The 63,555-nt window shown below is 42.5% G+C and overlaps 1 protein-coding gene across 2 annotated transcripts; it reads left to right on the top strand.

The window, feature by feature from the left end:
- The first annotated feature begins 4,167 nt into the window (after positions 1–4,167).
- Positions 4,168–46,662, top strand: TENT4B (terminal nucleotidyltransferase 4B). Of its 2 annotated transcripts, none has more exons than XM_074157876.1 (12): positions 4,168–4,727; positions 26,696–26,819; positions 32,773–32,819; positions 35,626–35,746; positions 36,781–36,888; positions 39,834–39,962; positions 41,151–41,364; positions 42,225–42,351; positions 42,472–42,575; positions 43,797–43,984; positions 44,559–44,723; positions 46,087–46,662. In XM_074157876.1, exons 1-12 carry the CDS (start codon positions 4,168–4,170, stop codon positions 46,264–46,266), a joined length of 2,067 nt encoding a protein of 688 aa, XP_074013977.1. In that variant the 3' UTR covers positions 46,267–46,662. The 2 variants fall into 2 exon arrangements, with proteins under 2 accessions (XP_074013977.1, XP_074013978.1); XM_074157877.1 differs by having other exon boundaries at positions 4,510–4,727; positions 43,938–43,984; positions 46,087–46,436.
- The last annotated feature ends 16,893 nt before the right edge of the window (positions 46,663–63,555 follow it).

Raw genomic sequence — 63,555 nt, 5'->3', positions numbered from 1 at the left:
AGGAGCTGGATTGAAGTCGGTCTGCTCTGTTAGCCAGAGAGTGTGAAGAGGGCTGTGCGCTCCCTGCCCCGTTCCCAAGCGGTAGCACCGGTGGCGTTTGCTGCCGCTTCGCCCTCTCGGCAGCCTGCAAAATATTGAATCCCCAGCTGTGTGGATAAGGAGTTCTCATCGCTACGTGGTTTTATTTTTGCTCTCTTATGAAAAGAAACAAGTTTTAAATAAGCATTTGTTGTGAAATACTTTATACACGTCCTGCCTTGGCATTCAGAAGATGGCTGTATACCACACTATAGCCCATCCTTTAACTATTTGGGGTTTGTGGTGTGTGTTGAAGGTATTTTTTTTTTCACCATATGTTTGTTTTTTTAAAGGTTGTCGTTGTAGAAGAAGTAGAATAACTTCAACCAGTACCACTTGGCTTGTTTTTGCGTTTGTATTTTGAGAGAAAATATAAAAAGAATCAAAGCACAGTAAAATTACAAAATGAGAACAGTGTCGGAGAACAAATTAATTTAAAATCCGTCTGTAGTTTAAGTATTATAAATGAAGTGCATATCTTGTGGAATATTAACATAAAACAACCAACCAAAAATGTGCATAAACTCAAGTTCTGTTTCCTTCATAAGTAATTTTCAGTGAAGGCATTCCCAGAGGATTGGATAGAAGCGTCTCGCCTGACACTTACTGCTGCAAATTCAAATACAGGCAATGGTAGTGGTGTAATTGAAAATAATGTATTGTTCCTTTCTGGCACAGATGAATTGAGCAAACCATCTAAATATAGTTTGCGCTGGACATTCTGTTAGGATATACAACATTAAGATAATTGGCCAAACTTGAAAACTCTGACGGTCAGAGCAGATTAGGGAACTTGAAGTTTTTCCGCAAGGGCTGAGACATGGCGAGCCTTTCCCTTTGAAGAAGTTTTTACTTGAGAGGTGGGTTTGTTTTGTCTAATTTCCAAATAAATCCAAACTGTTAACTTTTTACCTTCCAGGAAAAAAATAGCATGTATTTAAATCGATTCACTCTAGTGTAATTTTGGTTCGGTATTACTTTCATAAGGTCGTTGTTTCTGTGAGAGGCATTTTATCAGACATAATTCAGTGGCCGCATAAAAACATAGTTTGAGGCTTGCACACGAAGGATACGGTAAGACGCTTGTTTTTCTTTCAAATCTGGGTGTCGGGAACTACTTGCTTTACCGTTATGTTTAAGGGCTTAAATCAAAATGCTCGTGAACCGGAATAAGATACCATCGTTAAGCATCCGTACGCTGTTGGAACGGTGGTGGTGGCGGAGAGTCCCAACGCAGCACTCGCATAAATACCTACACCACTTTTAAAGATGCTTTGGGATTTCAGTACAACTTCTCCCGGTTTTGTCTTCCTTTTTTTGACAAGAATCTCGGTGAGGATTCTTCGTTTTCTTTCTCTTCTGACATTAATTTTTTTTTTTTTTTCTGAACTTTTAAGGAAAATTCCATTGGCCTCTTCCCTGCCCCTCGATGGGGAGTGAAAGGCACTTGCAGAATTTAACTGAAGAATGGCTGATTCAGCCAGCGTGATGTTTCTAAGTAACCTTTTCTGAGAAGTTCTCTTTTTTAGTAAGGAAAAGAGTTAAAGTTCAGAGTCATGATTATAAAAATCACTTCGACCATGTCCAAGTGGCGGGGGTTTTTTTGTTTGTTTTGGGTTTGGGTTTTGTTGTTTGTTTTTTTTTTAAACCCCATAGGTGAACTCCCTAGTCTGAAGCCTTTGTGGTATCACACCACCTGTGTTGTGTCCTGGCTTTATTTGCACTAGGGTTGCTGCTGAGGAATCCTGTAAATTAATAAACCTCAGACCTACAACAAAACTTGTTTACATTTATGTGCTATGAGTGTAGAACAGATCATCGGGTTTTACAGAATTAACTCTTTTTTTTTTTTTTTTTTTAAAAAAAGTATTTTGTTACTGTTATCTCCTTAAGGATAACGTGAAATCCTTTATCGGACTTATGCTCAGTTTTCTGTATTTTGATGGGTTTTTTTGTTTTTTTTTTTTTTTTTAAAAGTTTATGAATTGAAACCTTTTTATTTGCATCTTTGATGTAAGAGGAACATCAGGTTAGTAATTTTCTAGTTGCCTTTTTCTGGTATGTTTATAATTCTCAGAATAACTGAAGAGTGTGGGTTTTGGAAAATAGGGTTAATTCAGGGCGGGTTTTCTCCCTTTCCAAGCTGCGCTTAAGTCCCCTTGGCTTTGGTGGGGGGTTTTAGCTACAGACCCTAATTCTCAAAGCAATTACTCGAGTCTGTCAACTCAAAAGACCAAATTTCACCCCCCCAGCTTCTTGCTGTGTGCGAGTTTCTCTCGGACAGGGCGGATCGGACACCCTGTGATGAAACCCAAGAGGGTTGAGGACAAAACGTCCCGCTCTTGGGCAGCTGGTGGGGGGTGGTGGGGAGAAGCCAGACCTTCACTCTTTGGGCTGTCATCAATTAGACCATTGGGGTTCTAATTGACAAGCGGCTGAATATGAGCCGGCAGTGTGCCCAGGTGGCCAAGAAAGCCAACGGCATCCTGGCTTGTATTAGAAATAGCGTGACCAGCAGAAGTAGGGAGGTGATTGTGCCCCTGTACTCAGCACTGGTGAGGCCACACCTGGAGTATCGTGTCCAGTTTTGGGCACCTCAATCCAAGAGAGATATGGAGGTGCTGGAGCGAGTGCAGAGGAGGGCAACGAAGCTGGTGAAGGGCCTGGAAAACAAATCCTATGAAGAGCGGTTGAAGGAGCTGGGACTGTTTAGTATGAGGAAGAGAAGGCTGAGGGGAGACCTCATCACTCTCTACAACTACTTGAAAGGACACTGTAGAGAGGTTGGTGCTGGTCTCTTCGCACAGGTAATTAATGACAGAACGAGAGGGAATGGCTTCAAGCTCCAGCAGGGTGGGTTTAGACTGAACATTAGGAAAGAATTTCTCACAGAAAGAGTGGTCGGGCATTGGAATAGGCTGCCCAGGGAGGGGGTTGAGTCACCATCCCTGGATGTGTTTAAGAGCCGTTTAGATGTGGTGTTGGGGGATATGGTGTAGGGGAGAACTTTGTAGAGTAGGGTAGATGGTTGGACTCGATGATCCCAAGGGTCTCTTCCAACCTAGACAATTCTATGATTCTATGATCGGGAAGCGTCGCTGAGGCTTCTTCTTTGCAAACTGCCCACTTCAGGGGCTGGCTTGGCATCAGAATGCAGGTGTTTGGGTTTTGTTTTTTTTTTAAATTCCAAAATTAAAGAGAAATCCTGAAGAGAAATCCTTTCCCGTGGAGTTCAGAAACCGTGGGGAACAGCGGTCCCCCATCCCAACCCCCCCCGCCCTGGGTTGCGCTGGAAACTTTGGAGCTGGTGTTATATACGGGAGATGTTTTAAGGCTGTAGGATGAAAACGCTAAAAATAAAGCGGGATCTGAGCAGAACTTGCGCTACTCCCTGTTGCCGTGCGGTGCCTGCGCTCTTTCCCCCCCCCCCCGACATCCCTGCGGAGGCGCCGGCTGTGCACCCCCGCCACCTGGGCTCTCCCCTTCCCCGGCAGCCGAGCGAAAAGGCAAGAAGACCCAGAAACGGCCGAAACCACCCCAAAAACGCTTTGTAGGTGCCGATGGTAACGCCACCCTGGAAGCCGTTGGTCTGGTACGACTGGTGCCTCTACGCGGGTGGGGGGGTGAGGTGGGGGGGTGTAGAGCCGCCTTCACACACACGCTCCGCGGCCGGGGAGAAGCGGCGCCCCCACAGCGCTGCCCTACCCTCGGGGGACCCCCGGCAGCACCTGCCGCCGGCGGAGCGGGGCTGGGGGCGGGGGGGGGGCTCAGGGGCTCCTCTCTCCCTGCGGGGCCGGTGGTGGGCCGGTTGTGCGGCGGCTGACAGGCCGGTGGCGAGGCCGGCGCCCCCCCCCCCCCCCGCCAGCTTCCCTGCGCGCGGCCCGTGTGCCGGCGGGCCCAGCCGGGCCCCGCCTCGCCGCGCTCGCCAGGAGGGGCGGGGGCTGTGGAGCGACGGCAGCGAGCAGGCAGGCGCGGAGCTGCCCTTCCATAGGAGCCGCCATTAGCGCTGGGACCCGGTGACAGGGTCTCGGCGTCGGCGGCCGGCGCGGCGCGGGGGAGCGGAGGCAGCCGGGGTGGGGTCCCCGTTTGATGGATCCCCGGATCGCCTGGTTCCAGCCAGAGCAGCTCGGCCCCTCGAACCGCCTGTGGATGCAGATCTGGGAGACCACGCAGGGGGTCCGCAACCTCTACTTCCAGCAGCAGCAGCAGCAGCAGGAGCAGCAGCAGCAGCAACAGCAGAGCGCCCCCGCCGGGGCCGGCCCGGCCTCCCCGCCCGGCATGTACCGCGCCCCCCGCCCCGACCCCCAGCCCGACTTCCTGCCGCTCGAGAGCGCCAACAACCAGCACAACCGCAGCCACCACCAGGCCTCGCCGCCCCCGGGGGCCGCCGCCTGGGCCCGGCCCGCACGGGGCGGTGGGGGGCCGCCCGCCGCCGCCGCCGCCGCCGCCGCCGCCAGCAACAAGAGGAAACGCGACAACAAGGCCAGCACCTTCGGGCTCAACTACAGCCTCCTGCTGGGGCCCCCCGGGCAGGGCCGGGCCCCCGCCCTGGGGGACGAGCCGGCCGCCCGGGCCCAGGCCGGCCTGGCCGAGCCGCTCTACACCGGCACCCCCTGGAAGAAGAGGAACTACAGCCAGGGAGTCGTGGGGTGAGCGGCCGCCGCGCCGGGCCGGAGGACGGGGCGGGCGAGGGGGGCGCCGGGCAGCGGCCACCGCCGGGCCTGGCCCCGGCCCGGCCTCCGGAGGAGGCGGGGGCCTCGGCCCTTCCCCGCCCCGGGCGGGCGCACGCCGGGGCCGGGCGGCGGTGTCGGGGCGGCCGCCCCGAGGTGGTGCGGAGCGGTGTGTGTGTGTGTGTGTGTGTGTGTGTGTGCGCGTGTGTGTGTGCAGCTGGGCCGCGGCACCTGAGGCGGGGCGGCGGCCCAGGCCCCGGCCCCGACGGGTGGCGCAGGGCGGGCGGACGGGCGGGCCGGGCCCGGCGGGGGGAGGCGGTGGGCGCTGGGTCGCCGCCCCGGCTGTCAGCGCTAAGGGGGGCGAGCGGCGGCGGGCCGGGCCGGGCCGGGCTGGGCGGCCGGCCGAGGGGATGGGGGGGCGAGGGAAAGGCGTGCGGCGGCGGGGGGCAGCGGCGGGCGCGGGTGCCCGTGTGCATGCTAATGGTGCGGGCACGCCTATCCGCAGGGGACGGGAGCTCCCCGCAGCTCCTCCGCTGTCACCGCGGCCGCACGTGGGGTGGGTGACAAGCTCCCGGCCCGGTAAGGCGCTCCGCTTCTCACATCGCGGCTGTTCGGGTGTCACACACACACACACACACACACACACACACAGTGCCCGGTCCGGCGGGTGTCGGGGTGTCCGGCACCGCTGCTGCTCCCGCACCGGCTGCGGGGCTGGATGGGGCTGAGGGTGGATGGAGGGCAGGGGGAGCCAGGCTGTCAGCTCTGCAGGCGCTGCCCAGCCCGCTTCTCGAGCTTTGTGCTGCTGCCTGTGGGACACACGCATAGTAGCGTCTATAACTTAAACCAAAAACCTGCTGCTGTTAAAAGAAAGCACGCAGTTTAGGTGATTACACGAGGAGTGTGTGTTTTCTGAGACCTGACAGAGACGGTGTGCGCGCGTGCTGGCACCCGCTGCCAGAAACAAACTTGTATGCACGTATAGAGTGTTACGGATTTCAGTCTGGGATTATTATTAATGGTTTTCACGAAGCTCCGACTGTGGAATGCGTGTGCTGATCTGAGTGGTTTTTTCCTCAGTGTTTTTGCGTTAGCTTAGGTTTCGTCAGTTGCCATTGCATGAACCCAATGAGAGATGGAGGGCAGGCAAACACGTATCTTCTCTCTTGTTTACCTGAAAACTGTTTTGAGCACTCCCTCCTCCCTTTTTTTAAACACGGGGATGGCTTTTGATATGGGTGATGCCCTGGGTAAAAGCCCTTTGGTAACTTCTGTGTTTCGTTTTGTTTTTTTAAAGTTCACGCTTCTCAAAATATAACCTTTGCCTTGACCCGTAGCATACCTCTCCTCCCTGCGGTAAGAGCACATTGGCGTGTATTTGACTTGTTAAGTATGGATTTCTGGTGTGGTGTGTGCAGGTGTAGTACCCTTTCCAATCCTGCTCCTTTACACACAAGTCTGGCTTCCTTCCAGGGTTCAGATGGCGGAGGTGTACGGTGACAGTCGAAGGCCAGGAAGAGCTCATTTTAGAAATCCGTAATGATTTGGGTGCGTCGAGTTTTCGTGTGCCCAACTTGTACCTAAGGGTCCTTCAGCCCCCTCCCCACCAGAAGGCGTTGACACCTTCGTCTTCTGAAAGTGCCGTTGTGTAAGGTTCGTCAAAATGACTATTCAAATCTGCTGGTCGCTTTGGAAGACAAACTCTTACCACCTCTGGCTCCCTATTTTCTTGCCAGCTACTGAGTTGCCTTTACTGCTAGGGTTATAACGATTCATAAAATGACACTACAGAAGTGTGCTATTTTAAGTTCTCTGGTTACTATATATCAGAACCTTCCATAACTTTCTTTACAAGACTTAGAAGTAATGTGTGCAGAACATACTTAGTACTGAGTTTTTGTAAGTTAGTTTTTGGACTCTGTTTATCTTCTAGCTTGTCACTTACTTGAAAGTTGAGGAACGTTTTTAGAAGTTTCTTTCTCTATCTCTGTCTCATAAATCCATAAACGTTCTCTGTGTATTGAAGATACGGGGGGGGGGGGGAGGAAGGAAGGAAGGTTGAGCTTCAGCAAGAGATTAATAATAATAACAACAGCAGCAACCGTACCAAAGGATTCAAGGTGATATCTGTTGCTAGAATAGAATTTTGGTTGAATCAGTTTCAAACTCCCAAGTGGAAGCACGTTGTGGACTCTTTTTTTTAATTTTTTTTTTTTAATATAATCAAAAGGTACTCAAATATGTTGATCTACGTTTGGCTCGACTGTCTAGTTTGTGGCATATATTTACGCGATGCTGAGATTTTGTTTTAGCTCTTTCCTTTGTTCAAAGCAAGGTAAGGTAGAGTGTCTCTAAGATACACCCCTACACTGCATTTAATAAATTACAGAAATGAGTGGTGTTTGCTTCTTAAAAAGCTATTTATTCCAAAGGTATTTAGAGGCAGCTGGCTAACAAATCTTCAGTGAAAAATTGTGAAAACAATTTCTGAAAGGAGCTGAAGCCTCTTAGGAAGGCACAAAAAATGCTTAGGCCTTGTGAAGGCTGCAGTGTGACCGACCGGCTGCTGGCAGGGCCGCGTCCAGCCTCCGGTGTCGCTGCCCTGAGGTGCTGCCATCGCTCCTAGTAACCGTCTTGTACGGCATCTGTCTCGGGTCTTGAGACACCCGACAGTAATGACAGATAGAAAGGTTTGTAACCTAGCAAGTGAGGGTGTCGCTGAAGTAAATATTGGAAATCGGTTATTTCCAATGTGAATTCCCAAACTTGTTTTGACTAGTTCTGACAGTTGTTGGGGAAAAAAGATACCTGGTGTTCTATGACAGCATCACTTATGCGTTAACAGGTACCTTTTTCTTCCCTAATTGTTTCAATGCAAATGGTGAAAAAATAGTAAAGGCTTGACACTTCTCCCTGTGTACCCTCCTATCATTTTGTTCGGTTAAATCGCTTTAAATTTTGAGTCTTTTGAATACGGCAGTGTTGTGGAACAGTCCCATTTTCAGAAAGATTAGGCCTGACTTGCCGGCAAACACAGTTGAAAGCTGACATGTGGCATTCGTGTTTCCAGTGCAAGGATGTCACTTGTGTGTGCGGCTGTGCAAAACCAGCTCTGAATGCGCAATTACATTGATCAGATGTCTGGAAAAATAGTCCAATAATTTTTAGCTAGGTGGACAGTTTATGTAAACGCATAACAGCGTGTAACTAGCTGTCTAAATCAGAATCACAGAATCATTCTGTGATCTGTAGATTTAGATAAGTTAAACTTTACGTTGAAATAGTAGAGATTTTGGTTAAATGCTATGTATCCGGTCAGTCAGATCTTTGAGTTTTTCCTTTTCAGGTTCTTTATTGAGAAACATACTTTCTTATTTAATGCTACTTATACATACAGAGAAATAACCAAATAATTAAAAAATAACCCACAGCAGTATTGGTTTTGATTTCAAGATCGATTTCTTGCAAAGTGTGCACGATATTTGCTAACATTCACCAATGCTGAAATACTGACAATTCAACGTGTGCCCAGTTTTTACTCCCGCAGAGTCAGTGGTGCTATCCTATACGTCACGTTCTCACGCAATATTTTCCCTTATTCACAGTTTTCAGACTTGCAGTTCTATTAATAATGTAGATGTTTGCATTACAGGTACTCTGCTTTATTCTGGCACTCTGAACTTCGTGACTTGTGAAATATTGCTGTAGATCAATGGTCTGGTGCTGCCTGCAAGTTGCTGTGTGCCAGTCAGATCCAGCGTGCGCATCTTGCATCCTCTGGGGACTTCGTCAACAGACAGTAGTGCTAAAAACAACAGGATAGCGCAGAAAATGAACGAAAAGTTTCACAGCACGTGTATGATGTTACTGCTCACTTAACACATAACATACCTTTAAAGAGCTTAGTTGGATTTGTCTCCGCGGGCTACTCGGTAGCAAAATGTAAGGATGCGGAAGGATGCCTGGGTTGGGGTTTTGGAGGGGATTCTCTGTGTGTGTGTCCGTCCCAAGGGCAACAGTGAATCATGTTAATAGTGTAACAATTCAAAAGGAAGAAAAAGTATTTCGGATACTGAAATGGATGTTTTACAGCTTTCTCTGAGTTTAGGCCGAGGCTAGCTAAAAGGTGACACGGGAAGAACTGCTTCGGTCAGAAGCCTGGAGCATAATGAAGCCCCAAAATAAAAACTTGCACCTAAGTTCGGCCTGTCTTCTCGTAGGTTTCTGTGATTCTTGTGCCGCAGGAAGGAGTCCGGTTTGTACGCAGTTTCCAGGTAGGAGATGTGGATTTTGGGACTCTGCAGGGAGTTGGTTAGCTTTCACAGGAATCTACAGCCAAAGGCAAGAACCCAATTAACGTGTGAGTTTAAGGAGGGCAATTGGTAACATGTACTCCTGAGGAGGAACCTGGGTTAAATAGAAAACTGTGTATTTTGAAATACCGAATGCAGGGTGTTTTGAAGTATTAATGGAGACTGCAATGTGAAAGGGAAAGAGTCGTGTGACCCCCAGAGGAGGGGTCTGTATGTGGACGTGCACACACTTGCAGGCGGCTGAATTGGTTGGTACAGAACCGAGCGGGCTTCAGCTTATTTGATACGAAGGTTACGAGCGTGTCGCCCAGGATTACAGAGGATACCGTGAAATAAAATCATAACCACTTTAGGGAGAAAATAGCTTAAAGCCATACATCTTTGCTACAGAAGTTCTATTACAATTTTTTTTTTTTTTCATGTGAAATTTGTCAGCTTCTCAGGTCTTTTAATCTCTTTTTTGAAAGAAGCTAAGTACGTTAAGACAGGAGGTGCAAGCTCATCTCCGCAGGCTTTGAGCTGACCAGAGGACTTGTTAGGGGCAGTAACGCAGCCGCCTGCCTGGGATAACTTACCCTGTGTCTCTTTAGCTCTTACCTGCTCGGGCCTTTGCGTGGTGTCAGCCACAGCAGGAGGGAACTACTGGAGAGAGTCCAGCGTAGGGCAACAAAGATGATTGAGAGATTGGAGCATCATCCTTATGAGGAGAGGCTCAAAGAGCTAGGACTCTTTAGCCTGGAGAAGAGAAGGCCGAGGGGAGATCTTATTAATGCTTACAGGTGTCTAAAGGGTGGGTTGAAGGAGGATGGAGCCGGACTCTTTTCAGTGGTTCCCAGCGACAGGACGAGAGGCAACGGGCACAAGCAGGAACATGGGAAGTTCCATTCAAATATGAGGAGAAACTTCTTTCCGGTGAGGGTGCCAGAGCCCTGGAACAGGCTGCCCAGGGAGGTCGTGGAGTCCCCTTCTCTGGAGATCTTCAAGACCCGCCTGGATGCAGTCCTGAGTGATGTGCTCTGGGCAATCCTGCTTTAGCAGGGGAGTTGGACCAGATGATCTCTAGAGGTCCCTTCCAACTCTGAGAATTCCGTGATCTCCTCGTGGGCTGGAGCACGAACAGAAAGAGCTGGGTGTAGGGTGAGCAGAGCAAGTATAGAATCATTGAATCATTTAGGTTGGAAAAGACCTTTAAGATCATCGAGTGTGTGTACCGGCAGCACAAGGTCTTGCCAGGCTGAACGCCTGATTTAGGGAAATCTGATAAAATCCTAGTCAGTGGTGGTGTTTTTCATCATGTACTCTCAAGTGCTTAAATCAAATGCATGGGTGGTGCTTGATTTGCTGTTGGGTTACTCAACACATACAAATGCTTCCCATAAGTAAAACAAGCACTTTCATGCACAGGCTTCGGACTTCTGGTGAAACAAGGAGGTGCGTGCCCGGCTTCTCAGCGTATCTTCGGTCAGAGTAGCTGCATGCGGTTTGGATTAGGGAGGACACGTACGTTAAAGCGCAGGTTGCAATTGGATTCACCGTGTGCATCATGCATAAAAATGAATTATTCAGGAAAAAATCGTAGGCACAAATCTGCTTGCTCCCTGAAAAAGCCTCTTGGAGCAGTCCTCTCTGCTCTCTGTAGCTGCGTACGTAGGCTGCCAGGTAGAAGTGCAAGGATGTGACTGGAGTGCAGATGCTTCTCTTGTGTCTGTCTGATAAGATCCAGCGTCCCTCTCCGTCTCGTCCTGAGTCATGGCATGGCACAGTCCTGGCAGTTCCCTTGTGACAGCTTGTGCAGCTCCCGAAGGCCGTCATCTGGGTTTTATGGAGTGAAACCGGATCTTTCCCCACAGCCTCCCCTAGTCAGAAATCGCTTCTTTTGGAGGGATTGGGAGAGAGAAACAAGTTTACCGAGGGATGAAGAGGTTGGACTGAAGGCGGTTTGAGAGAACTTTTAGGAAATATACTGTAAATGTTATCTAACAGTATTGTTTGTGCTTGCAGAGTTCTGGAATGGTGCCAACCTTCCCGCATGTTTTGTTTAAGCAATTTAAGGATGACTTCGGAGGCCCGCTGGTTCCTACACGTGCAAGGAAAGAGCATGTGAACGTGTTCTTGTGAACCGTTTTGTTTTCTCCAGTTCTTACCTTCTGTTTGGGACTTGGGCACCTATTTACCTTGGCGTGGCTATATAAGGAACAGAAGTTTGGCGGACTGTTTTGGGTAGATGGGGATGTCTATATTAAGTAATAGGAAGAGTATGTCATTCCCTCTTGTATGCTTGCTGATTCCTGAGAGCTGATACATGTTTTCTGTAGCGGTATGCAGTTGAAAAAAGAGAAGATCTCATCCTGAATCTTTATTAGCATTATATTAAACTGTGGGGTTTTTTTATTATTATTTTTTTAATTGGCAAACTGTTAGTATAAGGTCAGTTTTAGGAAGCCTGAGGTTGTGATGTGGGTCCTAGCAAATAGATGGGGACCCATATCATGAGAGCATATTGTTGCATTTTTCTCTCCTTCAATTTTGGGAATTTGCAAAACAACTTTAAATTGTGGTTTTGAGGAGCTGTATATGTAACCTTGCCATCAAAATAGGCAATAATATTACACTTCAAAATTCTTTTTATTGACCTTGTGATTTGATTGTTCAGAATATGTCTCCGAATATGGGGTATGTGCTCCAAAATAATGCGTGTGCCAAAACTGAAGAGGTGACTTCTGCTTCAAAGTTCTTTGTTTATGTTGCATGTGATGTAAAACAATGGCTCCTACGCTCTTTGCTGGATGTTGGAACTGGCAGCAGTAGCAGAAGGTGGCCCAGAGCCAGGTTAGGTATTGTGTTGGGAGGTGTGTGTGCTGGTAGTGATATAGCGACGTAACCAGTGAAAATCTTGCATAATACATATTATGAGTAAATAAATACTACTGCTGTTCTTTGTGAGCAGTTTGCATGCTAATTCATTATCTGAACATGCTAGGATTTCTTAAATTATGAGCGTTTATCTTTTTGAATTATCTTTATGGATGAACTGCCAAAGACTGCTCAAGATGTCGGTCATGTTTGAATATTGATTTCTATCCCTTTGCCTAGAAACTGGGGCTAAAGAAAATATTCCTATAAGCCAGAATAAGAGAGTGAACTGGATGCAAGCTTCAGATATTTTCCCTAGGCTGCAAACGGCTTTACAGAGGGAGCAATTTGAACTTTAATCATTTTGTAACTTTAACCTACAATAGATAACGCAGCAGGAATTTTTTCCAGGAATACTATGAACTTCTGATGTCAAAGCAAGAGATAGACGTGGATCGAGGCAGCAGAACTCATTTGTAAGTTTGTACAGGAACCTCTCCTACAGATCTCTAGAGCCTGGTTTAAATCTTTTCAATAACTTTGTATTGGTGATGCACGTATGTTGTATCACAATCGTGCAATTAATGTGTTAGTATTGCTGCATTCAGTACAGGTCTTTTGATACCCGTTGTCCCCGATGGTTGTCTTTCTGACCCTTAAAGCTGTGTCACAGAATTTGGGTGAGACTGAGCAGTGCAGCCTGTGAACTGATGGTGTACCCTGGCCACCTTCAGGGCAGGGGGGGGTCTCTGAGGGTAGGGGGAAGCTCTGAGGGTAGGTCGCAGGTAGGAGCTACTCCAGGGCAGTTCCAGCCCGTCAGCTCAGCGTGAGGAGGATCCGGCTGCGTGACTGGGTCTGAGGATGTCTTATGCTGGTACATCAGCAACATCTGTTAATTTACTTCCTCCCGTGGTGACAATTAAGATTATTTGGCAGCCCTCATTCCAGATCAGCCTCCCTGACGGTCTCATAATGTCCTCCATGGCATGAGAACTGCATCTGAATTATTCAAAAGCGATGTGCAGCTAAAGAGGCACAGTCTTGCGACAATTGCTTGAGAAGGCTTCTCGGTGTGGAATTCTCCATCACCGTACCGTATTGCATACATCTTGCAATTTTTTTTTTTGCATTGCATTTTAAAGGATTTTTACTGGAGAAAACAATGATAGCAGAGGCTCAAATAAGCAGAGGCTTAGGATCGAAGTGTCTGTGCGTCTCCACTCTTCTGTCTTGTCGGCATGATTTATTAGGGGGGAAATAGCCAACACTATATCAAAAATATTGTTAGAGAGCATGGAGGAAATAGTGTTGTGATTCTACAAGTAATGGGATATAACAGTGGGCAAATGCAAGCATTAAAGTCCTATAGAAACTTCTAAATTGGGGAAAGGAGAGTGGTAGAGGAGGAGGTGTGAAGATGAGTAGGAACATTGGCTCGTCATCTTCACCCAGTGTAGATTTACTTCCAGGTAGATTTAAGTGCACACATTTAAAGTGTCACGTGCTTTCTTAAAATCACTTTGCTTATGGGCCCAGTAAAATCTGAAAGAACTTGCATTAACCTGTCACAAATACCAAGTACAGATAAGCCCTTCATATAATGTCGTACTGTAATTAGAGTAAGAATACCGCTAAAATACAGCGTGCCGGAGTTTCTTGCTGTAGTCTGATGACTAAGGTGTTGGTCTTACTGTTCCGTGTCAATGTGTAGCCTGAAGATAGCGAGTCCTTAATCAAAGCTTGTTGACCTTGCCTGACCTCGTGATGTTGTGATTGATCTAGACTGAGGAAGTGAGATAACATAACTTTCTTCTTAAGGTTTTGTCTCACTGCATTAATTTTAAAGCTGTTCACTTCCTCGGTTACTTGAGGAACAGCTGATACTTTCTTATGTATTACAAAAAGCAAAAGTTTTTGTTTCGGGTTTTTTTTTGTTTGTTTTGTTTCAAGGGGATTGTTACAAAAAGCATACTCCCTTATATACATTTACATTCCTTCCCTTTCTTCCTCAGTGAGGTTTTGGCTTTAATCTAAAATAAGTATGTGTATCGTTTCTGAAAATTGTGTGAAGTTTTACTCTGGACTTGTGCCTTGCACGAGGTCTTTATCTCTCAGGTATTCAGAGGCACTCCTGGTCGGAAAGCTTTCCACAGCTGTCTTCAGTTAAACGTAGTGCAGTGAGGGGACTGTCTTGATCTGAATATAATGTTCTTGATTGCAAATCACACAGTCTTGGGTCCATATTGAGCCAGGCTGAAAAAATGAGATCCCGACAGTTTATTTAATTTGATTTTTGTGTTCTTACGTCACACTCGTGTTCAGTTGGGTGATTCACCTCTTGTGCTTGAGGATCTTCTATTTACTTAGCCTTCTGGTTGTGTTTGGGACTCAGCGTCTGACCCTCATTCATCCCTGGGGACTTTTCCTTGTAGTGATCATACTTGGCAGGTACAGACAGAAGAAAATTTTCATGTTGGTTTTTGCCTTGAAGAGCTAATTCATTATTTGAGATAAGCAGCTTCTTTACATGTACCTCTGCTTCCAGCATCAGGTGGAAGAGAAATTAGCCTCATCGAGCTGTTGGATTTCCTCTTACAGGATGGTTTTTGCGATTAGGTAGAAAGGACAATACTGTCTTGCTTTTGTTGCTGTCTTTTAATTACGTTGTACGTCAGCTGCAACTGTTTTCTTAGCTAAAATCTATCTAAATTTGAATTAACTAGGGATCTGCTGAAGCTACCCTTGTTACAACTTGGCCAGATAGGTGGTAAAAGCGAATGCGTCCATGGCAGTAAGTCGCAGTGTCACCTCCTGAGATAACAGCACATTGGAGCAAAGGAAGAGGAAAAACCTGTGTGATAACAAACTTCCTCTCTCCTTTCTTGTATAATGTGGTATTTGCCTGTAGGCATTAAGTCACTGAGCATTATATGCTGGAATAGTTGACTGCAGCCTTTCCTCCTTTGAAGCGTACCTGCTTCAGGCCTGCTGGAACATGCTCTTTCTGGTTGCTATTGATTCAGCGGTTTGTGGGGCTCGCAGCGACCCTCCAACTCTTCTCTGATGGCTGGTCTCCACTGCTGCCTCTTCTGCTCACCTTTTTGGTACAACAGACCCATTTGCTTAATCTTCGAATTATTATTGAAATTATTTGGAGAGTGGTTTCGGTAAGTGAGTTGGCTGGATCTGGGGTGGGTCTCAGAGCTCTGCTCAGCCCCTCACTCTCCATTTGCTGCTTTTGTCAGCAGACTGCACGCAAACGTGTTAACGCACAGCTTCTGGGTGGCGTGAGGAGCTCTGCCATGCCGGGGGCGTCCCATCCTAGGGTGGCTTGCAGCTTTCACCTGCCTGGTATTAGGCCTGGGTCAATTCTGAGGTTTTAGCTCAAACCATTATTAAGTCCCTTCTTTTTTACCACGTGCTGATTCTTTTGTCCTTATGTCCAGGCAGAACCCAGCAAGTGAGGTAGTTGCATGAAATAATTTTTAAGTTCTCTTTCAGCATACGTTGAAGTCTCTGAATTTTAAGATTTTGGCCAAATGGAATGTATTTCAGTGTAGTATTTTCTAGACTTGTATTGGTAGTTTTCTGGCAGATGTACTAGCTGAAGCTTTGAGGGGAAGAAGAAGATAAAAACTGTGATTTGATCCACAGGGTTAGTCAGGAACGGCTTCTACAGATACTTTGAAGGACGAGACCAGTCACCTACATTGGAGGAGGAAGCGTTTCTTCCAGGTCCTGACGTTGAAGCTCTTGAGCGTGCATCTCGATCACTGGACTAATAGAGGTTACCTCGGGAAACATTTTTCTGTGATCTGCTTAGGCATTGTCCCTTTTTGATGGTTATTGTTTGTAGCTTTCTATCTCAGAGTGAGAATCAGAGCAAAAGGAGGTTGGTGACTCTCCAAAGTATTGTGCAGGTTGAGTGCTACTGCTCCTGGCCCGTGGTTTTTCTGGTCTCTGTAGATCCTGCCTTGCAAGTGGGAGTATCTGAGCACAAGAAAAGAAACCAGAATGAGAACAAATAGTTTCTAATATATACCTTTAAGGGAACATACTGCTGCATGGTGTGTCCCAAAATGAATACTGCGTTGTTTAGCCTGAACATAGTTCACTGTGCAACCTGTACTGTAAAGATAACAAATCATCAAAGTCAAAAGTTACCTGAAATGCTCCTTGTACCTTGCCATGCTATGAGTGATTGTTCATCCTCCTCCTCCTTTAAAATGTACCCGCTTCAGTGGCTTTTGAGCATTTGGAAGCAAGGGGGAGAACTGCTCCTGGGATTTGGATTTTGCCTGGATATGACAGCAACGTGTCTAAACTTGTATTAATATTTTAGCAGAGTGTCACCAAAGTGCAGAAACAAATAACTAAAGGGTAATAAGCTTATTCTGAACATATGCTGAACAGGTAAGTTGGGGTCACTGACCATTTTGCTTGAAAAATATAAATTTAGCATACAAACTTTAAAACCTTGTGGTTTTGATAGCAAGTGCTAATTTCAAATCTTTCCAGAAGAAGTTCTGGATACTTCTAATATAGGAGATGCGACCAAAGTGACTTGTGGCTCCAAACTGTAAATGTTAGAAAATGTTGGGAAGCTTTAGGAACCTGCATTGACTTTCCAGGCAGCATACTGGCACTTCAGCTTTAATTTGAAAACGTTCTTAAGCTGGAGCTGAAAAGCTATTAGCAAACTGCAGCTGTGGCTAGTTATTTGAGTTAATATTTTCATATGACATTATTTTAAGTTTGATCAAATGTGCTACTGAAGCAGAGGCATTTAGAGTTTTATTCTGTTCCTGGTCGTTCTGCCTCCCTAGCAGCTAAAAAGCAGGCTTGCTGCACAGACGGTGGCTTTCTGGAGTTAGCAGAGTGCGCTCTCAGGTGCGTGTGACTGGTTTGCAGGGACAAGTGTGTCAGCAGTAGTGGCGGCAGGTAGGAACTTGGACTTTAAACAGCTCTTTGAGTTGGCTTTGAGGTGAACAGCGTAAGCCTGGGGTTGTGGTAGTGTTTCTCTTCCTTCTAAGGGACTGGGGTGGACGTTTGAAAGTTTAAATCAACTGTGATGGAAGCAGACAGGAGTTAATAATTACATTGCTCTCCTTCCTTTCATTTAAGTAATCCTTCAAGTCAAATAATTTATCAAGTCATAGACAAGAAGAATATTCACCAGGCAGAACCCGCTGTGTGCGTGAAAGTAGAGGACGTTTCTCCACGCTCTTCTGGGTCAGAAAACCCTGGTCTGAGCCCTGTGTGAGGTTTGCCTGGCTTCGTGTTGGGTGACCAGCCACACACGCAGCCGTTTACGTGGTGGCAAAGGTCTGTGGTGTGAGTTTTTACCTCCCATCAGAGTCTCCAGATGGGGATTTTTTTTTCCCGAGCGCACGTTGTCCATGGGAAGCGCTCATCGGAAGTCGGCCTGCCGGGAGCGTGTGAGTCTCGCCTCTGCCCAGATAGCACCCGTGTCATTTATTGTCAGGTCACAGACTGTGTGTTTGTGTGATAATGTTTACTGCACTAACAAAATAGTAGCAATATACTGGTGATGTGTAAAGAACCATCCTGATAGCCTGGCTTTATGAAGACCAACAGAAAGGCATATTAGCTGACCTGCTGTAACCCTCAGTTCTGCTTTAATAGTAACACCCCTAGTGATATTTGCAAAACAGATCTAATACACTTGTTTGGTTTTTTAACTCTGATCTCCTACCTGTTGTGCTGGTACAGAAGGGGTCAGACCTACTTGCAAGCATTTGCTGGCTGTAGCTTTTGTTACAATCCTAACGTAAACCCAAACATTACTGTGTTATCGGGAAAGTTCAGCTAATATAAATTGAACTGATGCTGATACCGAAAGTTACTTTTACTTCTCATTAAGCTCTTGTTTAAAAAAAAAACAACACCAACTTGTAAGCTGTTGTTTGGTCTTTTTGAGTGAGAACCTTTTAAGTAATGGGAATTGGCAGGCTGAGGCTGAGGAATTACTAATTCCTAACTACAGGAAATAGATACTTTTAACTTCTCTGTGGTTTTAGCTGTTTGGAAACTTACCCCAAGTTGTAATTACAGAATGTATGAAGTGCATGCTAACAGTTGCACTTTAAACTTAAAGGCTTTTAAAAAATATATATCTGTATTTTAAATTATGAGGTTGCAAACTACATAGCTGCTCTGTATATGTAACTGTTCCAACTAATACTTTTGTACAAGCGAGCTCAAGAAAAGCGTGGTGGTAGTATTTTATAGGAGATGTTGGAATTACTGGTGTGTTTCAAGATAATTAGATATTACGGGAGTTGAAGCCTTTTTGTCATTATGAAATAAAGCAGCTGTTTCCCATCTCTGCTCTTCCCACTTTGTTTTTCCTGCATAAAACCTCTCCTGCTTCATCTTGTTCTTTTGTTAGTACTTCTTCGTTTAGCTCGGTTGAGGTAGCAGTTTCTCTTAATTTTTTTTTTTTTCCCCACTCTTCTGTTAGCAAAACTCATGTCTGTCTTTGGCAACGCATTGCCTGGGAGAAGAGAAGCCGGAGACTCTCATCGCACTTACTGACAGAGATGGGAAGGAGAGACGATATGTAAATACTTTCCAGGGAAGAGATAGAAGGCTATTCCTACACGTGTAGTGATTCAGCTAGATTGTTTTCATGTACAGTATGATTTAAAAAATACCCAAACGAGCAATGGGAAGTAAAGGTACTTTTTGAAATGGTCTTTCCAGTTGGTATTTGATGGTTTTGCTGGAAATGTTGTAAAAACAGAGAGCAACTGTGGTGGGGGGGTTGCCAGTGGACCAGTCGCAGAATTACACTTCATATTGCTTATTGGTAGGACTATTTCAAGCATCTGACTTAACATTAAGGTTCAGTAGGACTTTTTTTCCCTCTTAAAATACAAATTTCTGTACGAAAAATTCTAGTACATCTGAGTGTATTTTAGGAAGACAAAGCACACATTGCAATTTATAAACGGACAAAAAATGCTCGCCTCTACCTTGATAGGAAAAGAGAGTCTCTTACTTCTTGACTAAAGAATGCACTCCGGTGTTTTAACTAGAAATAACTGGAATCAATCTAAAGAAGATAGCATTCATCCTGATTGAAGCAAAGTATCTATAAAATAAATAAAAAACTTAAAAGATGAGGATAACAATTTAAATAATCGAAAAGAACTGCCCACATTGCTTCTTTCTCCTGTATTTTAATATGTCTCTACTACACCTTGGCCGTTTCCATAAGGCAGGGCTATTTTAGTGCCTTTTATGGTGCAGTTAAGCCCGTAAATTAATGTTAAATCCAGAACATAAAAAAAACCCTCCATTAATTTGAGGGGCTCGGGGGGATGGGTGTTGATTGGGAGGAAGAAAGAGGGGACTACGCAATATGCTTTCAAATATTTGCACAGGATAGAAATCGTGAGTCTTGTACATTTAGGGGCATCTTTTTTCACTCCACAGCATTTGGGAAATGGGCATAACCAGTGAAGTGAACAAACTAACTCCATTCAGAAATGTGTTCTCAAGTTCAGCATCGGAGTGATTAGATTAATCCTGAGAGGCATTAGTCCTGAGAACACGATCTGGGTTCCTGAATCACTTACCTGTTTGTGAAAATTTTGCCCTCCCTTGGTCCTAAAAGCCAGTTCTGTGAACTAATCAGCAGACGACAGATACTAGTCGGAAAGATCAAGCTGTTCTTGGGTAAATGCTGAGAGCTCCTCAAACGCTGCTTGGGTGCCGGAGGTGGTCTTCTGGATGTAGATATGCTGCTCGAAGGTGTTTCTTCCACTGGCTCCTTTTCGCTCCTTGCTGTCGGGGTGGAAGCGATGAGGGGGTCCTCCTGGGGTTCCCCCCCCTGCACTTGGGGGAAGTTGGTGGTGGGATTTGACTCGGCTGACTTTGCCATAGATGGATTAGGGAGGTTTGTGTAATCCTGTTATAACAGACCTTGTCGCTGGGAAGCCGGGGGGGTGGTAACAAATGCCTGGGCTATAATGGAAGGGGGCAGAAATAAATCTCATTTGCCTAGCTCTCTGCAAACTGCAGTTCTCCATTTGCATCTTAGGAAACTGTTTGTACAGTGGATATCCTGATTTTTAGTGATGTTTACTAATCATATGGCAGCGGAATACCTGTTTTTTCTGCATGTCTGTTTTTAGGTAAACTGTGAAGAGGTGGTCTGTAAAGCTGTTTGTCAGGCGGGGGAACTGAACTGAACTGAACTGAACTGAAGAAAAATGTGTGTGATCAAAAACCCAGCTCCTTAAGCTTTCCTGGTTTTGTCAGGTTACTAATATGGACATCTTTGGGGATGTTTCATTTTAAAGCTCCCATAGGGCATATGTGACTCAAAATACGGTTACTATGTGCCGTGTAATATACTGATAGGGTTCAGTAACTAAGCATATGAAAAGCGATGGTCAAAGTCTGTGAGGCTTTTGAAAATTGTTTGCTTTATTATGCGCAGTTTTAGTTTCTTATGAGGCCTGATGTATCAGCCACCATGAAACTTAACTGCCTATTAAATCACCTGCAGATGCAGTTAGGTGGTTTTTCAGTAGCTTAAAACCTAGCAAATATTAAAAGAATTTGTCTGCTCCAGAGGACCAGGTGGTAGAGAGAGGACCTCAGCAGATGCTTCGTATTTACAGTTCCCTTCACTACTCCAGTGTTTGGTTTTGCTTGAGTTTGTAGGTGGGAAAATAATTTGTGATCTTTACACTGTTTGCTGTTGTTCCTGCTTTGTTACTCAACACATGTAGATGGGAATAGTAATCTAGAAATCATTGTATTAAGCTTGTGGAAGATTAATGTTAAAAGTGAAAGTTATTTTGGGAAGCTGTTGTGTTCCCCATCTTGTAGAGTGTCAATGTGGCTTTTAAAATAAATACTAAAACAGAAATAAATGAAATAGCGAGGGGGAGAGGGAGGATTGGGGCTCTCTGTCTTTCCTTTACCTGAGTTACAATTTTGTTCAAAACTTCTGCAGGACCAAGTAGGTCGCACACGGGAGAGGGAAACGCTTTGCTGAGTTCATGAAACTTCCCAAGGATCAGAATTTCCTGCCATAATTCCTTTTTTTTTTTTTTTTTTTTTACAGTTACAAGAACAGTACTAGTCTTTTCCTTAATAAAGCACCTCGGGAAGCTTCAAACTGAAGTTCTTCTCTCTTTTCCTGTGCAGTGTTAGCTTTCCTCTCCGGAGTGGAGGGGTGGATGCAGTTAGGACTCTCTAAGTACTGATGCTTTCAAGAAGCTAAAATACCTCAGGTTCCTCCTTCACATTCTTCCCCAAAGAGAGTTATAAACCTGAAATTCTACGATATTTCTCTTTGTTGCCTTTGATTTTTTTTTTTTTCTCCAGACATAAAATGGTAGGGGCGACAACACTGTCCTATAGGAATTATTCATCCGAAGAAAATTCAGATACAAAAGGCTTATTCGGTGCTACAGGGGTACATTGCAAATACCCTATCCAAGTGTGAGTATAAAATCAATAAACTCTTAAATCAGAAAGGGTTCATCTTAAAGCATAGAGTTTGGGAAGGCCGAAATCACCTGCGTGTTCATTGCTTACTTCCGCTCACTGTCGGCAGAGGTTCTAAATAGTTTAGATTTTCATCATTCTGAAAATGAAGCTTCCTTCAGAAAATCCTGCCAGAGTAACTTGTAGTGCACAAACGCTACGTGATTTTTTTGCATATGTTTAATATGCATTGTTTTAAATTACCTTCAGTGATGTTGCAAATGTCATTTCCTTTGCAAAGGAATATGTATGCCCAAGGCAGAGGAAACTCTTTGGGGTGGATGAGCAGAATTTTTAACTTGGTCATTTTTAAGAGTTGGGGCAGAAGTTCTGGGTAACACTCTGATGAGAGAAATTAGAACATGCATGCCTGCAGAATTTCTCCTGTGAAATGAAGGGTGAAGAAGAGCCAGAGGAGAGTGGAAGTATAACACAATTCCAGAGTTACAAAAGCAGGAAATTTTTCAATTAAAACTTAATACTCTTGTTAGTATAATACTGTATAGTGGCGTGCAAAGACAACGCTTAACTGCTGTCCTGTGAGCAAAATCAGAATTCTCTTTATGTGGCTGGCTGCCCCGCTCAATGGGACTGTGCTGCTGCAGGGGAGGTCCAGGGTCTGGTCCCGGTCGGGGCAGCCACTGGGATGGCTGCCGAGCGCTGGGCACTGGTTGTGGTGGGCTGGCTTCTCCAAGCTGCCCGAATCTGCTGGCATGACGGGGGGCTAAATGACATGGTCATTTACTCTGCATCGGCGTCCTAGCGCAGAGAAGTGAAACCTGTAGGATCTCCAGTTGGGTTTCATAAAGCGACATGCCTCCCAGTGTCACTCCTGGTTCCAGTTCTGGATGAGCTGTGCTGCTTGATGTCTCAGGCAGCCGAAGGGTACAGTCCCTGTATCTGTCTGTATGCTGTGCATATAAAACAGAAACAACATTTTGTTCCTACGTTATTATTTTTTAATTGATTGCCAGAGGTGCAAGAGTAAGATTCCTACTCCAGTATAACAACATCTTGGCTATAAGTAGCTTGAGAATCCCGAGTTGCATGTTTAGAGCCCACAAGTTGTGCTATAGAATAAAGTAAGGCGTGATCAAACTTAAGAAGGAAATGTAATGTGCTGTGTTCCGTGCTTGATCCTGGCAGACTTGGGTTCCTCGTGGTGCTGTTCCGTAATGTTACGGTGGGAAGTCCTTCTTGGGATTGCAACTTGTGCAGCCATAATTTATTTTTTAATGACTGCATCGCTATCTCTGTCAGGTAAACGTAACAGACACTATAGTCCAGTAAATTTAGTGGCTTCTCTTCTCTGTAATTGTGTTCAATCTGTGAAATTCTGATGGAATCAGCTTACCGGGCTTGAAAACAGGGTGTGATGCAGCTAGCGCTTTGTTATGAAACATACTCAGAGAAAGTGTAAGAGACTATTTTATTTTTCTTTTTCCCACGTGTTAAGATTTTCTGAAGTACGGGAAGAAAACCCGCTCATTTACTGCTTTTTGCTGTCACAAATACAGTAAACTAATGCTCTTACGCATCGCAGAGAACTCTCTCCGTGCATCCTAAGTGGGTCTTGGGTGTCGGTGTACTTCAGTATGACTATAAAGCCAAATGACATAATCTCTCCATGGTGAAATCAGGTTTATTACAGTGTAATTCCCTTCTAAAAACAAGTCTCCTTTTAAAGACTTCTATCTAAAATAACTAATGAATGTAATGGCATTAAATAATAAAATAGTGTTATGATGCCAAAAATAACTTCTTGGTCTCTTTGATCTTCATTTTGGCTAAAGATACAAAATTCCACTAGAGACTCTTGTAAACAGATTCCATTAATCCAAACAAATTGTTTTGAAAACCAGCAACTATAGTAGATGTTGATTAAGACAGTGAATAACCTTGAGTTTTAATTTTTGATACAGCTTGAGTTAACTCCACATTAATTGGAGTCGCGCCTCTAAGTCACGTTGTACTGCTCTGAAATCTGCATGTGGCTACTTCTGTTTCTCGTGGCTTTAATTAATCATTCTCTTATTTCTTGGCAGCAGCCGTTATTGGGCAGGGAAATACGGTTCCAGGTGTAGTCTGGAGCCTTTACAGCTTCTGCCTGCCTTCTGCATCCTGGGGCTGTGCAGCCCGGGCGGTCCTGGCAGCACGGAGCCTTGGAGCAGATGGAACACAGATACCTCTGTAGTATTTCTAACTGGTGTGCCGGTGGAGACGTTCTCTAGTAGTCTTTAAGCCTTTCTTCCATCACGGGAAAAGTTCAAATTTTGTTTTTCCTGCATTATTTAGTAACATTCAGTGTGTGTGTGATGTAAGTTTGTGTGTGTTTGCATGCTGCTTAATTTTTTGTTTTGCTGTAAAGCTTTACATGAAGAATAAGAATAAGCTTTACAGTAAGAGTAAGAAGGATCCCATTGAAGGAGATGCAGACGTGTGATTTGTGTCTGGACAGAGAAATACACCTGGTTCCGACAATGCATCATTACTTTACGTGCTTCTAAAGAATGCACCGATTGATTATCTCGATTATTATAGATAATCTCAAATTATCTCTAATAGAGATAATTCAATAGACTTAATAAAGAGAAGTGCCCTGAGAACTGCGGTGTCTGTACGGCTTGGCCCTTTTTGCACTTTGGGGACCTCATTTCTGATTGCCTTGTTCTTTCAAAGTTCCCTGATGGGACAGGGGAACAATTAGCTCCCATAAAGTGGAACCCCAGGAGCAGCTGGGCCCACTAATGACGGACAGTATGGATTTGTGCTGTGCCATACATGAATTTCTCCCCCGAGGATAGTCTCTCCGTATTATCCCAGCATGTCTTGTGCCGTTAAGTGCCCTCAGAAAACATGGTGCCCCTCCTCATGGCACCCAGTGCATGCGTGCTCTCGGTCTTACGTTACTAAAACATTGCTCTGGGGCAAATCTTGTGCCTGGTGGATGTAACAGGTCTGTTCCAGCTGGTCCGGAGGAGCAGAGGCAGAAAGAGGGCTCTTGCTTGGTCAGTTCCCCACAATGAAGCCTGCAAAGAAAGCAAAGAGTTTGCCAGACGTGACAGGAAGCCTTGGCTGACTCCCAGGTCTTCCTGTAAGCTGGTTCACCAAATTACAGCTGAAAAATAATTCATGTTTTCTAGAGTTTGATTATCAGGTTTTTGCCTGTTTTCCCTGTTGCTCCTGTTTTTTGAATGCTACCTTAATGGTCAAGCACACGGAGACTAAATTAGCAATTCAGTGCGTGTGACTGGCGGTGGGGATGGAGAGTGAACTTGGTTGTTGGAGTGCTCAACTTGTCCTTTATCACATACTTCTCACCCGGATGCAATTCTTGCGATGAGAGGATTGCTGTAAGAAGGTTGAAGTGCCCACAGGCTGAATAGCAGTGAAGAATAGAAGAACAGGAGGTGGCTGAAAAGCCCAAGGCGGAGGAGTTGGTGCCCGTGTAAGGGATGGCAGTCGTGGTTTGGAATGTGCACGTTAACCCCAGGTCGTAAGCTTCCAAGGAAAAGCAAGAAAGCAGCTGTAGGAGGAGGCAAGAAATTTTGTAGCAATGTCAAAATAAATGCAGAAAACAGCATTTATTGGTATGAATATTGCAGCTGCGTTGTTCAGAACGCCCTTGTGGTACCCAAGATGCTGTGTGTGAAGAGGACTTGGTGCGAGTGTGGTAGTAAAGGGGGGAGATGAGGGAGATGACACCTTACGTTTTTGCAGAAGATCTTCTGGGGGGGGATTGTGTTATTTTAGTTTCTAGTTGAAGCATTTGTAAGGCTCCCTGTGTAGGCGTCAAAGGAGGAAAAGCTTCTCCAAAGGTTGATTTAGAACATCTAAATCGGGTATCTGTCTGGATCTCCCTTTGGAGGAACTCCGTCAGAGGAGTTTTTCTCTTTTCATTGGCCTGTGGTGATGGCCACCACAAGTTGCTAGGCCTTTATGACTATTCCCCTGACTGTGTGTGGGGAAAATTCCAATAAATGCTCAGTGAAAAGTAATGTAAACATTTTATTCCTCTGTCTCTGAGAGAAAGAAGTTTGTGTTGTTCATAACGGTGCGCTATTGAAGAACATAATGCAGACGGTTTGTTCCTACCCTGACTCTGTTAAATATGTCTTTCAGATATTTTAATCTCTTTTGTGGACACCTGTATACAACTTCCAGTTATTAACATTTGATTTATTTAAGTGTGTGTGCGGTGGGGAAGTATTAAATTCCACATCTCATCTAAGGGCTTGCTTTTAATAAATTGCCCTCTTCTGATGGTCCCTCAGAGCTTTAAGGAGAGATGCCATTGTACTTGGTAACTAGAAACAATACATTTTAAAAAAATAACTAGCTATTACTGTAATGGTCATTGCAGGAAACAAATGAAATTAATTTCGCTACTCTGTGCCAGAGTTCCTCTGAATTTTGCTGGACTTAAAGGACTGTATCTGGTTTTTTTTAAATGCGTTGTTAGTCAAGACGATGATGATGTGTTTATGATATTACAGCAGCATAGAAATTTGTGGCACTGTATGAAGACATTTTTATTTCAGCTCTAATCATAGGCAGTCTAAACGTAGCTCACTGACTGTGAGAAGCACATGTCGTACGGTAAACTGTCAAATATATGGGTTAACTGTCTGTCAATCAGTTATTCTTCTGAGCCACCGCTGCTGCGTGTGTACTACTTATTTTCTTGTTATGGGGAGAGAGTGCACGTTCAGTTTAGCGTCTTCTCTAAGCAGTAAAAGAAGCAGTTTTTCCAGCTCTGGTACTGGCACAATTACTATCAGCCTTTTCAGAAGCTCGGTGCTGAGTACAGAGTGATGCCCGAGGCTCCCTGGCTTGTGCCAAGGGAAGCGCTGGCTGAAAACATCCCGTTTCAGTGTTTGGGAAGTGCGTACTCGGGGATTACAGCTGCGGTCGTGGTTAAAGACTGAGCCATTTCTGTTCTACGCTGGCATTAAAATACGGAGTGTGACTTCCAGTGTGAATTGGAGGCGCTTGGATTTAGGTTTGCTTCCGCGCTTTTAGCAATTGCCGTACAATATTGACCCATGGCATAAGAAACTCACATGCAACTAAACGTTACGAGGTGGTGTGAATCTGGATTTTTGTTTTAATTGCATGCTACCCTTAACTAGATCGGTAACTAGGAGCTTAAAAAGCAAGTTTGATTAGAGTAGTTGCTGTTTCATTCTCCTGTGGGTTTTTTTCCTGACCTTCTCTTCTTTTTTTTTTTTTTTTTTTTTTTCCCTTTTTTAGTCTTCATGAAGAAATCATTGACTTTTATAAGTATATGTCTCCCAGACCTGAAGAAGAGAGAATGCGGATGGAAGTGGTGAACAGGATAGAAAACGTTATAAAAGAACTCTGGCCTAATGCAGATGTGAGTAAGACCCTGTTATATTTGTTAAGACACTGTTATATTTGTTAATATAACAAAAGCAACCTTTTATGCCTGTTTACTTCATCAAGTATTGAATAATGAAAATACTGTTTATTTTTCTATATTAAAACCACCCAATAATAAAGAAACCCAGGGCACCATCCCTGGAGGTATTCAAAAGACGGGTTGACATGGTGCTTGGTGACATGGTTTAGTGGTGGGGCTTTTTTTATCAGAGTTAGGTTGGTGGTTGGACTAGATGATCCTAAAGGTCCCTTCCAACCTTGACAATTCTATGATTCTATGATTTCTGGTCAAATGAGAGGCGATCTTTATTTCTAGAATAATACATGCCAACATTTTCTATCACACACAGAAACAAAGAGAAGCTAGACCTACTGTAGTCAAAGAAAGGGCATAAGGTGTGGCAACATTTAGTCTCATTAATAATTGTTTACTGAGATTAATGGGAACATATCAGGCATGCTTGTAAAGTATGGTATTTAAAGGAAAATCTTCTGAAACTCATAGCTTCACTGAAAAAGTCTGTAGCAGGGCTTCTAGTCCAAGGACCAGTGGTCTTGAATCAGTCTATTAAGGTGGCACTGCCACGTTACGTAGACCATGTTATTTTTAATGGGCAGTTAAATTAAACTGACATATCTTACAAATTTAAAGGAACAAGTTTTTTGTACAGCAACAAACAAGTCTGTAGATCTCCGTATTGAGTGTAAAATCTGTAATGCCTCTTTCCACTGACGATGGGTTTTTGCTCGTGCTTCATTCAGTCAAAACAAGAGTTTCTCCTGTGAGAAGAGCTATGCTTTTTTTTTTTTTTTAAGGTTGGATTAAAGAGGAGCCAGAAAAGTTGGTTTTACAACTCAGGATGGTTTTATGGAGACGCAGTTGGATTTTTAGCATAATTGAATCTAACAGGGTGTTCATTTCCAGAATGCAAATTTGTAGCCATAATTATCTATCTGTAGATAACAGTGGCTGAAAATAAGGACTTGTTAGCCAGAACAGCAAATCAAATTCAGACAGCAAAATCTTTAGTATAAAGAATGCTCTTTGATCCTGCCAGGGTAAAAGATAGTGTTTTGACATGAGTGACTTAGATCCGAAATGAACAGTGGGTTTTCTTAACCTATTTTTTGGAATGTGTTTTTTAGAAACTGGCGGAATATGACAGAATATGAATGCTGTATAAGCTGTATGTATGTGGTGTGTGGGTTTGTGTGTAAAATACGCTCACATTTTCAAGGTGGTTCATGTTGTTATGGACAACGTATTAGTGACGTGTAGTATAGCAGGAGCACGCTCCACTCGGTGACAACCACCTCTGCACAGGTATAGCGAGTTGGTAGAGTCAGCGTCTGGTAATGTTCTCTTTGAGCAAAACCAATAACCTTTCCAAGGGAGGTGTGGAAGAGACTTCAGCATCTCTCAGGGGTGTTACATAGCTCTCCTCTGACCCAGGTGAACACTGCTGTAGGCTCTAATCGGGAGCAGGAGTAGTGGGCTGCCAGCAGTAGTGCTGGAAACACTGCGGGTACGAAGCAGTGCTTACTATCATACGCCCTGCCAAAGCCTTGGAGTAGGGCATTTCACCAAAATAACCAATTGCTTCAGCCTAGAGAAGATGCTGCTATTTCCTGGACAAGTTTGTGTGCTGCAGACTTAACAAGTGTAATGGGGTGGATGGATTTGCTACCGGTAACACGTGGAATGGGGAGCACAGGAACTTAGTGCTTCCAGAGATACTCTGTAGGACAGACTTGATCTGTGAAAGCTAGGTCTTTTATATTAAAAATAAATTTACATTTATGAAAACATGTATTGTCAAATTTATTGTCAAATTTGAAGTATTCTGTGATCCTATTTCTTTTTCAGTAGTTGCAGACTTTTATCCATAGAATCATAGAATTGTCTAGGTTGGAAGGGACCTTTAAGACCATCTGTCCAAGCATCAACCTAACTCTGATAAAAAACCATCACTAAACCATGTCACCAAGCACTATGTCAACCCGTCTTTTAAATACTTTCAGGGCTGGTGCCTCAACCACTTCTCTGGGCAGCCCATTCCAAGGCTTGATAACCCTTTCAGTGTAAAAATTGTTCCTAATATCCAATCTGAACCTCCCCTGGCGCAACTTGAGTCTGTTTCCTCTTGTCCCATCACCTGTTCCTTGGGAGAAGAGACCGACCCCCGCCTCTCTACACCCTTCTTTCAGGGAGTTGTGGAGAGTGAGGTCTCCCCTCAGCCTCCTTTTCTCCAGGCTGAACGCCCCCAGCTCCCTCAGTCTTGAGAAAATAGTTTTTCTTTAAGCTACTGAACCTGTTTTTTGTAGCCGTGATCTGTTTAAGAAGGAGAAGCAAATGACAAGCCCAAGCCCACGGTGACAGCTGAGCACCGAGCTGGGCTGTAGCGGGACTGGGGAGAAGCACACACCCTGCAGTTGAAAACTGAAGTTCACTTTTCAGTTAGCGCCGGCTCAGAGTGCTGTGGCTGCCTCTCTTCACTGTTCTTGAAAACATTAGAGAGCAAGAGCATGCCAGTTCCCTCTTCTCAAGTCAGTAACCGCTCTTCAAAGCCCAACTCTGCATTTTGCCTGCTGTTGGTACGTCGGGGAAGAATTCTCCTCTTGTACACCCTTCCGTTTTCTGGAGGCCAGGAGGGAATGGACAGTGACAGCAGTGTGCCAGGTTATAACCTGGAAATTACTGTAATGGTATTTTTCTAATACTTACTTTAAAGATCTGCTTGGGAACTGAACCGCAGAACTCAGCTGTGTTCAACTTTGACAGTCTTTTGTTGTAATTTTTCAGTTGTTTGAGTTAATCACTAACCCTCTGGAAGTCTGTGTTGGTTTAGCTACTTGTAAGATTGAAGTTTTGAGTACCTGCTCTGAGAAGGTGGAGGGTTATCTGGTCCAATGTCCTCAGCTTTAGCTGTAGTGTAAAGCGATAAGTTAATGTTTAAGCTGTTCATTTTGAGCCATGGATGCAGGGAATCCAGCTAAAATAAACTGGTAAGTTAAACATACACATTTAGTTTGTAGTTTCTCACTAAATAGGTAGGTGAGATGTACTCTATATAAATCAGATACCAAGAAAAGGAAAATGAGGCTTTGTGAATCTAAATGTATAGAGAGTGTGTGGAATGTGGCTGTGCACATACTTTGTTTTTTTTTCCTGTTCCACTTCGGAAAATGCTGAAAAAGCAGATGGAGGGGGGGGGTTAAAACTAGGTATCCTGAACTGTTACTTTATTTATAGAAGTTAGCAATTGTGTCATTTGCTCTCTTACTCAAGGGAATGTGCTTAGAAGGAAACATTCCTAGTAAGTGAGAACTGTTCTTGGCATCAGCAAGGCTCTGACCATAAGAAAGGCTTTAATTACACTGAAACGGAACAACCCAAAACAGTAAATGAAAACATTTTAAGACAAAGTTTTTTGACTAGTTGAATATGAAAATTTAACTCTTGAATAAATGAGTACTTACACAGTGGAATTTAGGATACATTAATCATAACGCCCTCAGCTTCATGTCTATTATGTGGCCTTGTAGATGTGAAAAGAAGCAATGTTGCATACTTCGTGTGCTTCAGTTATGAAAATACTATGATTGGGAATGAAAGTAGAAAGATGAACTCTACTGAATTTGACAAACTTCAGAAAATTCTACTTAGTGATGTAGAAGGAAGGGAAATTTAAATTGGCTGCAGATAGATTGTTTTGTTTTGATGGAGGGATTTTGGTAGCAAGGACTTTCCAAGCTTTTGTGGTTTTCCAAGTTGTGTTGTGCGTAGTGAGGACGTATTTGGACACATACCCGTAATTAAAGCTCCTTCAGGAACTTCGGAATTTAACGTGAACAAGTTCTCAGAAATGTAAGATAAACCACGCAGGAGTAGGAGTACGTGACAAGCACTGTGAATCTTAACTTATCTTACGAATGCAAATACATCTCTCTGTCCACATAGAATAAAAACATAATTGGCAGTGTTGGCACACCACAAAAACTAATGCCTACGTCTCTCAAGTCATAGCAGTGTCCTGTATTTGGGATGCTTTAAATATGTACGTGGCTACAGAGCTTCAACAGTTTAAATTCCTATTCAATAGTAAATCAAAAATTCTTTAAAATTTTTGTTCTGATTTCCCCGCTCTTCCACTTCCATCTTTCCAGATTTGATGAGAGAGGGATTGAAGTGTGGGTGTGGGTTTCTTTTATAATAATTGAGTGGTTTTCATACTCCAAATTATTGTACAATAGCAGATGTTGCCTCATTCCTTTTGGTAAAGGTCATATAAGTTGTATCAGTAAGTTTATGAATACTTTCAGGGTTGTTTATTCACTAAAGGCTCGCTTTGCTGTTCAGCTGAACACACTATTTTGTTTGATAATGTGAAAGCACATTCAGTTTTTTCCAGACCCCATCAGTGGTTGATTTATTGTGCAAAAGCACTTCGCAGATGTTTTTGGTGGCCAAATAAATCCTTGTTTGACTGAACCCAGTTTCACAGAGGACGCTTATATTACTGTCCTGGATTAAAAATAGTAATAATAATTATTATTACATTCTTAGCTTTGTGATGCCTTTATGCTTTTGTCAAGATCTAGTAGATTATCGACGCTAGTTCTGTGGCATCTCTTGCATTCTTCTCTAGTTCGAGAAGCTCTGAGCTTTCAACATTAAGTTTACTGCCAGTGTGCTTTTTGTTGGCGCTGAGGGGGTAAAAGAGTGAAGTGATATAAAATAATCAAGAGGAAGCACTCGTACTGCTGCTTGGTCTACTCAAGTATCAAGACGCTTCCTTGCAAAGCATCATCTCTTCCCATCTCCCCCTTTTTTTTATCCAGAAGGGCAAAAACTTAAAAAGTGAGTCACTTGACATACAAATAGGTGGCAATCAAGCTAGTGCATGAGACTCATTAAAGCAGAAGACACAAGTCTGTAAGGTGGCTCCAGGAAACGCATCAGAAGACTCTCTGGTTGAAAATTAGTCCAAACGTGTAGATATTTTTACTTTGAAGTCTCACCAGTCCCCCTTTGAGACTTAGTGCATGAGTCTGACCTCCCTGCGAGGCTTGGCTGAGTTAACGAGTGTGGTTTCGGACAGCTTACTGTGGAAACCCCATCATGTAAGCCTTCAGCGCTAGTCAAAATCCCGCACAATAAACTAAATCTGTGGCACATGAAACTTTCTGAAACTTTTTTTGTTTGTTGTTTAATCAGAAATAAAACAGAGTTGTGCTACTTGCCCAGAGAAGTTGTGGATGCCCCATCCCTGGAGGGGTTCAAGGCCAGGCTGGATGGGGCTTTGAGCAGCCTGCTCTAGTGGAGGTGTCCCTGCCCAGGGCAGGGGGGTTGGAACTCGATGATGTTTAAGGTCCCTTCCAACTCTAACCATTCTATGGTTCTGTGATTCTGTGCTCTGTAACTCAGGAAAAAAAAAAAAGGTATCTGTAATGCAGAAAAAAATAATAAAGCATGCAAAGCATATTTGAAGCATTTATTTAAACTTAAGCTTAGAAAATATGTTTAGAAACTAAAGAGTATACTTCGAGATATGAAAGCAAAAATAAATTGAACTGATACTGGGTTTTTTAATGTTCTGTCATTCTTAAATGTTTTAAAATCTTGTGGTTTATGGGTTTTGCTAAATTTGGTCGTGGTGAAAATTTTTACATTTCAAAGAAGGTTTTGCAATAAAAAAAGGTCAAAGTTATTAATGTTTTGTGGGTGATAAGAATGACGGTTAGCTGTTTATACTGCATTGAAGATGTAAGTGCTTTACTAGAAAGGAGTACTTCTGCCTGTCAGCAATACCAAAACCTGCCAATGGAGGGTAGCAATAACCAGCCTTTACAGGCAACTTAATAGAACTTGTTTGTCTTCTGAAGCCTGAAAATTTGTTTTCATATATTTTGTTCTTGTGTTTCAGGTGCAGATATTTGGAAGTTTTAAAACTGGTTTATATTTACCTACAAGGTTAGTAATTTTTCAGTGTAAATTCTGTACAAGAGAAAAAAACCCTGTACCTCTGTAGTGATTTATCAGATCTCCCAGTATCTATGTTACTTGTGGGTATACTTGTTATATTAAGAACGTGTTAAGTTATTAATGCTCTGAAAATTGTACAGAAATATAGTAATTAAGACTATAATACATGTGTCTATATAGATTTTACATATATCGGTAAAAGATCTGAATTACCATGTTGTCAAAAAAGGCTTGTTTTGTGATTTGGCTTCATTAAATGACTGAACCAAAATAAGAGGTTGGCCTTAAAAGAAAAGCTAAATTTTATCTCCACAGACAGTTAAATTCAAACATTTAATGTTACCTCGTTAATGTTAACGTTAACACTGAAGAGAAAAGATTACGTAGAGAATTGGGGTTTTTTAAGTCTTTTTTTTTTTTTTTTGTGAAATCTGTACAATAGTCAGCCTCTACCTTTTCCAAGTTTATCACTAGCTTTCGTAAAAGTCGTTACTCAGTGACACTGGTATCTTCTGTGTAGCAATTGTAAGTGTTTTTGACAATTAAATAGAATGAAAGGCTTAAATGGCTGCAGGGGATAAACACATTTAAACAGCGTAAGTCTCAGGTCCACGCTTGAATTGAGTTCCGTACGTCGGGAACAGGAGGAATTAATATCTGGTACTGACTGCAAGTGATGGGTACCCGAGTCGTTGTTTCATCTCTTCATATTGAAGGCTCTTTGAAAAAGAATGTATCTGACAGATGCTTTAGTATCTGCTTCAGTCTGCGGAGCTGCAGGAAAGCTGCATTGCTCGGTTTCCGTTTGGAAAGTCAGAAGTGAGCTGTACGAATACACGTTGTTTTCACATTTGGCCTCGTTCTTGGCCTTTTTTTCATCGATTTTAAATAGGCTTGATTAAACTTGGTTGGATGCCGATAATGCAAGAGAGATATTCCTGTCCATGTGACTGATAGCAATAGCTCTTTACTAGATTTGCTCGATGGTTTTGAAACTGATGTATTGAAACCACTTTGCCGTTGTCTGTTTCGTTACATATACTGCCTTTCCTCCCTAGTTGTTTCAGCTGAGCTTTTGGAGGAGAACAAATGCAGATACTTTACACACAGGACATGAACCCACAAAAACCCTTCCTTTGGCAGTTCTTGGCAAACTTTCAAAATAACCAGCGTTTTTGTGTTGGTAATTAGTTCACGGTTGCCTTGTATGCCCTAGGTGTTGCCCACCCATCAGTAACAGTGCAGTTAATGTAGATTTCAGGTCCTGGGATTCAGAAAGACCTGCGGTGTGTTTTTAATTTTGTTATTCTGTGTTAGAATTTGCTTAATATCCTTTTACTTAAGCTGACACCGAAGGTTTGGGCACATGATTGTTTATCTGCTGGACCTCTTGTTATTTTGCTATCCTCATCCTCAAGGTGACAACGGAGCTGCTTTTTTCCCTCGTGGTGTGCAATCAGAAAAATGTCTCCCGTTGTTAACTGTCGGCGTCAGGAGTGGGTTTAACGCTAATTTAGTTCAGAAGAGAAGTGTCCAGCAGCATTTCCTGCTCTGCAGGCAGGTTTTGAAGGTGGCTTTCTGAAGCTGGCTGGGTGCTGCCGGGCCGTGTCAGCGGAACGGTGTGCAGCTGGGCTGCTGCTGGACTTGCCCGTGCCGACGCCGCTGGTTGCCAGCAGATATTTCATCTCACGCAGATGTAGTTTCTTTGAGATTGTTACAGCAGTGGTGTTTGTGAATCAGCAGACCTGTAGAATCCATGAGGGAACAAACGGTATTCCTACATTTTTCCTACATTTTCTGTTACTCAGTTTTCCATAGGACGGAAGCGGCCGGCTGGTGTAACTATAGGGTTATATGCTCACCTCCTTTGTGTCCCCAACCAAGCAGGGGATATCAAAGAAGTAGTTGGGGAGTGAAGAGGACAAAGCTCAGGATCTCACAGTGGCCTTCGCTGCCTTCAGCTTGGACACCAGTCCCCGTTTGAGTTTGAGTTCAGGCATTGAATTAGGGCGTGAGCTCCTTGTGTAGTCAAATGAATGTCTGTCCGTACAGGGGGGAAGTGTAGCAGGATGGAAACACCTCTGCAAGGAGCTCAGTTAACGAGTGAAGTTAATTAGATGGTTTGATCTTATTTAACAGCTTGTTGCTTCCTGAAGTCAAAGTTGCCAGGTTTTACTTGCTCTTTCCATACTCTCTTGGCAGTAGAGGCTGGTTACCGTGTGCCCGCTGCTGCTCTGGGCACACAGAAAACCAACTTGGAGCTGCAAAGAAGCAGAAAATTACCCCAGAATGTTTTAAGGGTTTTTTAAAGAGGGAGGAGGAGGGGGGAGTTTGGTTTCTGCCAGGCCCATTAATACGTTGAATTGATTTGCCGTGGATGAGACAAAGAGCAGACCTAGAGCAAAGGAGGAGACCGAGCCACGCACCTGGGGTGGAGGATTGGGAACAGGACTGTCCCTTTCGGTGACAAGCTGTTAAATCGGCCTTACTGATTAATACAGGCCACAGGTGGTGATTCACAGCAAGCTCCTTTCTTGCTCTGAACTGGGGAGAAGCTGGTCACTCTCTGCTGGCAGTTTGGCCCGAGGGGACTAATGTCTGTCCCCTCCCCTTGGTAACCCGAAATGCTCTGTATTCCCCCGAGTGCAAGAGTTCATCCCCACCCCCTTTCCTCAGAAAATAAAGAATAAATTATTTGGTTAAGCTCCGTTCTGTCAACTTTATTCTAGTTGTGTGTGGACGTCAGTTGTTTATCTTTTAATTTGAATAAATCTGTATTTTCTTTCCATTTCAGTGATATTGATTTAGTTGTGTTTGGAAAATGGGAGACGTTACCTCTTTGGACCCTGGAAGAAGCTCTTAGAAAGCACAATGTAGCAGATGAAAACTCAGTAAAGGTTTTAGATAAAGCAACTGTAAGTTTGGGGGAAGAGGGTATTTCTTCGTTCTGAGTTAAGTTTCTAATCAAAGAGAGATCTTGGTTAAAAGGATGAATTTTCATAAGCAGAAACTATTCTATGTATAAATCTGAAATAGAACCAATAGGACTGTTTTATTTAGTACCTTTTTTATTACTGGCAAAATAATCGATAGTGCTCCAACAGAAGCGCTTCTTCTGTTGGGGAAAATCATGGGATTTTCCGTTCTGCACAACATACATTAGCTTTTAAGTGAGGTTATACCCGTCATTGTTGTGAATTAATGTGATTAGACTTGGGAATTTCTGGCTGAGTTTGTACATAAGTAAATGATTTGGTTTTTTCTTACTCCGAGTAAGCAGACATTATACTTTTTCACATAGGAGTAGTAAGTACAGCCTTGTATAAATATGTAATGGTATGTCTTAATGCAGGATAGGATTCATTTCATTGTAACTTTTGCTAATTATAAGAGTATATAAGAACGGTGGGGTTTAAACAGGTGTCTCATTGATGGCCGTTAATGGTACTTTGAAAACCACTCAGGTGGAGATATGTCAGAGTGCTCTCAATATCTTGTGCTTCTTGTTTGAAGATAATTTTGATGAGGAATCAATGACCCACAATGACACGAGTGTGTCTTTTCTTAAGAATATCTGTCTATTACCTTTTATCTTTATTTCTTAAGCGTTTGTCTCCCTCTGGTGTTTGTTTTCCCGCTAAAACTATACTTCTGCACCGGGAACTGACTAAAAACAATTTAAAATTAATCACTTTGAAGATGAAGTGGTAAGTTCTGTTAAACAGGGTGGTGAATTGAAAAATAGCATTTATGAGTTAGAAAAGCAAAGTGTGTGTAAACAGATTGGCAAAGAGTGGGAGCTCATAAATAGACAGGAGTCCCCTTTGCTCTGTCTGTCTCCTCTCTACAAATTCATAAAACATTTCAGTTTTACTGGTGCGTGTAAGTGTGAATGAAACCAAACGTGTCTTGGAAATCTGTATTGACTTAATCTGTCTCTCTTTTGCAGGTACCTATTATTAAACTGACAGATTCCTTCACTGAAGTAAAAGTTGATATAAGCTTTAATGTACAGAACGGGGTTAAAGCAGCCCAGCTCATCAAAGATTTTATCAAGGTTAGGCGACACCGTATCAGCACTACGCAGCTGAATTTTTGATGACTTAATTTGATTTTCTGTTTTACTTTGACTGCGTCCTTACTAGAGATACACTTTCTGTTATTTTCTGCTGTCTGATACTATTTTGTGATGTTCTCGGGTTTTAGATATATTGCCCTAAAAGGCCTCTTGCATCCCTGCTCGGGGTACGAGGGTGGAGTGGGTCCAGAGACCTTTCTTCCCTCAGCCTCTATCCGACGAACACAACTCGGTTGTGTTGGCCAACCGTTCCCTGCTAAATCAAGACCAGTGGTTTTGTGCTGCGTAGCTCCTTGTTGGGGAAGGAAGATGCCCAGATTCTCTGTTGTCTGACTCCTACCTGGCGTTAGGGAGCTGACTTCAGTTTTTACACCCCGGGCGTTGTTGCGGTGCCTCGTGGCGGGCAGGCAGTCCCGATTTGGTTTTCTGCCGCAACACGGGGGCTGTATCTCTGTTGCGCTCCGCAGAGAAATTTATTTTTAGATCAGTCCATAAAGCCCTGCGTGCCTGCCCAAAATTGCCTACGTACTTCTTAATTTCAAGGTAGGAGGTAGTCTCCTCTTGAGACTCGAAGGCATTTTTGCATGCTTAAAAGAAGAAAAATACTGTTCGCGAGTTCCCGTTGCCCGGGTTATTTGTAACCATTTGGAGAGGCTGCTTTGGCCTTGGGGTACTGTCGTGGTTTCGGCCGAATTTACCAAAACCGGACCGACAGATGGCCCTTCTGCCCCCCCAAAAAGAGGAGAGAGGAGGAGAAAGAGATAAGGAGATTCAGAAGTTTAGAATGAACTAAACTACTTTAATGAAGAATTAACATTAAAATAAAAATAAAGAAGAAAATAATGAAATAGATACAATATATACAAAACCGTATCAAGCTCCCAGGATGACAGTCATGTCACCGGCAGGCACTGGGGAAGTCCCAGACTGGACTCAGTGATGAATGGGAGCTGGATTCCAGCTCTGGAGTCAGGAACACATGGATCGGGATCAAAGGCAGATGAACAGACAGAGTCCTCTCTGGACGTCGGCCATCGCAGGAAGGGGCTGACCCTTTGATCCCTCAGCTTTTATACTGAGCGTGGGGCAGATGGGATGGAATACCCCAGTTGGTCAGGTTTGGGTCACCTCTCCTGTCCTCTCCTCCCCACCGATGTGACCCCCCTACGTTTTTTCCATTTCCGACCCTCTAAGGGGGCAAATAACGAAATTGGCTGCCCTTGGTTGTTACAGCAATGAGTATAAGCAAGGGCCTCTCTGCACACCATCCCTTGGCATGGAGCACAAACATTGGGCTGATCATTCTGAGAACGAGCAGTTTCCTCCACAATATGCCGTTAATTTCAGGGAGTTAGAGGAGGCCTAGCTAGGATGTAAAGTTACAGAACGGAAAATTGGTTCGGTTTTACTTCAAACCGGGACAGGTACAGCCTTTGTACCCTCAGGGTACCCCAAAGAGCAGAGCAGCTCTGGTGGCAGTAGGCAGGGTCACCTCACAGCCCAGCGGGCAAGTCCCCAGTGAGGAGGTCGAGGCTGAGGACGCCAGGTCAGTAGTGAGCGCCATGGGTGCGCAGCAGCGTGGCTCTGGAGCGTAGTGTGGGGAACGCTCCCAACCGGGCTTCCCACGTGGTGCTTTCCCACAGCAGCTCTTTGCCCGGCAGCCCCAGCCGAGGCCGTGCAGCTCTGCCGCACCGGAGCTGGCCTTGGGCAGGAGCGAGTGAGCCTGGTGTGGCCGGGGAGAGGTGGCACCGGGCTCTGACACGGGGCAGGTAATGGCTGTGCTACCGTGGAGGGCCGTTTGTTGAACTGGGAGAAAAGCTGATGTGTACTTGCCAAGTGACTTCACTGGCCTTCTGGGGGATCTCGCTGTGAAACACTCGCAGGGCCTTCTCTTGGGTCTTATTTTACCCCACATCAGCGAAGACCTAACTCTGATGTGTTGTGTTCAGTGTTACCCTTGGAAATGCCTGTTCTCTTAATCCAGTTGATTTAGAAAGTCTGAGGCAGCTGAAGCCTTAATTAAGGTTTTGCAGTTTCCTGAGAAAAACCCCGTCTTTAAATTTTGGTTTCTACTATATTCAACACTTCAGCTTGTGACTGTAAGATCTTAATAGTTCAAAAAGGTGATGTTGGGATCTTCGGTTCAATAGGGCTCCCCATACTCACCGTAAGACTCTCGCAGAGAAGTTCTTGGAGAAATTCTTCTTTGCCTTTAATCTGTTGCAATCACAGATGCCACAATCCTCATCTCTTCTCTGACACTGAGGAACTTTTTAGCTCTGTGTTGATCAGAGGAGTGATGTTCCCCCGAGCCCCTTTGCTCCCCCTGCCCATGAGGGGGTGCACAGAGTGCAGGCATAGCCCCAGCCTCCCCTGCTGTCCAAAGCTCCATGTTCTCCGCCTGTGCAGCGTTTGCACGCTCCTAAGGGAGTCCGTGCGGACAAACCCATTGAAGGACCGGTCACCCAAAGGTAAGTATTTGGCTCCTTTGAAAATCTTATCCGGGTGCAGTGTTTTCTGAGGAAGTGTTTTGAGCGCGGGGCATCTGAAGTACCTGCAGGACAGCGCTCTCAGTCTCCTTGGCTGTGGCAGGACACGGATATCTCCATAGCTCCTCCCTTTGCTTTCCTTTTCACCTGTATGAGAAAGGCAGGTGTGTTTGTATATTCAAACAAAATCGTTCTGATTTTATGAGATGATAACTTTTTTTTCTGTTGTTAATATCTGCCGCCAGAATTGAAGAGGTAAAATAATTGTTGTGATCAGGGGAGAAGCCAAGTTCTCTGCCTGCGTTACTAAAAATAATAAGTTAGAATTATAGTGAGCTTTGAAACTCAGGGTAACAGATAGCTTCAGTGTGCTTTCTTAGCATCAATTGTATACGTGCATCGCAGTGTCCTAACACCTTTGTATTTCTCTTTCAGAAATATCCTGTATTACCCTATCTAGTTTTAGTATTGAAACAGTTCCTGTTGCAGAGGGACCTTAATGAAGTATTTACAGGTGGAATCGGTTCTTATAGTCTTTTTTTAATGGCTGTCAGTTTCCTTCAGGTAAGCTCAATGAAATCTATGGATACTGCAAAAGGACGTTACATTAAGAAGGAATTTAATCAGTCCTTAAATTTAATCATTTAAGTTATCTTGTTTTGTGGGTTTGCATCCCCTTTTCATTTAAAAATGGACACATCCCACCTGTCTCCTGTTCTTTCTCACGCACTGGTACCTTTGGTGTTAGGGGTGTTTGGAACATCTGCTGGTGTATCAGTATCAGGATTATGTGTCATTCATGGTAAAAAAACCTTGATATTGTGTAATTTATTTGGAAGAAGCGACATAGGTTGGTGTTAGATGCAGCGGTCCTTGGTTTCCAGCTCATACACCCTGTATGTGCTTTAATGAATGCAAGGGAATTTTGCTTGTTTGTCCAGGTTTTTAAGCTGGTATCAAATAAACGTGTTTTACAAGTTTCTCCTAAATCTAAGAGAAGAAAATGCATGAGCTGAATCTGTATTGTTGAGCCTGGGGGGAGAAGAACGTTGTGGAAATATGAAGTAGCCAAGCTGTGGCTTTATCAGTCTCGTTCTTTTTCTTGTATCAAACGTTACCCTGTGACTGTGTCTCTGCTTTCCGAGTGCTGTTGCCGTTGCCTGTTGAGCACAAAAGAAATGAAGGCAACAGCCGTTACCATTTGCAAAGAAACCAAAATCCTTCCCAACCCCTATTTTTTCCGATATTGACTAATAGCATTTCCATGCGCTCCTGCAAAAAAAAAAGAAGTCAAGTTTTGCATCTGTTACAGTTATGAACTGGTTTTGTTCATAACCTCTTACTCGGGGTCCAGGGGATCGTTTACATGGCTGTGTACATTGAAAGCCTGTATTTGTAGGGCAAGCCCGGGTTTGTGAAGTGCAAACATCTTTGCTTTTTTACGAGAACCCTGCCGTTAGTGCTAAAAGTTCACTTACTGAACTGGAAGCTCAAATACAAAACCGTTAATACTTGCCTTACTTTTTGGAGAGAATTAGTTTATAAACGTTTTGCTAGCATCTTGTTTTAAAGATGCAAAACTGCTTTGTCAAGGAAAAATACTGTATTCCGACATGTTTGCTTTATATATTAAGTTTTATTATTATTTCTTATTGCACTTAGACTTTTCCTGTGAAAAAGAAAAAGCGCTTAAAAGTCCTTGAAACTTGGAAGTCTTAAGAAAATGATTTTTTTTTTCTCTCTTCTTAATAGCTGCATCCCAGGGAAGATGCCTGTATGCCCAGTGCCAACTATGGTGTTCTTTTAATAGAGTTTTTTGAATTATATGGACGTCACTTCAATTATCTGAAGACTGGAATCCGAATAAAGGATGGTGGCTCTTACGTTGCCAAGGATGAAGTGCAAAAAAGCATGCTGGATGGCTACAGACCATCGATGCTCTACATCGAAGATCCCTTACAGCCAGGTATCCTCATAAACCAAGATTTAACGTCTCGACTAAGAAAAACATGTTAGGGGTACACTTAATCCAGAGGAGTTAAAGAATAGCGTAGAATGGCCACCAAAAGCCAAACAGAAACACCTCATTCGTGTCTGTGAACACAAGATGCACTCGCAACACAGTGATTTGCTTTAAGATGTGTTCCTACAGGAGTCACTGGGTGACCAAGAGCGTGCCCGTACCGCAGGTAGGGTGTGAGAGAGCACCCCAAAGAGCTTCCATGTGCTCTGTGGTGGCAGCAGTAGAGCTCCAGCAGCCTGGGCCCCAGGGTGGGCTGGATGCACCTGGGTGGACGCCTCCTGCTTGCCTGCGTCACCGTCGCGCCTTATAATGTACATATATACCCCTACGCACGCTCTCCTCTGTCATTCTGTAAAGTCCTCTGCTCCTAGTCTGTGATTCTCTAAAATCCCATCAATACGGCATGGTTTCATTCCATACCGTTACCTTTACGTTGAGGTTAATTGTTGACTTGAATGGGTGGGTCAAGTGCTGTTCATAGAAAAGAATTAACATATTTTTGATCTAAAAAAATGTCATCCAGGATAGTATTTTATATGTGTAATATATCATGACTTCATCCTTTTTTTTTTTCTTCATGTATTGCACTTTTACCCAGAGAATTGCCATTTTGGACTTTCTATAGAGTCCTTTAAGCTCTCTCAGATTACGATTCACTAATCCTTTTCTATTCCACAAGAAGTAATTGCAGTGAGTTGGGACTTAAGGGCAATTTAAAAAAGATAAATTACTATTTCCTGTCTAAAAGGAGGTAACCACGGTTTAAATCTTATTTATTTATTTAATTATATTCTTATTTTAAGGTAATGATGTTGGGAGGAGTTCCTATGGTGCCATGCAAGTGAAACAGGCTTTTGATTATGCCTATGTTGTTTTGAGCCATGCAGTTTCCCCCATAGCTAAATATTATCCTAACAACGAAACGGAAAGGTAAATTTTATGAGTCTAAATCTCAGACATTAATTGTTTATAAATTTGTGTAGCTAAAAATGAATTGCGGTGACCTTTGGTTTTGTGTTTGTTTTGTTTTTTTTTTCCCTTGGTTTACAGTATATTAGGTAGAATAATTAGAGTAACGCAAGAAGTGGCCACGTACAGAGACTGGATATCAAAGCAGTGGGGAATGCAGAGTAGGACAGAGTCTTCCTGTAATGGTAAGTCTTGACTAAGCGTGGCTCACGGCGGGAAGCTTCCTCCATATTGTCATCATAAACATTTCCTTGTTGCTTTTGCCCCACATAAAGCAACGTTTGTGTCTTAATAGGTGTTTACTTTTTTGTTCAGCGGTGATGGACCTTTTTCTTGTGTTCTCATCCAGGAAATTTAGATTTGTACAAGAATAAAAAGGCTGTACCACAACATCCTTGTTGCGCTGCCGTAGATCTGGTCAGCACAGAGGGCTGTAAGGAGTGCTGGGCTTGCAAAAGGAGGCTTTTGGAAAGCTGCCGATTTAAATTACGTGTGGTTACTGTCACACTTCCTTCGTCCTTTAAAGGCGGACAAGGCGTCGGGCTGTAGACCCTTGTGGCACTGCTGTACCCCCTGCTAAGGGCAGACAACCACGGTTCAGTCCCACAAGCTCCAGGGTAACACTTTAGCTACCTCTTGGGATGCGTGCATTGAGCTCTATGTACAAATACAGGTAGTGGGGCAACAAACGTATATTGTATAAATCAGAGATAACTCTTAGGAATCCTAAGTGAGATAAAACAGTAATTAAAAAAATAAAGATATCTCTGTATCAGGAAGATAATGGTGACAGTTGCAGTGGTCGTCTCATTGATTTAGTTTAGATTGAAGTTCAAATGATATTTTTTTTACTAAGGTAGCAGTTAGTGAGATATGAGAGTTCTGTATCTTGTATTTTCAGTGTAAGGTACCATACAGAGCAACCAGGCTTATTTGGCCGCCTTACGACCTTCTTCCAGCAAAAGAAAAATGGGAGTTGCTGAGTATTGGGTGTATAGGAACAGAACATAGACGTGTGTACTGAGTGCTGCTGAAGTGTGTCGTGTTATTAAGCAGCACGTCTGAGCTCTGTTACCACCTTCTCCCCTATCTTATCTAATTTCCATCTCGAACTGTGGGTAACGCTCAGTGGTTCTCAGAGTGTACATTAATGGATCTTGTCAGGAAACCACCACACCCTCTGCCAGGTGTTGGCTTCCCAGTACGGCAGTACAGAGACACACACACACACAGACACACGTGTGCTTACCTGTATTAAAAGTATGTACGTGTGCAGATGCCTGTACATGTCCTGCTGGATAGAATAGATATTGAATACCTGAGGGGGTATTAAAAAAAAACCAACCCAAAAAGCAACGTATTTTAGCAGTTAATGTGTGTTGATGCTTCTGTTTTGTTTTTAATAGGTAATGGAGTAACCTTGATAGTAGATACCCAGCAGCTAGACAAATGCAACAATAATCTTGCTGAAGAGAATGAAGCACTGGGAAAACCTAGAAATAAAACTTCAGAAACACTTAGTAAACATTCTTCAAATTCTTCATCAGGTCCTCTATCATCGTCATCGTCTACACTGTCCAGCTCTAGTGATGTAGTAAGTACTAGAGGTTTTCTGATCTCCATTCAATTTCTTTGGGGTTTTTTTTCCCCTGATTTGTATTGCCACAGAATAAACATTTGGAAAGCTGGGAATCCTAGTTAGTTATCTCATCCAGAATCCTAACTTGCATAAGATGTTACCTCTTATGCAATTCGTACACATGGAAGTTGCAGTGTGTTTTGACACCACACATGTAGAAAGTGAATCCGGTGGATACAGTCACATGGCCCTCTTTTCTCTGGGAAAACTGTATTAAAAAAAAAAAAAAAAAAGGCTGGTAGTCAGTCCTAAGCCATGTGCTTTAAAAAAAACCCAAACCATCTATAAAAAATTAATCTGGGAATTCAATTTAAAAAATAGAAGGCAAATCCCAAAATCAGAATCGTGCATCGATGCATTTTTAAATCTGTTTACTTAATAAGAATTCTGGATTGAAAGAGTTTTGATACCTAATGGAATAAACATGTTTTAAGTTTTGTCCACTCTAGCTTTATTTTTAAGGGAAAACTCACTTTCAGAAAATCTCACTCTTAAGAAAAACTCACTAATACTTTAAATTTTCCTGAAGGATTCTGATGGAACACCTTGCAAAACCTCTAAACAGTTGAGTTGTCGTCAGTCTACCACAAACAGAGTGGGGTCACAAGAAGTGTCACTGGAATCCTCCCAGTCAAGTGGGAAAACACAAAATAGCCAAACAGCCAATACATCCAGCAACACGAACAAATCTCAGGTTTGTGAAATGTTTGAAAACAACAACTGTATCGATTATTTGAATATTTCCCATGCCCTCCACGGAAGGGTAGCTCGTTCTGGAAAGGAAACACTGCATTTTTCTCCTCCCCTTTACCCCACTAGAAAGCCTTGAGCACTGATTGTATCTAAAATCTCCCGGTGCCCTGTTTCACAGAGATGAGTTTACAACAGTGGCTTTCCCAGCCTTTAAAACACATGAGATTGGATTGACTTTATTTTGGGAAACCTAGATTTGCCAGAAGTGTACAGCTGTGATGCACCCAGTTCCTTTTTGCAGAAAGCACACCAGTCCAGTCTTTGCTGCAGAATTTGAGAACTAATGAGCCTTGTCTACACTTTAGCAAAAAACAGCAAAAATGTAGTCTTAAAAACTATGGGTGGCTGCTGTGTTAGCTGTTGATGCTTGTTGAATTGTCTCTCATTAAAGGAGATGAGGATACCTTGCTGATATATGAAATTCCATCTCGTTCCTTCTCATCTATGATGATGATTTCCCCCTAAAGAGAAATATATTTATGATGAGACCTACCAGAACTTATGCATTTAGGGGATTTCTCATGTTGAAGAACGCTTCTGTGACAGCTCAGTAATCTGGACATATTACATTCCTCTATATACAATAGACTTTGGATATGTGCAGTTTTAATTTTTACACTTTTTCAGCATTTAGAACTTCTTTAATGTATGAAAATTAGTCTCAAATCTTCTGGAATATTATTCCTGAAAAGTAATTCTGAAGACTTGCTGCCCTTTTCTTTCTGATGCTCTCTCTCTAGCTAGTAACGAGACAGTTTACGAAGTAGGCCTTGGATATGCCATGAAATGTGTGTTTGTGTTATTACGCAGAGCTAATTCTAGTTCTGGAATGTGAATATGCATGCTCTGAGATACTCTACATCTGTAAAAAGATAGCGTATAAAATTAGTCCTGGTCTTAAAAGAATGTTGTCTTGATTTTGCACAGAAGATGTGATTTGAGCAATTTTCATCTGTCATCTTGGATTATGGACTTAGGTTTCTCTAAAAGATTTTTTTGATGGTTGCAAGATGGGCACGACAGAACAGTTCTATCCTTTTCAAAATTCAGAGTGCTCCACTCCCCTCGCCTGACCTGCGCGGCTTTGGGTCTAGAGACGAGCGTTTGTTTGCAGCCGCCGAAGGGAAAGCTTGGTGGTTCTGTGCCGCCGGCTGAGCGACGGCCCAGCTTCTTTTGCCCTATCAAGTTTTTCAAGTGTGACACTTCCATGAGTTAGTGTCCTCATTATCCAGAAATAGGCTTGTGTAGTTGCCAAGCTTTTTCTCTTTTTAGCACTCATTTACCAATTTCTCTTTCTTTTACAGCATGGATCTGCACGGTTATTTCGCTCTTCTAACAAAGGCTTCCAAGGTCCAACAAACTCAAGCCACGGTACCTCAGTCACAAACAAACAACATCAAGGCAGCAAATCACACCATCAGTTTTTCCACGGCAAAAAGAGGAAACACAAGAGGGATGCGGCCCTTTCAGACCTTTGTAGATAGTTGCCTATTTTATGACTGTTCTTCTGTGTGCAATGATCTCATGCTACAGGATAGTTTGATAGTGACTCCTTGGATCTCTTCCGGAGCTTCAGACTGTTCAGACATTGATTAGCAACTGCATTTTTTTTTCCCAGCTCGCCACGGAACGGATCATGAAGATTGATCACTGCAAAAAAAAAAAAAAAAAAAAAAAAAAAAGGAGAAAAAAAAAAAAAGAAAAAAATTTAAAAAAAAAAAGAAAAAAATTTTAAAAAGAGGAAAAAGGCTGCTCATTTGATAAGTCATATGCTACAACAGGGTCATTTAGGATATAAAAGCTTGAATGTAAATTAAATGTATTTCCCATCAGCTCATGCTGACCTGTAGAGGTAGTACTCAGTGTGTCTTGGGGGTGGTAACAAACAAATAAAACACAAAAAATAGGAAAAAAAAAAAGCAAAAAATTGTATTTTGAGGGAAACCCAGCCTTTAAAGGTGAAAGTAATTTGTGCATGATTTTTTTATTATTTTTGCATATACTTACCATTTTATTGTGTATATATAGATGACCATATAGGAAAACTGACATTTGTAATAGTGGATTTGTTAATACTTTTTACATAACATTACTGTTTAAATTGTAAACATAAATTTTTCTCAGGATTAGTTTGGAAAATAATCTGAATTGTCATCTTAACATCCATATAAAGAGACATTACTAGTTATATTGCTCAGAATTTCTTTTCTTGGCATTTAAAAGATTCAATAGAACATTTGATCTGCAAAAGCTGTTCCTCTGAAAGAAAGGTTTATGGTGGCAAATGAAGTTTTTTCATTTGTATAAAGTGTACATGTACTTTGTGTAGACGCTGAGCTTGTCATCTCGGAGAAGTAACCTTCACCTTGTTTTCTAGAGTGCCATCCTTTCAGGCAATGGGGTTTTATAGTTGCATCCTTCTCTTCCTCTCCTTAGTGGTCTCTCCCTGACCCTTTCCTTTTTTTTTTTTTTTTTAAAAGAAATACAAAGCCACTTGGGGGGGGGGGTTGTTTGGGTGTTGGTGGTGACCGTTTTCTTCTTCTTTTTTTTTTCTTCGGTTTTAAAAAAAACAAACAACAAAACTCAGTTTGTTACAGACGTTTGCATTCCTGGGCTGCTTTAATCCCATGCCTCTTTGTTTGTGCCTTCCCTCCCTCTTCCAGGTCTGGGTTTTTTTGTCTTTTATATTTTTGCTAACTCCTGTAGGAGATGATAACTGTTGAAGCTTTAAGTAAATTTTACAATTAAAGTATTTTTTTCTCACTCCCCTCTTAGGCCTTTTTATATTTACACTTAATTGTTTAAAAAAACAAAAACAAACACAAAACAACTTCAAATAATGAAATATATTTTGTATTGCCTTAAAGACCCAAACCTTTCATATCTCATAGTATTTCTTCATTGATCTGATTATCATTTAATTTAAACTCCGCGTTTGTCTGGTTCAGTCGCATTATAACTCTGGGTTGCAGTAACTTTGATGCCATGACTGCGAATTAACTGTGTAATTACACTCACAGGCGTAGCTTGGAACAGGCGTTGGGACACTTCAGTGGTAGAAAGTTAAGTGGCATTTACTTTCACACGTTTCTTTAAAGAGGAAAGTCTGTACTCGGCATACGTGGCTGTATTTAATGCAGCTGTTCTGGAGATGATGCTTTTATAAAAAGTACTATTAGCTTTTAGAAACTTTTTTTTAATATACATTTACAGAATACTACAGACCAACCTGACCTTTAATGGGCACTAATGAGTGCAATGATTTTTAAAAGTAAAATAATGCTAAAATAAGACCAGAACTGATGTCGTCACGTAAATTAAACATTTTCAATGTGTTAAAGTGTTTTACTTCAAAAAAGAGAATATATATTTATTCCAAAAATATGGAAAGTCGTAACATTTACTCAAACACTAAGCTTAAGCGATGTTAATTTGACAATGGTTTTTTTTTTTAAATTTTAGATTCATATTTTAATTTGATCAGATAATTTTATCAGCAAGATGTTGAGCTTTTGTTCATAGAAACTAGTAAAACTTGTACCACATTATGCATAATCACAGTATTTATTTTGTTTTAGATTATTGTGAATGTGTAGACTTATGTTCACCGCTTAGGGAACAATTATTTATAAATTATATTAATCCAGTATTGTTAGCTGCTATTAGCAAAACTGTTCCAAAACTTAATACTTGCAAAGATCTGTATCGCATTTACCACACTGAAGTGTTTTTAAAAGAATCACCCTCATCGTTGAAAGCAAATGTACTCTTAGGGTGCAGATATTAGTGTTCCAATAAGCATGTGATAATTTTAAGGTGGTGGTAGCGGGAAGATAATCTTGATTCCATTGGGAATCTTAGGTTTGCCTCAATTTATGGTTTTCATAAATTTAATGGAAAATAGCTTTTCCTGGACTGCTCAAGTTTCTTTTTGGTAAACAGTATCTTTCTAAAAGAAAAAAAAAAAAAGGCAAAAAAAAAAAAAAAGCATGAAGGAAAAATTGAGGTATTTTACATTGCCTCAAATGACCAGCATTGTATTCATAAAATACTGTATATCTTGCAAATCTTTATTTAAACAGAACAGTTGAACTGTTCGTTTTTCAATCTGAAGTAAAATACTTTCAAGACCTTTTAGTTTGCCTGCTCATTTGTCTTGTACATTTCATCTCTGTATTTGACTCAAGTCTAATTCCTTTTTGAGTTTCAATACTTTTGTGAAGATTTTGTGAATATATGAAAAATAAATGTTTAATCTAACTACTGCAGTTTATCACCATTCTTGACGCTTACCCTCTCTTTTCCTTCACAGTCCTGTGGGAAGAGCAGACTACTCAAGGTGCTCGGTAACGCTTTTGTAGTTTGTGAGTGCTCCCCCAGCTGAGCGCTGGGACCCTCTGCCTGGAGAGTGGAAGCTTGGTTTGGTCAAGTGTCCTGGTCTGCCCTGGTTCCTTCCAGGAGAATGGAAGCAGAGTGTGTAATGCCCGAGAATGAGTGGAAGAATATACACTTATAAAGGGTTCTTACTGTATTAGTTTTCTCTAACTTTGCTCTGCACTGTACATCGGAAGCTCGTGCAAGGATCTGTTGGCTTTGGGCTGGATGTGGTGTTCAGCTGCAGGATGGCCATCGTTCAAGCTGCCACGCTGAGGATGGTGTGCTAGAAAGGTGCAAAAGTTAATTTGAGTTACCTTCAGCTAGAAAGCAGTGCTCAGTGTAGTTCCTGAAGCGTGGCTGGTATTACTAAAGTATGTTCTTGCCTTGGTTGTCTTCCTTCCTGGCATAAATGGGTAGGGAGATGTACTGAGAGTTCATCTTCTTGCTGGTGTTATCTACCAAAGACCATCTGAAATACATAAATAAGCTGAATTGTTAATATAGCTTCCTGTTTGACATTAGATTGATTTGTTAAGGGTTTTTTTACTTCTTTTTGAAAAACTAGTTCAAATGGTGTTTATAGTTACAAGCTGTGTATTTATTAATTTTTTTTTTTAATTGTCTTCTACCTTGTGGCAGAAAAGAAGCCGAAATGTAAGTAAATCTTCTTGTTTGTGAGACACGACATGATGCTGTTTACTGGCCTCCCTGTTCTGTGCAGCGTCCTCAGAACTTACAGCTCAGGTTTTTAAATGTTTATAATAAACTTGTTTTCCTAGAACTTAGCCTTTAGAAAATAATTAGTCAAATGGCTGGTGGCAGCTTTTTTTTATGTACTTAAAAAGTGGACCTTTTCCATTTTATATCTGGAGTCACGAGTTCATCCTAAATATAACGTGCGAGCAACTGGTTAGGGAAGAGTCTCATCCCGAAAATGGATTGTAAATAAAAGCAGCCAGCCATTCGACATCTCAATGGATGTTAAAACTGAATTTGTGACTCCAACTTTATTTCCTGAAGAGTAAAAGCTATCGGAGATTACAAAGTGTGTAATTTCTCAAGAAGGGACTATATTTACTCATTTAGATGCTGTAACAAAAAGTACATGTAATTATTCCAGCTACTGTTAAAGTGCAAAAAGTAGTGACTGTTTATTCTGCTGACTCCTAGAACTTGAGTTGCTTAATTAATGATGTAAAACAATTTTATAAGAATCAAATTTACCATGTCTTGAAACTGTTTGTCTTGAAAGCACAGAATTTAAGAGTGTTATTTTCTAGCTAGTTTGTAGTTGTTCCACAAATTTTCCTCTAAAATGTTTCCTAGTGGCAGTGACCTAAGTGTGAGTGTGTCCTGACTGTATTGCCCTGAGTCATTTACCAGCAGTTCTCACAGATTGGTGGTTTCATCCGTAAGTTGAAAGCAGCTTTGCAGTTCTGGTGCTGCTTAATTACATCACGGTTGTAGACATTCCTGTGCCAAAGTCACTGGGCTCCTCACTGTAGTAGTTTGCTCCGAGCCTAATTAACTAATTGTCAAAGGTTGGTTGTTAAGAATGTTTGAGGTGATCCTAGAGAAATTATCCAACACCAAGAATCCTTTGCAATTTAATGAACAATGTCCTGAGTAACACAGGAATTAGAATTCAGATGGCCTCATTGGGTCTTTTTACAAGCCCAAAGCTTGTGTCAAGTATCTACTTGGAAAGGAAATTGGAAAAAGCCGGAAAGTGGCTGTTACTTGTGCATTTTGGCATGGTAGTGCTGGATCAAAGTAATCTACATTTCAGGTTACTCTAAAATTTAGATCAGTTAATTTTTATTTTAATTCTTAGTATATTTAGTGATTTCCACATCGTGACCATGTTATCGATTTGGGGGCTCCAAAACATTCTACCAGGAGTGAGGTGCCTTTGGTGGACACCTTGGCCGTAGACATGGATGGGGTACAGTTCCGTAGGCTTTTCTCGTGACAGTAGCTGGCTTAAAAATTGCCTGTTGCCATTTCCTCCTTCCTCTAGCAGTGCGACCGGTGGGGAAAAAAAAAAGGAATATGAATCTTTAGATTGCTGTAAATTAACTGGTAAAAGCTGTGATGGGATCCTGAAAATCACTTATGTACACAAATAAATAAGGGAAGGCCAGGAAGAAATCATGGAGATCCTGCACATTGAAGCCATTTGGAGGAAAGCCATCTTTCTGCCTTCTGAGGCGCATGAACGATGTGGTGCTGCGAGCGAGGCTTCTGGTGAGTCAGTTTGCTCAGCTGCTACTTCTTTGGGATACTGAGTGACCCGAGCAGTGAGTCCGCTCCCTGTGGAAGGATGCTGAAGGCTTCCAGGTTCTGCAGCGGGTTTAAGTAGCTGCAAAGGTGTTTATCAGCAATGGTATGTCTTGGTTCTGCTCCCTCCTGCTAGGAGTCCTTCAAAAGATGTCTTTTTAATCCTTGGTGGCTTTTGATATTTTAAACTTGCTGAATTGGGTCTCCTAATCCTTCTTTTAACTCTTGAGTCCACCCTTCGGTTTTGTGGCCCAGAGATTTGGTGGTGAATATGGCATTTATCAAATCCTGTCCAACAGGCTGCAGTGAAGCAAGGAAGGGATGGAGATTGATAGTACTTTAAAAAGAGTATTTCCTGCTGCTACAACTGCTTTTAAAAGAAAAAAAACCACAAACCTCATTAATTGAGCAGGCCGAAGTAGAAATATGTCCCCCCAGCCCTCATACATCCATGTTTGAAGCTAGTTTTCTGTGCAAATCATTCAACAATCTAATGTTCAGGTGCTAGGTTGATTTTTTTTTTTTTTTTTTTTAAATCCTTCTGTATAATGAAGTCCTAATTTCCCATAGTACATAACACCTGAGGAAGAAACCACTTGGCTGTATGCAAGAGCTGGCTTGTAAAGAATGCATTTGTGTGGTGGTGGAGGAACTCCGAGGAACCATGAGTGCAGATTTGGTGAGTGTTCTGCTTGTTTAAAATAAAATAAAATAAAAAAAAACGAAACAAAAACTCTTGTACAGGTATATAAAGCTACTTTTGCTTATGTATGAAGCAATGTTTGACTCTTGAGCTGAAAGATCATTAAGCAATCAAATGCTTATGAATAGCTATTAGAGAAAGTTATCTGTGCTCTCAGCTGCGTTTTCCCAGGTCTAAAGTTCATTTACTTTACTGGATTTTGTGACAGTGAAATCTGAAAATAAACTTGGTTCAGATGGCTTCTTTAGGCTGCCAGGCAATGTAACACAACAATATCTTTCCTGAACTTAGAGCTCCCATCTTAAAAACAAAAAACAAAACCAAAAAACCAAACCAAATCCACCTTGCTGGTTTGTGTACAACAGATTTTTGCACCAACAGCATGAAGAAATATTTTTCTCACAACAATAACTTTATGTGGTTTAGGTGAAATATGCATTAATGGTTGCTGTTTACATTTCTCTCCTGTGGCCTCTTTCCAAACAAGATTGTTGTTCATTCTTGCAATAAGTAGGGGACTGATTCAGGTCGGGTTGGGTTTTTTTCCTCTTCACCATAGCGGATCTTGAATCGAACTCATTTGTGGTTGCCTGGTAGTCAGTAACGATGAAAAGACCATTCTCAGTCAGAAAAATCAATGGCTAACCCAACAGCAGGTAGAAATCTTTCGTATTGTCTTCCTTCAATGCTAGCTTGTTTGCTTTTTCTTTTCAAAATGTTTGACAGTGCAAGGGAGGAGTAATTTATAAAATAATGTAGCCTTTTCTATAAGATTTTTATTAATCCCAAAGCGTGTCTTACTAAATCTGTGTTACGCTATCAACTCTTATCCATTAAGGTAACTTAATAAAACAATCTAATTCCTGAAAACTTCAAGTATCTGTGAGCTGCAGTGTGTGCCCTCTAGTGAATCAGTTTTGTGCAGTGTCTGAGCAACATATTCCGACTAGGAAAGGTAGGATGGAGGCTTCTATTTATAATGTTTGTATGCAGACAGTAGCACCTTCAGGTAGTAGCAGCTTATCTGGTATTGCTGAGCTGCTACCTGCACTTATGTATCCTAAATCCCATAGAATCCCGTTACTCTAAGGGTATAGCTGAGATAACTGAGTTTTGTTGCCCCCCCCCCCCCAAAAAAAGTTAAAGCAGTATGAGTAGGGTCAAAAGCCTACTAAAGCAGAGTAAGGGCACTACCGGCTGCTAGAAAGAGGAGCTGTTACAGCAGGTTGCCCTGGCACCAGACCAGCAGCCTTCTCCACCTCCTGCAAAATGGGCCAGAGACCACCACGGCCACCTCTCACTGCCCCGGACCTGCCTTCCTACACACAGAGCTTTATATAAACACATTTAACAATGAAGTACTTCTAAATTCTTCAGAACAAAGTCACATGATGGTCTGTCAAAACCAGAACAAACTTCTCAGAGGGTATGGGCAAATACAGAAGCTGGGAATCTGGAAGCTGAAGCATTTACGTAAAAGGGCAGGAATCCAACTTTTGCAGCTACAGAGAGCACTGGTCTGGTAACTTTACCGTGCGTGGGTGGCCTGATTTAAACAAACAAACCAAAACAACCCCTAAATCTCAAATGGTGTTACTGCTCTGTATTTCTGTTGAATAATATTGTAGATTACAGTGGTGGTTTTAGAGTGTGTTTGAAGTAAGAGCAATAGAAAACAATAACAAGTCATGAAATAATGCTAGTTCTATAGTTTACATATTATCTACTTTTTTTTCTAGTTATCAACACTTATACACAAAAATCTGTCCACAAAAAACAGTTGCTGTGAACTGTACTTACTGTATTTGTACATTTGGGAGAGTCTGAATGTTCTGGTTTCTAAGGGAAAACTACAGTTAGCAATTGTGATGAGCTGGTGCAATACTCGGAGAACATAAATTAGAACTGATTTTAGTTTGCTGATGTCACTATTAGGAAGTTAGTTATTTTCAGTTTGTGTCCTTATCCATGTCTCAGTTTTTGTACACTTTTGCTACCTTTGTTGCCTCACGTGGCCTGTATGAAAATCACAGCTGTCCTGTACTAGAGCTGGCTGTTGGCATTGGTTAAGACTGAATTTTCTGAGCTGGATGGATCACTCTTAAAGAACAGCAAGTATCCATACCCATTTTTGATACAATCGGCTTACCTAGGTACCTTTCTCCCTGTTTGGTAGTCTGTCCACACAGAAAAGTTTTACCATAACAATACCAGTACAACCCACCATCATGTGGGCATGTTAAAGGACAATCCTTATACTGAAATTAATCACTTCCCAGCTGATTTCAGTCAGTAATGTGTTGTATGGGAATCGCAAAGATGCAGTATGAGCAGAATTCTAACATTACTACATCAATAAAAATTCTTAAATTTTATTGCAAAGGACAGAAACCTTTGCTGTTGCAAATTTGAGGTTACTCATTTTCCTTATTCTGAGATTTACCACTAAAAGCGCAGTTCTGTTGAATTTAAGGGGAGTTTTCCTACTGAGTTCAGTGAGATCAAATTTATCCTGTTTTTTCTCTGATTTTTCAAACTCCTGATTTCAGAGCTTCGAACACTTTTAACTTTTTTTTTTTTAAGCAAAAGCAAATGCACATACATCAGTAGAGTGATTAGAAAGATGCAGACATCTTGCTGGGTTCCAGACCACCCATTAACCCTTAGTAATTTGTCTTCAATCAAAGTTTGTTTAGAAGACAACAGTTAAACACGGCTGACATGTCAGAAACCATGCCAACCAACAGAGTAACAGGTTGTGACTGCCTGGAGTGGGGTGGGTGAAGGAGAAGGTGGTGTTAGAGGCCTTTCCTCCAGCTCCTGGTGAATAGGGAAGGACTTCCAGTACCACAGACTTCACCAGGGACTAGATCATGGTTGTCTTCACAAGCTCCATTAACCAACTGCCCAATGTTTGATCTGCTGAGGCGAGACAGGCTCTTCAAACCTCCTTGCCCCATATTTAATAGCATATGATGTCTGGTGGTACCAGGATGGGTTTTGATATTGGTCTTGTGAGCAATTAAATGACACCATCCATCACTGCTGCAGCAGAACTCGGTGATTTCAGGATAATAACAAACTTAAACATTTCCCATATTAGTCCCTTTCAGCTTTGGGATAGTTATTATGTTGGTTTGTTGTAAAAGACAAACTACTTGGAGGAAAACACAGTCCAATTCTCAGCATAAAGGAAAATAAAGAGAGGGCTATGTTCTTACTCTGTATTGTCTCTTTTAAAATCACCATTGCAATCTAAATAAACTAATCTTCAAGCTACTTCCTTAAGCTCAGTATGTTAATATAAAAGGTATACCAGGTAATATAAATATTTTTAATTTAGTAATAGGGCCACGTTGATTTAACCAGATGAAGTTTGTCCACACGCTTTCAAAATTGCTTTGTAACAGACCTTTTTTTGTTTTGTTTGTTTTAGTAAATCCATTCCTAGTGGATTCTCCAGGAACTTTCTGTTCCAGAATTGTATTCAGATTTACATAAAAGCGTTTTTCCTTTATAATATACATGGTCCATTTGTTCCTTACTGATTTTTCCAAAGTATTCTTTTCTTCCCAATATGCCCTCCTGGCTACTAACACAAAGATACTGGAAGTGCAAATTGAAAACAGTTAGCTAAATAGTTTCATTATTCACTGTGAAAATAAAACGATCTGTTCTTTTCTGTGTCCTTTAAATCAATAACATCTTCCATTTTGTTATAAACTCCACCTGCAGTGTTATGGTATCTAACAGAGAAATGGCCCTCCTTTAATTTATTTTCTTCCCTTGTGTAACTTACCAATTAAGGAAAAGAAAGAGTTGACCCCTCAATAAGATCATCATAGCAGTTTTCTAGGAAGTCACAGACCAGATCTTCTGTCACTCAGCATTGTTGAGAGTAATTCAATTTCTAGAAGAAAATGTTTCCATTTTAATACAGGTCAACTTGCGTATAAAGAAAGATTTTAAACTAAGTCTGATCTATAGTCCTTCCTGCAGTCCGAATCACACCCACAAGTGCAGGTAAAAGGCTTAAGTGATTAGCCAGGCACTGATTTTTCAAGGCACAATGCCTATTCTCGCTCTGGAGAAAGACCTTGAAACATGAGCAGGGGAGGAGATGGAGATTTGTTTCTGATTCTTAATCCAAGAAGTCAAACAAAACCATTCTATCCCAGGCTCTGGAGTTTGAATTCCTAAGGCCTTCAGTTCCTCTGGAAAACAGCATATTAGCTCCTCAGTCACATCCTTTTTTGGGCTGTTGGTACTTTTCCTTATTTCTTGAATCCTTTCACAGTGCTGCGAGTTTGCATTGACCTTGAAGTTTTCTTTGGAGAAATTACTGTTGTAGAATTAAGTCCCACTGACTTTCACGAAATCTGGAATGCTAAAAATGCTAGACTCTTGGACAGCTTTAAAAGAAATAACAAATAGGACAAGAGACCTGAATAGCTTTTCATTTCCCAGAAGAAACATGTACGGCATTTATTGCTTTATTTACAGAAAAGCAGCAAATGATGCCCAAAAGTCCGCTCAATTGGTACAAGGACCTAGAAGTGCAAACTATGTAACAGCAGTGGAACTCTACCTTCTCTTTAGCCTGGCTGATGCAGTAAGATACTTCTGCATTTAATAGCATAAACTTAATGGACTTCAGTAGGTGATTTTAATATTGTCCTGTAAATGAGGGTGATAGCAATGTAGCAGCTCAAAGTAATTTCTCATTACATCCTTCCTAAGCATGTACTGCCTCGCACTTTGGGATTCTGTTCTGTTATCTTTGAACTCATACATTTATAGGAAATAGCAAATAATTTACTTAAGTTATTTGTCTCATTCTATAAATTGATCGGTGGCCTCAGAGAGTATTGTGTGGGTATGCACACTGGTAAATAGAATCATAGAATGGTTCAGGTTAAAGATCATTGAGTTCCAACCCCCCTGCCATGGGCATGGACACCTCCCACCAGACCAGGTTGCTCAAAGCCCCATCCAGCCTGGCCTTGAACACCTCCAGGGATGGGGTATCCACAGCTTCTCCGGGCAACCTGTTCCAGTGCCTCACCTCCCTCACAGGAAAGAATTTCTTTCTAGTATCTAATCTAAATCTCCCCTCTTTCAGTTTAAAACCATTACCCCTCGTCCTATCGCTACACTCCCTAGCAAAGAGTCCCTCTCCATCTCTCCTGTAGGCCCCCTTCAGATACTGGAAGGCTGCTATAAGGTCTCCCTGGAGCCTTCTCTTCTCCAGGCTGAACAACCCCAACTGTCTCAACCTGTCCTCATAGGAGAGGTGCTCCAGCCCTCTGATCATCTTCATGGCCCTTCACTGAACAGATGCTAAATTGATGCAAATAGATGCTAAATCTCGTCCAAAACAAAAATATTGTTCAAATAAATACTTCCTACCATGGCGTTCATTAAAGACATCAACTTAACTCCTGGCTTTCTGAATCAGAATCATGAAACTAATGAAGAAAAGCAGAAGTTAAGGTTGTCTTGGTCACTGTTTCTCGATATTTGAGGAACTGCCAAAAGGCAGCATGATAAAGCATGCTTTCCTAAACGCTATCTGGTGTGGTACTGCAGGATGTCAAAGGAATACTTAAAAGGAGTGTATATATTTAAAAGTCTACCTGCTAATTTTAAAAGTACTACTTAACATATTGTGCTACTTAGGATTATCTTATGTCTAACCCACAAAACAGTCTACTGTATATTAATTTTCAAATTATTCCTAAGGATTTAAAAGAATATTCTCTTAGGTTATAACTACTCTTCTGATTTGCTTTCATCACATATTTATTTGGTCAGCAACCATCGTCTGAATCCTAGCTGACTCATTTGTGGGAGACACTGAAAATCTGAATGTTGAAACATTTTGCAAATGAAATGATTTAGAAGTGACTTGCTGAGACCAAACACTGTCATCCCCTTTACTACTGTGAATAGTACCAGTGTGCACATACTGAGGGCAGACTCAAGCCACAATGACTTATTAAGAGGAAAATGTAACCCCCCACGTGAGAATTATATTTAAAGATTACTATGTTTTTCTGTTTCTGCTTCTTTTAAAAATAGTGATCTTTCCCTATTTCATAATGATTCATAGCACTGGGTACTATGGCAATTCACACCGAAGCACACATCCGCGTTCTACAAAATGGACTTCTGTAATGCTCTATAACTCAGTTTGTAGATGACATTGCAAGTAGGTTTGGTATAAACACCCTATCTACAAATAATTTAAATAATAAAATTCAAATTATTTTTTCCATTTTCTACGTTAGATTTTATCAGCTAATGTGTTGCATTTTATTTTAATTAAAAATCTAAAATTATTTATGATAGATTGTAGGTATCCAATCCCATCTTTGGAAGGATTAGATTTGTGTGTTTAATACTCTGGTTTTATACATTCAATATGTATATATAATTGTAGAGCTGATGTACTTTTTTCTAAGGAAGAGCTTGAAAATAATAAGGCTTGTTGATGAAGAATACTTGCACAGAAGCAAGTAATACGCCAGGGATTGCTTTATTCTAATTTGGACATCATTTCAGATGCACCTTCGATTAAGGGCAACGTTGTCACAATATCAAACATTTGTAGTTATCACATACAAATAGGAGATTTATTTTAGAACAATTTCTAGGTGCAAAAGATAAACCACTAAAATGACAGGGTAGGTGCTATCACTTTTTCTCACCCAGGGCAGAACCTTACGCATTGAGCAGGTCTCCCCGCAATGTCAGGTGCTCTCCAGTAAGGGGTGGTAGCATCTGCGTTGTGAAAATCAGCCCTGACTGTACTTACTCAAGAGAGAAATCAGCAGGGGAAGTCTATAGGTAGCATATACAGCAGCTAATTCACTGAATATTAATTTCCACGTGTTGCTTTTTTCCATTTTGCTAGAAATGTGTTATAGTAATTACTAATAGCTTAAGAATAACCTGCACAACAGTGTACACACAACTTAGACTGTTTTGGAACTGCTGCTGTTAAAAAAAAAATCAGAATGTTAGTTGCATTGAATCATGCAGGAATTTTAGATCTTACTCTGGGATAGAAAATATTTGTGGGTATACAGAAATGATGTTAAGCAATCCGTGTACTCGGAAGGTCCACGAAGTTTTGATGAAGTGGTAAATGGAGTCCATCTGTTCTGAAACGACTCCATTTATGATCTCAGCAGAACAATGTATTTTCCATTTCCTGCAGTTTTTAAATCTTGTTATCTAATCCAACTCTCAGTGCAGACAAGGAATTCTTTTTAACAATCATTTTACTGGAACATCCTTTTTCTCCTCTCCCCTAAGAAATGGTCTGAATATCCTATGCGCTGCTTCCATCTGAATGCTCCAGTAATTTCCTAGTGCTTTTCAGATACACGATGTCCAAGGCAGGAACAGGAAGACCTAGGTAAGATTAAGTAACTTGCTCAAGACTGCGCATAGAAGTGTCAGGACAGAAGGGCAGGGAGCAGAGGAGCAGAGTCCAGCTCGCTTGCTGCCCAGTCCTGTGCCTCAGGTTCGTAACCACTTCTTCTCCAGCTGTATTGCTCATATACTTGTCCCACGTTGCTGAAACTGGATTTAAATTCCTTTCCAAGATTCCCAGTCCTAACAGCCCAAAGGGATCCTAATGGCCAGGCAGTCTCAGAAAACGCAGTTGCTATTTGCTCACCAACACTCAAACAGGAGCTTAGAGGGTCAAATCAGTTGGAAGGGACCTTAAAAATCATTAAGTTCCAGCCCCCCTGCCCTGGGCATGGACACCTCCCACCAGACCAGGTTGCTCAAAGTCCCGTCCAGCTTGGCCTTGAACACCTCCAGGGATGGGGCAGCCACAGCTTCTCTGGGCAACCAGTTCCAGTGTCTCACCACCCTCACAGGAAAGAATTTCTTTCTAATATCTAATCTAAATCTCCCCTCTTTCAGTTTAAAACCATTACCCCTCGTCCTATCGCTACACTCCCTAGCAAAGAGTCCCTCTCCATCTCTCCTGTAGGCTCCCTTCAGATACTGGAAGGCTGCTATAAGGTCTCCCTGGAGCTTTCTTTTCTCCAGGCTGAATAACCCCAACTGTCTCAGCCTGTTCTCATAGGGGAGGTGCTCCAGCCCTCTGATCATCTTCATGGCCCTCCGCTGGACCCATTCCAACAAGTCCATGTCCTTCCTGTGTTGAGGACTCCAGAGCTGGACACAGTACTCCAGGTGGGGTCTCACGACAGCAGAGTAGAGGGATAAGAGCAGAGTAGAGGGGTAAAAATGAAGCTGTTGTGCTTGTGTGTGCGCTGAACTGCTCTTCCCTGCAGGAGGGTCAATTCAAGCACGTAACTTGGGCCTACAGAGAATAGAAAATACCAGCTGGGTAGCAGTACACAAATAAAAATTGCTGTATTTAGTTAGTAATGCGTTATCGCAGTACAGGTACAACAGTGGATGACTAACGTGTGGTTGTAGCTGCAGGTAGGTACCTGCCTGCCATGGGCTGCATGCGGTCACCTGTGACTAACACTTCCCCAGATAAACTTAATCCAAAAATCCACAGAAATCAGCGTTTCTTTCCATTACCCACAATGAGCTTTGGTTTGGACTTAGGTGTGGTAGAGCCAGGCTCGCTTGGAATTAGTAGCCAGATGTTCAAGGCTTGATATGCTGAGGAATCATTGCCAGCCTGGTGAAACTCTCCCAGGGCACGCTGAGAGGCCCAAAGCAGTAAGTAAATGGAGGAATGGGAAAGTGGTGCCACGGGATGGCCTCAGATGGCCCATGAGGGACAGGTCCCTTGTCCCTGTGTGCTGCGGGGGGGCTCAGAGCCTTGCCAAAACACCCCCAAGAATAGCCAGATTTTTTTTTTAAGAAGCTGGCTGTAAATCTTTGTATTTTAGGGTCGCGGATAGAAGTTGGTTTCCACACCTTTACAGCGCGGATGCCGATGACGCTTCACTCACCCTCTCTGAACGCCGTCGGGAGGCTGGCGGGGGGGGAAGCACACACGGAGGAGAGTCAAGCCGTGAGGGGACGGGGGTGCTGCCCGGTGCTGCCTCCGTCCTGAGGCGAGGTGGGGGGAGCGTGGCCGAGGCTCTCCCCCTCATGGCGAGCGTTCGAGGGGAGGCTGAGGCGATGGCGACCGTTAGGCGCGCGGCGGGGTCGCGCGCCCCCTCAGAGTTTGGGGGAGGGTGGGAGGGGGGAGACCAGCGGCGGCCCCGCCACCCGCCAGGGGGCAGGCGGGGCGCGAGCGCCGCCGCGCGCGTCCCGCCCTCAGAGAGACACCTCAGGGCGGTGGAGGAGAAGAAGAAGAAGAAGGAGGAGGAGGAGGAGGAACGCCCGGCCCCAGCCCTGACCCGCTGTCCCGTCGCTGCCTGCTCCTCTTCCGCCGGCCGCAGGTGAGAGATGGCGAGGGGAGGGGGGGGGCTGGGGGTGGCAAGCCCGCTCTCGCGGAGTGGGGCCGCGGGAGCCCGCGGGTGGCCACTGGCCACCCGCGGGCTCCCGCGGCCCCACTCCGCGGAGCGCGAAAGCCTCGAATTCTGACTGACTTTCTTATCTCATGGTTCTTTACTACCTCGTATTACGCCGCTTGATAAACTTGGGGGCACAGCGGACCGATTTTCAGGCCCGTTAAAACCTTTCCCCAAACTTTATTTGGCTTGAGAAAAAGGCAGATTTGGGTAAGTTGCGGAGGCCTCGGTGATTTACGCCCCGTTTCTTGCACACCGGATGAATGGAGAAGTTATTTGCTGGGTTTGGTTTTTTCTTTTTTCTTTTTTTTTTTTTTTTTTTTTTTTTTGTGTGTGTGTAGTAATGTACTCAAAAGCCCACTCTTCTGTTATGGAGTGTTTTGGATCGTTTTTCGCTTGTGCTTTTTTAGCATAATAGGGCTTAAAGTTGCTGAAAGAGGTGCTTCAATACCCAGGGAGAACTTGCAATATCTGCAGAAGGTTGGTTCGTGTGTTTTATACCGCTGGATAGGTAAGTAATTTATAATCTCGTTAGGACGTGTTACGGCATTTCTATTAACAAGTGAGTGCTCTGTGTTAATGAAGGGATTAAAACACTTTAATACATATGGTATGGCGTTTGATCATTATTGCTAGGATCTTATGTTTGTGGGTGCAGCTGAAGCATATCATACAGCAGGGGCATATCATCGCCAGCGACCCAGGACCGTACTAAAGTCTGTTGAACCTGAGGCTTCTTTTAGACGGGTAAGGATGTGGTCAGCAGAAGTGCTGAAATCTGTTAAGTAACACTTTGAAAGCATTTTTGGACGTGCAAAGTAAATAGGCAGTGTCATGTTTGAAGCTGGTTCAGCATAGAAGTCTGCTTTTCTCCTTTCAGGTGTGTTATATTTTTATTTATATTGCTGTGTGCCTGACACGCTTGGTCATGGCCCAAGACCACGCTGCGTTAAGTGCTGTGCAAATATAAGGTCGGGGAAATCCATCCAAATGCATCTAAAACCTGTGGGTTTGATTCTGAGGTGGTTGTGATTTATTATCGGAAATAAAGTGTCCTGTGCTGGACACTGCAATATGAAAATGTCTTCATAGTGGGAAATAGCATGTAACTGTATCTGCATTAGTGACCTTACTGCTTTGTGCTAAGATTCATGATGTGTGGGGGTTTGTTTTTTGTTGTTTTGTGTTTTTTTTTTTTAATAAGGGAGCTAGGAAATTTAAGAGGAACTCTCCTGAAAAAAAAAAACAACAAACAAACCAGGAGATATGAACTTGTTTATTTTATGTCTAAAAAGGAAAAGTATCACAAAGAAATCTTATAGCTATGATATATTTTGAGGATAAATTGGAATAATGTGGTGGTGTCATTTATTTTTTAATATTATTTTTAAGCAAGTAGGATTCCAAGGGAGAAAGAGAAAGTTTCTAGGAGGGTTTAATGATCGTGTCTAGGTCAGAAATAAATAAACAGTGTGATAGTGTGTTGGGAGGTTTTGTTTGCTTGTTTAGGTATCCTGACCTTTCAAATGTTGAAGTCCTGGTCTGGAAGTTTTTATACAATCCCCTATAGGTAGAAGAAGAATGTGTTGCAGGTCTGTGTTGAGACCCCTGATACAGTCAGTGTACTCATGGCTTGTTTGTGTATATAGTGAACTAAGTACTTCTGAAGAAAATCTTCATTGCAGTGGTTGACATTAAAACCAGTATTTGCCAAAGTCACTGACACGTTGACAGTTTCTCCCATCCAGATATGTAGAATGGAAAATGAGGAGTATGTGGAATACCACTCTGAAAACAGTAAGCCAATACTGATTTCTAATGGCCCTTATAGCATGTTATTTATGCTTCCAGAAGCCATTACTAACAGCAATTAGGGTCATTGGGGGTTCTTGTAAAGCAGCCATTAAACTTCTTAATTTTTTTCTTAATGAAGCTAATGTCAACACCAT

This window comes from Numenius arquata, chromosome 13 (assembly GCF_964106895.1).
Source record: "Numenius arquata chromosome 13, bNumArq3.hap1.1, whole genome shotgun sequence".
In the NCBI taxonomy this organism is placed as follows: domain Eukaryota; kingdom Metazoa; phylum Chordata; class Aves; order Charadriiformes; family Scolopacidae; genus Numenius; species Numenius arquata.
The sequence above is the reverse complement of the archived record's forward strand: the minus strand, read 5'-3'. Positions and strand labels throughout refer to the sequence as shown.

Bases quoted from the DNA above. Each gene is read 5' to 3' on its own strand.
- TENT4B (XM_074157876.1), top strand. From the start codon at position 4,168: ATGGATCCCCGGATCGCCTGGTTCCAGCCAGAGCAGCTCGGCCCCTCG. The intron at 35,747-36,780 runs GTAAGTTTGGGG...TCTCTTTTGCAG, and splicing joins AGGTTTTAGATAAAGCAACT to GTACCTATTATTAAACTGAC. The intron at 42,576-43,796 runs GTAAGTCTTGAC...TGTTTTTAATAG, and splicing joins GACAGAGTCTTCCTGTAATG to GTAATGGAGTAACCTTGATA.